Raw genomic sequence first — 72089 nt, 5'->3', positions numbered from 1 at the left:
AGAGCCCTTAGTCTCCCAGAGGTGCTGGCAAACCCAAATTGGCACTCCCCTGCTTCCGCCGCACCCGTATTGCCCCCTTTCACCGCCCAGTCTGGAGTTTGCGTGGAAACAGCTCATTTAGGATCAGCCCTCAAGTTTTTTGAGCTGTTCTTCACCGCGGATCTCTATGACTTAGTTGTGGCAGAAACCAACCGCTATGCCACACAGTATATAACCGCCAATCCGGAAAGCTTCTATGCCCAGCCTTTCCGGTGGAAACCAGTCACAGTTTCCGAATTTAAAATATTTTTGGGCCTTATCCTCAGCATGGGTCTAAGTAAAAAAAAATTATTGCGGTCCTATTTGTCTAAAGACCCAATACATTACATGCCCATGTTCTCTGCTGCTATGTCCAGGGCACGTTTTGAGGGCATCATGCGCTTTATGCATTTTACTGACAATAAAACCTGTCATCCAAGAGGCCACCCTGCTTATGACCGGCTCCACAAAATTCGGCCCCTCATAGACCGTTTGTCATCCAGGTTTGCAATGTGTATACCCCCAATCAGAACATCTGCATAGACGAGTCCCTAGTACATTTTACTGGGCGCCTTGGCATCAAACAGTACATCCCCAGCAAACGCGCCCGGTATGGGGTCAAACTGTATAAGCTCTGTGAAAGAGCCACAGGCTATACATATCGTTTTAGGGTCTATGACTGAAAAGACTCAAAACTGGAGCCGGTCGGATGTCCTGACTACCTGGGGAGCAGTGGCAAGATTGTCTGTGACTTGGTGTCACCCTTACTCCACAAGGGGTACCACTTATACGTGGACAGTCTTTACACAAGCGTGGCCCTCTTTCGGCACTTACATATAGTCGGAATTCAATGCTGTGGCACCTCGCGACCTAGTCGCCGGGGCTTCCCCCAACGACTCGTTAATACCCGACTTGCACGGGGGGAGAGGGCTGCCTTGTGTGACTAAGAACTGCTCGCGGTGAAGTGGAGGGACAAGAGGGACGTTTACCTTCTGTCCACCATTCACGCAGACACGACAGTACAAATTGAAAGGGCAACTGGAGTCATTGAGAAACCCCTCTCTGTCCACGACTATAACCTTCACATGGGAGGGGTGGACTTCAATGACCAGATATTGGCTCCCTATTTAGTGTCCCGCTGCACCAGACGCTGGTATAAGAAGGTGTCTGTTTATTTAATTCAATTGGCTGTATATAATAGTTTTGTTCTCTACAGTAAGGCTGGGAGAACGGGATCCTTCCTAAAATTCCAGAAAGAGATCATTTCGGAACTCCTATATCCAGGAGGTCCGTGCCCCAAGTCCCTGATGTAGTTAGCCGGCTACATGGCAGACACTTCCCGAGTGTCTATCCTGGTACCCCAACTCAGCGTTCCCCAAGAAAAAGATGTCGTGTCTGCAGCAGGGCTGGAATAAGGTGTGACACCACAGTTTTTTGTCCTGACTGTCCTGACCAGCCTGCCCTATGCATAGGGGAGTGTTTCCACAAGTACCACACACAGGTACACTATTAGTGTAGGGATCGTGTGACACAGGACAGGCACACAGGGGTCTTAGGGCCCTTTCACACAGAGCTGCTACATAACTCTCCTTTCACCTGGGACGAAGTGCATAATGTACTTCGCCACATCTCTGGGCGATTTACGCTTTGCACATTGTCCCATGGGGAAGGAGAGGTTTGTCCTCTAAAAGTAAAAAAACAATCACAGGTAAGCAAAAAAGTTAATGTTCTCTTTCAAATGTTATATAAAGTTTCTAAAACTTGATGTTAATAAATTTATTGCGTTGCGGCCTGTTTTTTTTTTTTACCTTCTAGATGGACCAAGCGATCAACCAGCTGCAGCACTGATGTGCATTCTGACAGAAGCATTGCGCTGCTGTCAGATTACACAAAGTCGGTGTATGCGGCGCTGCAAGACGAGATTTCTCCTCTGCAGTAAAAAAGATACGTTTGCCGAGGCTTATGAGCTGAGGGGGGGTGTTCATATGCTTTGGCAAACATTTTTTCTAAAAAAAAAAAAATTCTGGCAATGATTTATTCATCCACATCGATTGATGTGAATGAAGAAATCGGGTTTGCCAGGGCATACGAGCTGAAGTGGGTTTGGATGTTGGGCGGAGCTCCTATATCCTGGCAGACGCCTTTCCCTTCTTTTTTTATTTTTGGCACATTTATTGGCAGAGATTTTTTCATCCACATTGATCGATGCGAATGAAGAAATCTGTGCCGTTCATTTTTTCTTTCAGCCCAGAGGCTGAACGGGAAAAAAAAATCTCATTACCCGTATGCTCAATATAAGGAGAATAGCAGAAACTCCTAATGCTGGCCATACATGTAATGATTGCGGAGACCCTCAAATGCCAGGGCAGTACAAACACCCCACAAATGACCCCATTTTGGAAAGAAGACACCCCAAGGTATTCGCTGAGGGGCATATTGAGTCCATGAAAGATTGAACTTTTTGTCACAAGTTAGCGGAAAGGGAGACTTTGTGAGAAAAAAAAAAAAAAACAATTTCCGCTAACTTGTGCCAAAAAAAATAATCTTCTATGAACTCGCCATGCCCCTCACGGAATACCTTGGGGTGTCTTCTTTCCAAAATGGGGTCCCATGTGGGGGGGTATTTATACTGCCCTGGCATTTTAGGGGCCCTGAAGCGTGAGAAGAAGTCTGGAATCCAAATGTCTAAAAATGCCCTCCTAAAAGGTACTCATTTGAATTTGGGCCCCTTTGCGCACCTAGGCAGCAAAAAAGTGTCACACATGTGGTATCGCCGTACTCAGAAGAAATAGGGCAATGTGTTTTGGGGTGTATTTTTACATATACCCATACTGTGTGTGAGAAATATCTCTGTAAATTGACAACTTTGTATAAAAAAAAGTAAAAAGTTGTCATTTACAGAGATATTTCTCACACACAGTATTAGTATATGTAAAAATACACCCCAAAACACATTGCCCTACTTCTTCTGAGTACGGAGATACCACATGAGTGACACTTTTTTGCAGCCTAGGTGCGCAAAGGGGCCCAAATACCAATGAGTACCTTTAGGATTTCACAGGGCATTTTTTACGCATTTGAATTCCAAACTACTTCTCACGCTTTAGGGCCCCTAAAATGCCAGGGCAGTATAAATACCCCACAAGTTACCCCATCTTGGAAAGAAGACACCCCAAGGTATTCCGTGAGGGGCATGGCGAGTTCATAGAAGATTTTTTTTTTGTAGGAAAAAAGGGTCACACATGTGGTATTGCCGTATTTAGAAGAAGTAGGGCAATGTGTTTTGGGGTGTATTTTTACATATACCCATGCTGGGCGAAAAAAATATCTCTGTAAATTGACAACTTTGTATTAAAAAAATGTAAAAAGTTGTCATTTACAGAGATATTTCTCTCACCCAGCATGGGTATATGTAAAAATACACCCCAAAACATATTGCCCTACTTCTTTTGAGTATGGCGATACCACATGTGTGACACTTTTTTGCAGCCTAGGTGCATAAAGGGGCCGAAAGTCCAACAAGTACCTTTAGGCTTTACAGGGTTGCTCACAATTTAGCCCCGCCAAAATGCCAGAACAGTAAACACACCCCACAAATGACCCCATTTCGGAAAGTAGACACCCCAAGGTATTCACTGAGGGGCATAGTGAGTCCGTGGGAGATTTTGTTTTTTTTGCCAAAAGTTAGCAGAAATGGAAACTTTATTATATATTTTTTTTCCTCAGAAAGTGTCATTTTCCGCTAACTAAATTAAATCATACATGAACTCACCATGCCCCTCCGCGAATACTTTGGGGTGTCTTCTTTCTAAAATGGGGCCATTTGGGGGGTATTTATACTATCCTGGCATTCTAGCACCTCAAGAAGCATGACGTGCTCAGAAAGTCAGAGCTGCTTCAAAATGCGGAAATTTACATTTTTGTACCAAAGTTTGTAAACGCTATAACTTTTGCGCAAACCAATAAATATACACTTATTGGATTTTTTTTTATCAAAGACATGTAGCACAATAAATTCTGACACAAACTTGTATAGAAATGTAAATATATTTGAACAATTTAAAAAGAGAATGTTAAAAATACACTTTTTTTGAGAAAATTGCGGTCTATTTTGATTAATATCAGAAAAACAAAACATCGCAGCAGCAATCAAATACCACTAAAAGAAAGCTGTATTTGTGAGAAGAAATGGAGGTAAAATTCATTTGGGTGCCAAGTTGCATGACCGAGCAATAAACCGTTAAATTTGTGAAGTGCCGATTTGTAAAAAAGGGCCTGGTCACTAGGGGGGAAATAAACCTGTGGTCCTTAAGTGGTTAAAGGGGTTGTCCGGGTTCAGAGCTGAACCCGGACATATCTTTATTTTCACCCAGGCAGCCCCCCTGAGGCTAGCATTGGAGCATCTGATGCGATCCCTTGCCCTGCGCTAAACCGCGCAGGGCACGGGCTCTTTTGTTTATCATCACACACTGCCGGGCGGAAGCTTCCATCCGGCAGTGTGTTCGGTGACGTCACCGGCTCTGATGGGCAGGCTTTAGCGCTGCCCTAGCCGTTTTACTGGCTAGGGCAGCTCTAAATCCCGCCCATCAGTGCCGTGACATCACCGGGCTTCCTGGCAGCCCCATGGAGAGCCCGGTACGTTACCGGATCTGCAAAAAATTCCTTTGCCCTGCATGATTTAGCGCAGGGCAAAGGAGAGCATCGGAGCATGAACTACTCCGCTGCTCAAGTCAGGGGGGCTGACTGGGTGAAAATGGAGATATGTCCGGGTTCAGCTCTGAACCCAGACAACCCCTTTAAGCTTTTTCTGCATTAGACTTATCAGTTCCACAATACATTTACATTATCCTGATAAGATATGCCGTGAATGACTGATCGGTGCAGGGTTGACCATTAGGACCATAAGGCGTGTTTAGACGGGCCGACGGAGTGGCCGATTGTTGGGAATGAAGCGTTCCTTCCCAACAATTGACTGCTCACTCAGTGAAGGAGACCACAACCTTTACATGGAGGACATAGGACACATAATGACCCAACCATAACTATATCTAGTAAATAAGACACCAACCACTTTATTGGAGAAATTAGGCCGTGTTGCTTTATTATGGGGTTACCGAAATTTAATGAACCAGTGAATCTTTAATAAACCATGAACCGTGATCAAGTATTAGACCAATAAAACCAATGACCACCAATGACTTTTTCCCCCTAATAAGCAACACGACTGAAAAAAGGGAAGGGTGGGCGGGGCTCAGGTCCGGATCTTCTTAACACTGCAGCAGCTGATAGCGATGTCCCGTTTTATTTCCACAGGGATTCAAGCCACAGGACTGCTTCTCCAATCAGCTGATGAGGATTTTCCCGCCGCTGTACATCTGGCCAATCATCTTCTTGACATCGGACAGCTGTCAACATCTAACATCTGGCAGGACCAGCTGGATCCGGATAAAACTAGGTAAGACCTGTCAACATAGAATGTGGGGGGGGGGGGGGGAAAGCAACTACACAGAAATACTGAAACCGCCAGAATATTAAAACCACCTGACAGGAAAGTGCCCATGTCCCCATGTGTCCCCCAAGCGATCAGCTCTGGGGGGCCCCTGCATGGAGGACATAGGACACATAATGACCCAACCATAACTATAACTAGTAAATAAGACACCAACCACTTTATTGGAGAAATTACGCCGTGTTGCTTTATTATGGGGTTACCGAAATTTAATGAACCAGTGAATCTTTAATAAACCATGAACCAAGATCAAGTATTAGACCAATAAAACCAATGACCACCAAGTCCACCCAGCATTAAGTGACTTTTACCCACAATGCCGAGGCTTAACAGGCCGAGGCCCCCCCACCCCTCCTTGAAAAGCAACACAGACCTTTCTCCAATGCATTATGTAAACCCAAATTAAAAATGTCAAGGCCTACATCAGACCTAAACAAACCAGGCACAAAACCTTCAAGGTCGGCGTGCCTATAACTAAGCCCACCTAGGGTAGGCAAAAATGTGAACATTGCCCTATTTATTCTTTTTCTTATTTTTTCAAAAGGTCGACCCTCAACAGACGACCAAAGGAATCTTTGTACAATTTCTGAGAAAATTAAAACCGAATCTGGTAGCAAGCTTTTTATAAAAGCTAGATCATGTTTAATCCTCCACAGCAACTCTAATGTTCCAATTTTGCCTACATCGTTACCACCTAAATGAATGATTACTAAATGAGGCAGAGGCCATTTAACCAACAATTTGTAAAGTAATGGCAATACATCATTCCAATGTAGACCTCTGGCTCCCCACCAAAATATTTTAAACTGATTAGAGTCAAAGGATAAGTTTTCAATGTAATTCCTCTTACTGGCTCTCTTCTGGGCCCAATACACATAGTAATGCCCCACCACCCAAATTACATACTGGGCACCTGAAAAATATAAGGAAAAGTAATCTACAGTAAGTCCGGCCTTATGTAAATTTTAAAACGATTAGAGTTCCAGCGACCTAATCTTTTTATAACGGACTCCTCTAACCCCAAACCCGCTGCCTCTGTAGCAGCCCCAATGCGAAACGAGTGAGCAGATATTTTCAAATGCCCTAGTCCTAGTAAAGCAAGACTCCTCTTGAGCAACGCATTAAATTGAAACCTTGTCAAAGGACTCAGATCCTTATGTAACAAAAAGGAACCTTAAACTGCTGGTCTAATGTGCAGCCAAGCTTTAACAGCTCTGACCGAACAAAGACCAGACTGAGCCCAACTATTTAAAGATATCATTTGACCTCTCCCCAGATGATCCGTTTGGGAACGTCTGATTTTAATTAAAACCTTATCCTCATGAACCACTACATCCGACAGCAATAATCCCGCATCTTCTGATTTCTTAAGAGCAACCAATTCCCCAATTCTAAAGGCACCAAAAAATGATAAAATAAATGCCGTTCTAAATAACACAAACTCAAATTGATCCTTAGCTACAGATGATAACACCTCTATTAACCGATGCAATAGCTCACAAGAAATAGGACGACGGACATCACTACTGAATTTACACTTACGATAACCCTTTAAAACCTGTTTGATGGAAAATAAAGAAGACAAGGGGGGTTGACCATATAGCTTCTGAAGAAAGGAAATTCCCGCTAACAACTTAGAAATATGGGATGGAGATACATTTTTAATTAAGAGAGAGGACACAAATCCCAACCCAACACTTTCAAAATCCACTCTATCCTGCTGATCCACTGAATTGACAAAATTTAACCAGCTATCCCAATCCTGACGCATAGGCAGCCCACGTCCTTGGTGCTAAGGAATTACGGATACTGTTTACAATTAATCCAGCACCAGGTCCCATAAATGCGGAGGGCAAGGAACACCCACTTCTTCTGCAGTTGGAGACAATTCCCAAAATCTGGACCACTGAAACCGAGATAGAGAGTCCGCAATGACATTAGACTTACCCTCTATATATTTAGCTTTCAACCAAATATTAAATGATAGACAACATAACACTAAATGCCTTAATAAGCAGACAACCCTCTCACATTTTGACGACAAAGTGTTAATAGCGAACACAACTCCCTTATTATCTGAGAAAAGGAGAATTCGCTTGTTCCTAAAAAAGCTCCCCCATATAACCATTGCCACTAATACTGGAAACAACTCCAATAACACTATGTTTTTTGTAAAACCGCTCTCTATCCAAAAGGAGGGCCATTCTTCTGCACTCCAACGATTATCCCAGAATGCGCCAAATCCACAGCTACCTGCCGCATCTGTATATAAATTCAAAGCATCAGAATCCTGGAATTCCTCTTGCCAGCAGCTCCTACCATTAAACTTTGACAAAAACTCCAACCACATAGCTAAGTCATCTTTTAAAGGCCTGGTCAACCTAATGTGTGCCCGTGGAGATTTCAAACCTCTAGTTGCAAAATATAATCTCTTGGAAAAAATCCGTCCCATTGGAATTATACTACATGCAAAGTTTAAAGACCCTAACACAGATTGCAATTCCTTTAATGCACATTTTACTTTAGCCAACAAAGATACTAAGCTAAATCTTAGTGATTCTAGCTTCTTCTCAGATAACCTAAATTCCATTTTAACACTATCAACAATACCAAGAAATTCTAACACATAACAAGGGGAAACCGTTTTCTCAACCGCTATTGGAATACCGAAAAATGAAGACATATCAATAAAACAGTTTAACAAATCCAAACAAAGACTAGAACCATCATAACCAACAAACAAGAAATCGTCTAAATAATGTAACACCCCTCCCTCAGGGACTGAAACTTGAACAACCCAATGAAGAAAAGAAGCAAATGATTCAAAATAAAAACATGACTTAGAAAAACCCATGGGCAAACATTTATCAAAATAAAACTCATTATCAAAACAAAACCCCAAAGAATTAAAACCCACTGGACTAACTGGTAATAACCTAAAAGCCGCTTTAATATCAGCCTTTGCTAACATAGCACCCTGACCGGATTTCTTCAATAAGTCCACTGCCTGGTCAAAAGAGGCATATTCAACAGAAGCTTCTTCCTTAGAAATCTCATCATTAAGCGACTTATCCCTAGGAAAAGACAAGTGGTGGATCAACCTAAATTCACCAACTTCCTTCTTTGGAACTACGCCCAAAGGTGATATCCTGAAATTTACAAAAGGCGCACATTTAAATGGACCCGCAATTCTCCCACTAGCTAATTATTTTTCAATTTTACCACGCACCACATCAGGGAACATCTCAACCGACTTTAAATTCTTAACCATTAAACAATCTTCCCCTTTAAATTCAGGAACCGGAAAACCTTCAGAAAAACCAACAAAAATTAATCTAGCTATCTCCTTGTCTGGGTATTCCTTTAACCACGGGAGCATTCTTTCCAGCCTCAGTGGCGTCGAGGCTTTTTGAAAGTTGTTCCCTAGTTGAAGAAAAGTTACAGCTCCTTTTAAAACACTTGGACATTGGGTGCGTGCCACCGCAAAAGGAACACTCGTGCTTGTACCTACAGTTTGTCAACCACTTGCAAGTGCTCTCATTAAAGGCAAAACAGACTCCTTTCTTCAACGTCTGAGAAGGAGCCTGTTTGACCACACTTGTGCGCTGAGGCAGCATTCAATTGATCCATAGCCCAATGTCCTTTATACCCCACTTCAATGCAGGATGGATGGCCAATTGTTGCCTAAAATTCTCATCATAGCTAAACCAGGCCATCCCTCCAAAGTTTCTATAAGCTTCCAAGATTATGTCCAAGTGCTGGAAAAGTCCACAACACTTGCTTGGAAACTTCTCACCCAGGACAGACGCATAGATACAGAAGCCTGCAGCCAATTATTAAATGATTGCGGCACACTACGCTTCCTAGCCTCATCTGATTTATCTTCTTTCCTATCAGTAACAACCTGCTCCTTACTTGATGGCAATAGAGACCTAAGATCAATCAATTCCATGCGCCATATCCTTTCTTTCACATTTAGAGGTAAGTGATAGCCTAACGGAGACACCTCGCAAGGTAATGCCTCCTTAATGCAGGCTTCAGATACCCCTAAACCTTTATCTAAATTTGGAACATTGGCATTTGACTGAAGAACGCTTGCACAGGACGACACTGACTGGTTACCCCAAACACCAGATGGCGTGCTAACATTCTCTTTCTGCAGAAAATCTGCAAAAAGAGAAAACAGACCTGAAACAAACTTTTGGTTATTAAACAGATCAGGCATTGACTGTAATTTCTGTATCTCACCCCTAGGTGGAGCCTCCTGTCCAGGAACTGCGGACTGACAGATCTTCAGCTTCATCTTGCCTGGGAAGCCTCCTGAGACCTGTGGATAGACGACATGCTGTGTGGATGGGCGTTCTTCCAAACTGCCAGGTAAGCTGCTGACCCATAGGACATCTTGATCTTGATGCGATCCGGTCGGCGCCGGTCCGCTGTCAGGATCCAAAGAAATGTCCCCTTGAGCTGCTGCATTGGGATCGTTGCAAAAAGCCTTGTACCGAGCTGGCCGCTTCTGATTACGATGCTGGGCAGCAGAAGATGACGCGCGGCTCCTGACCCGACTGTCACTACTATGGGCCCGCCTACAAACAGACCTAGGAGGCGGAGAACCCCTGCGCTTTGAACGCTTAGCTCTTTTGTGAGGTAGTGCTGGGAACTCCGCCACCACCAGTCCATCACTGTCGGGAGCCGCCTCCAGAACAGCGTCGGTCTCTCTGCGCCGCTCCTCCTCTACAGCCGACGGCGCCGTAAGTTCAGGCTGGACTAAGCAGTGCCACAGCCACTCTTCTCCGCCGGACACTTCAGCTCTTCTAATCAGCTGTTGTAGAAGGTCTTCCATCCTGTGCTCAGGTCCGGATCTTCTTAACACTGCAGCAGCTGATAGCGATGTCCCGTCTTTTTTTTCCACAGGGATTCAAGCCACAGGACTGCTTCTCCAATCAGCTGATGAGGAGACTCCTGAAGAAGCAAACGTAAAAAGCGCGTAGAGGGGCACGCCAGCCAGCGACCGCGCATCCTGTTTTCACATACACCTAGAACATCGGGTAAGAAAAGCTTAGACTGCTATTCCTCATCCCCTGGACATAGCACAGATTGGTGTCGGCACCTACCTTGGTGTATCCACTGCGTTCGATCTCATTACTGGGAATGTACGGTTTTTAGCTAGCAAGTTTTGTAACATGCTTATCCCGCATGCCTGCTAGGTCTGCATTATGATTGTTAGGATGTATTGAGAGGAGATATACACTCACCTAAAGAATTATTAGGAACACCACACTAATACGGTGTTGGACCCCCTTTTGCCTTCAGAACTGCCTTAATTCTACGTGGCATTGATTCAACAAGGTGCTGATGGCATTCTTTAGAAATGCTGGCCCATATTGATAGGATAGCATCTAGCAGTTGATGGAGATTTGAGGGATGCACATCCAGGGCATGAAGCTCCCGTTCCACCACATCCCAAAGATGCTCTATTGGGTTGAGATCTGGTGACTGTGGGGGCCATTTTAGTACAGTGAACTCATTGTCATGTTCAAGAAACCAATTTTAAATGATTCGAGCTTTGTGACATGGTGCATTATCCAGCTGGAAGTAGCCATCAAAGGATGGATACATGTTCTCATTCTGTTTACGCCAAATTTGGACTCTACCATTTGAATGTCTCAACAGAAATCGAGACTCATCAGACCAGGCAACATTTTTCCAGTCTTCAACAGTCCAATTTTGGTGAGCTCGTGCAAATTGTAGCCTCTTTTTCCTATTTGTAGTGGAGATGAGTGGTACCCGGGGGGTCTTCTGCTGTTGTAGCCCATCCGCCTCAAGGTTGTGCGTGTTGTGGCTTCACAAATGCTTTGCTGCATACCTCGGTTGTAACGAGTGGTTATTTCAGTCAACGTTGCTCTTCTGTCAGCTTGAATCAGTCGGCCCATTCTCCTCTGACCTCTAGCATCCACAAGGCATTTTCGCCCACAGGACTGCCGCATACTGGATGTTTTTCCCTTTTCACACCATTCTTTGTAAACCCTAGAAATGGTTGTGTGTGAAAATCCCAGTAACTGAGCAGATTGTGAAATACTCAGACCGGCCCGTCTGGCACCAACAACCATGCCACGCTCAAAATTGCTTAAATCACCTTTCTTTCCCATTCTGACATTCAGTTTGGAGTTCAGGAGATTGTCTTGACAAGGACCACCCCCCTAAATGCATTGAAGCAACTGCCATGTGATTGGTTGACTAGATAATTGCATTAATTAGAAATAGAACAGGTGTTCCTAATAATTCTTTAGGTGAGTGTATATCTATGTGTAGATTGTCACGCCCTCATATGGTAGTCCACATCATATTTTGTATGTGACCTTACAGGATATGTATGAGCTGGTGCGGCTGGCACTTTATGTTGTTTCCACATGTCTGTTTATGTGTATGTATGTTCTTTTATGTCTATTTAATAAACTTTGATATATTGGGTAGTTTGGTACTTGATCTGATTTATTGTAAATTAGCAGACAATCTTATACCATGATTATTGGTAGACGCCCAACAGCCGTGCGTCACATAAAACCACAAAGACAGATGAAACTGAACATCTTTATCAGAGGATGTGAACTTAGAGCAGCAGAAGCTATCATTTATGAAAAAAAGAGCAGGGGGGGAGGTTGTCAGCTGATTCCCCAGCCCCCCCCCCCCTCACCCACGCGTGCCTGCAAAGAGCTGACACTTGTCTAACATTTTATTAATCTCTAACTGAACTCTGGTTCAGATAGATATAGGATATACAAGATGGAGTTCTATCTCTCACAATTCCCCCATTTTGAGAAATCTGTGAAATGTTACCGCCCAAAGGTACTGTCACGGTAGGTAAAATAAGGGAAGGAAACAGAACACGGCAAAGCAAACAAAACAACTGACTAGGCCCCAAGAGCTAGGGAACAAAGGGGTCACCTCCTAGCAATCCCTAAAACACTTTCCCTAAGATGCTATGCCCATGTGCATATCTCGGTGGTAGACATGCACATGCCCACGTACCTAAGACTAAAACACACTGAACCAAACCCTAAGCTGTAGGGAAGAGGGAAAGAGACATCCAGCTCCTTCAAACAACCGAAGGAGCTAGCGTCTCCCTAAAAACCTAGTCAAAACAGACACAGAAAGAAAAATGGAAAAGGACTTATCTAGAGATGAGCTGGAGCAGACGATCCACCAAACTTCAGAGCTCACACAAGGCAGAACTATAACCCGCAAAGGCTATAGGGAGAGAGAGGAATAAATAGCCTCACCAATTACCTAAATAATAACACCTGGGAGGAGGTGGGATTCTGCTCAAACCCACAACAAAACAAACAGTCAGATCGAGTCACGTTCAGCAATTCTGACAGATCTCCTCAGAACACACACAGGGCAGGGCATGACAGGTACTTCAGAACAAGCTAACCTTATTCTGCCTTAAGGATTACCTTCAGGGGGAACAGTACCACAGATACTCTCAATAATCTCATAATCTCGATATTGTTTCCCCTTCTTACAAACTTTATTAATAAACATATCTATGTCGGAATGGGGTATTATAAAGGTTGCAGGAGTAAGCCAGGCGATTGTACATAAACCAGTGACATTTCTGAGCAACCACTTGTATGCCTTATGCCCACAGACCAGGAATATATCTTCTGGGACTGCAACCACCGTACTATTAAACAACTGAGTTATCAATTTGGCCAGTAGGACCCCTTCTGCCAGTCCCTTTTTCTGACCCTCTAAGGAGTTAGAGGTTATTCCAGCAATTAAATCAACTAAGGTACGGTTGTTGCAGGCCAGATTCTTACCCTTTACAGGATCTATACCAACACACTGCCCCAGGCTGTTCGGGTTAGAGTCATTGCAGCCAAATTTGTCATGAGGACTAAAAGACATACCTTTCGACTATATTTGCAAACAATAACAGTGTGTCCAACTTGGAATGCACGACACATTGCACCATATGTTCTCATTCCAGGGGGTAAAGCTATAATCAATTGGTGACCCTGATCTGTTTACCATGAGCCAGGGGTGCTCAGCCCATCCTGCAACGGGTAAGGGTACCTCCTTGTTTTTAGTTTGGACTTAACCTGCTTCATGCCTGTGAAAAAGATAGTAGAGTTGGCCAGATCAGTCAATTCAGAAAAACTGAGGGGCACAGCGAAATAGGGCATACTGGCTGAACTCACAGGACTGTGAGTACAGATCCAAAATTTTTCAATTTCATAAATTCCTTCAAACAGCACCTGATGGTGCTGTATCAAAACATTGTCCCATTCATCATTCAGTGGACGAAACACTGCTGACACACTCAGGGTCAGAGCCACTGTCAGCAGAAGGACCTTCATCCTGTGGTTCCAAGACTTTCTTGCAGTGAGAAGCGTGTATCCAGTTGGGTTTTCCTTCAACCTTAACAGCGGTGTGGGTGGTCAACAGTACTTGAAAGGGACCGTCGAATCTTGGAACTAGTCCTTTTCTCACATGCCTTTTTCTCACCACCCAGTCTCTAGGCCGCAAGCTGTGAGTTCCTTCTACTGAGTCAGGATCTGCAAGTGAAGCAAACACCTGTTTATGCGTGTGTTCTAGCCTTTTTGTGAGGGCCCGTATGTAACTGGTCAGACTGTCATTATTCATCTGCAGCTGCTGGGGAAAGTACAACCCTAACCTGGGTGCACTTCCAAACAGGATCTCAAATGGGGACAACCCTGTCCTTATGTTTGGGGTAGTCCTTACTGAATATAGAGCCAGAGGTATGCACTCTGTCCAGAGCCTCTGGATCTCCCGCATGGCCTTTTATCCGTTCAAGCGCTTAACTCGGAAAGCTTGGATCACCCCTAATGCTTGCATAACTTCCCTCATTACTTCAACTGCGAAATGAGAACCTGTATCTGACTCAATAACTTCAGGAACACCATACCTGCATATCAGTTCACTGACCAGTTTCTTTGCCGTATTTTTGGCATTTGCTTTAGCTATTGGGAAGGCTTCCGGTCAACCTGAAAAGAGATCAACACACACGAGAACAAATTCATACACTCCTACCTTTGGTAGTTGTATATAGTCTATCTGCAGTCTCTGAAACGGGTAAAGTGGCCTGAGGGTGTGCTTGCTTGTAGTTTTCACCACTTGACCGGGGTTATTCAGTGCACAGAGAAAACCCTGGAGCAATCCACGCTGTATTAACACCACTTACCATGGCACCTTTCGATAGGTGAGTAGGCCCGTGGGCCTCCTGAGCCATAGCTGGGTACAGAGAGATTGGTAGACAAATGTTGTCCTTGTTTTTCCATACTCCTTGGTCATCTTGCTTAGCCCCTTGTTTAGTCCACAGTTCTTTCTCTTCAAGTGGGACCTGTTCAAACAACTTAATTAAAATGTCTTTAGATATATCCATGGGCTTTAAGGCTCTTACCGGGGTAGCATCAGCATTTATTGGCTGGAGCGCAGCTTGTTTGGCCGCCTTGTCAGCTCTGCCATTGCCTTTCGCCTCTACCGTGGTACACCTTGTGTGAGCCTTTACCTTTACAATAGCAACTTCTTCTGGCAACAGTAAAGAGTTCATCAGTTCATCAGTTGTTTTTAATGGGCTGACCTGCAAAGGTTAGAAAGTTTTTAGCCTGCCATATGGGTCCATAGTCATGTGCAATACCAAAACCATATCTTGAATCTGTATAGATGTTCACCTTCTTCCCCTCAGCAAATTTACACGCCTCAGTGAGTGCCTTCAGCTCTGCCTCCTGCGCAGACATGTGCGGAGGGAGTGGGGTCAGCAATGGCTACCTCATGTTGTGTGACCACTGCATATCCAGTGTGGAACCGGCCATCCTCTCCCATATTCCTGCTTCCATCTACAAAACACTCAAAATCAAGAGATTCAAGAGAAAATCCTGAAGTTTCTTGTTGCATCAACTGTATACAATCATGAGGAGCATTTTCAGCTAAATCAGACAAAAGGCTACCTGTGCTACCCTCCCCCATTTCTGAATCTGTAATTGGTAACAAAGTAGCAGGATTCAGAGTAGTACATCTTTTGAAAGAAATGAGGAGTGCACATTGGAGTCTGAGTTGTCTAGCCATAGAAATATGCTTTGGTTCCACCTGTGTGAGAATGCCCTGTATATTATGAGGTGTTTGCACAACTGTATGTTTCCTTTCCTCCCCCCCCCCCCCCCCCCCCACCGCACTTCCTGAAACTCAAACTGATTGCTAAAGAGGAAATTGCAGGTAAGGTGGTGCGTGTGGGTGCTATCTATGCACAGAAACTGCCATGTCTTCACAGTTGCTCATTAATTTAATTGCCTGCACTGCCACGACTGCCCTGACACAGGAGTGGGCGCCGCGGGCAGCAGGGTCTAACCTGGCTGACTGTGACCCTGAATTTCAGAACAGAACAAGTTAAATTACTCATGATATTTTGGAATACTCAGGGCTGGGGCTGAGGTTATGCACAGCTTCATTGTATGAAAATTATTCACTGCCTCTTTTGTCAGGTGAAATGGGTCAAACAGAGGCTGCATTAACATGGAGGCATGTCTAATCCAGTAGGACACCAGTCCCAAAAACACCCTTTGTCTTTGTGCTCCTTTGGGCACTTGAATCCTTTCAACAGCCACCCTTCTATCTGGGGTTTTCAAAATTGTCAGCTTCTCTATGAACATGAATCATCCTGTAACTGACAGGCAGCCCCTTAACTGGGTTTATTTTTTAGTAACAATTGGGTAACAACCGTACTGTCTTTTATCTTTAATTTAACTGGCTCAGATTCACGGACAAAAAATGTTTCTCCCATAAATCCCACAGCCGGTACAAGGGGTTAACTGATAAGGCTGCAAGAAACTCTTTCTTACTCTGTCTCTCTCACTATTTGTCTGCCAGTTTCCCTCTGCTTCCCGGACTTATTTGGTATGGTCCCCATGGTCTGTATCAGTCCAATCCCAGGATTTGGGTCTGGCTCACAAGGCACTTTAACACCCCAAATCCTGAATTACATAATTTGCCGGCCGGGCTTTCCCTAGGTCCTCCTCCCTCGGATCATAATCCTTCTGGTACACCTAGTTAAAAAACGTACCCTAGGTCCTCCTCCCTCAGACAGTCCTTCTGGTTCACCTAGTCAGGACTTACGCACAGACCACCTTGGGGACCCACCAGGTCTATAATAACCTCAACACAGGGTGTCCCTTACAAGTACCCAGCTCTCTGTCTCCATATGTTCTCTATCTCAGCAAACAGAGTTCCTACGGGTTCTGCAGCAGTAATTCTTGCATGTATATTTAACCCAAACACCCCTCACTCCCTGAGAGGGATGGCAGTCACAACCGGACTTCATGAGTCGCAACGTCAAAGAATCAGTACAGGAATTTCCTCTGTTACATTGCACTGTTTTTTTGTTTTGTTTTTTTCTGAGGGGAGACACAATCAACAAGTATACACGATAAAGATAAACTTTTCAACTTCTTGTTTACCCACTTGAACATTAACAAGATTAAAACAAGCGGCACCTCCCCGGCTTCCACGGTTGGCCTGCCAGTCGGACCACCCCCTCTGCCCCCTCGTCTGGCAATTCCTTCAGACTTTCACAGGAAGAAATCTCTTGTAGTCTCCGTCAGTCCCGTCCATGCGCTCAAAGCGCATGCTCCTGCCAGGGGAATTCTCTTGCTGGTTAATTCTATCACACTGTACAGTTTTGCCAGTGCAGTGTATTATTAGGCTGACCAGTGATCAACAGGAATGTGATGTGAATAAATCCTTAAGCCTTATTCACACGTCCATGTCAGTGCTTAAATCTGTGAAAAGGATACCACGTTAGGTTAGGAGGGTGTTGAGACCTTAACCATGGGACTGGAACACTAAGTGGGGGGTGGGGGTGTAGGGATGGGAAAAAGGAGGTTATTGAGGTGGGTCTTTTTTTATTATTATTATTATTATTATTATTATTATTATATTTATTGTGGTGTATTTAAAATCAAAAGTTAACAATAATAAAGTAGGTGTCATGGAATGTAAGAGGGTTGGGAGATAAGTTAAAGAATTTTGCAGTGTTTAGAGTTGTCGGTAGATATCTCCCAGCGATAGTTTGCTTATTGGAGACCCATATGTTAAGAGATAAATTAGGTATTTTTAAAAGGAAATGGAAGGCTCATCAGTTCCACTCTGTTCACAGTGGGTACAGCAGAGGGTTAGCATACTTGTACATAAAGCTATACCGTGTTCTATAATCTCCTATAAGGTGGATGTAGAGAGGCGATATGTCTTTTTGTATGGACAATTTGAGAAGATAAAATGTGTGATAGCAGGGGTTTATATCCCCCCACAGTACTCGCATGAGGTGCTATTGAGTTTTTACAGGATAAATTGAATTACCCACTGTTCTTATTAGGGGATTTTAATTGTACCATGGATGAGGATTTAGATAGGATTAACAAGGAGAGATAAATAAATAAAAAAGTGGGTAATACGTCATTGAAGAGGTTGATGCAGGAATTTGGTTGGTGGATATATGGAGGACTCATAATCCATTAATGAAGCAATTTTCATGTTATAGTAAAGCTCATGATTCTCTTTCTAGGATTGATTTGGCAATTGGCAACCAGGAGACTCTTCAGAGGAAAGTGAGGGTCTCATATGGGCCGAGGAGCATCTCAGACCACTCCCCAATCTCACTAGAGGTATGTTTAGGTGTAGAGGGTGAGAAAGTTACTCCCAAACCCTATTCGTTCAACTCTGCATGGTTTGGCCTAATGGGAAGAGAGGAGCAGTTTGATAGAGAATTAATTCTCTTTTTTTAAATAAATCAGAATTCAGCTGCGGTGAATGGGGTCTGGGATGCAGCCAAGGCTTATGTGACAGGATTGTTAAATAAAAAGATTATACAGCTTATAAAAGGTTTTAAGAGAAAAGAGAATGAGTTAATGTTAGCATTGACAAAGATGGAGCAAAGAATGATTAATCAGAGAATGGAAGAATCTAGGGAAGCCTGGATGCAGGAGGCCAATAAGTATAACAACTATCTTAGGGAAAAAGCACAGAATACAGACCTGTTTGTTAGATCTAAAAGATACTGGGAAGGAGGTAGATTAGGTAAATATTTGTCTAGGATAGTTCAAAATATGGAGGCAGTTGTTAATATCCCCATGATCCGCAATAATGATGGTATAATTTATAATGATCCAGATAAAATACTGGGAGTGTTTAGGGAATATTACAAACATCTTTATTCTTCGCAGATTCAACTAGATTATGCTAGGCTCTCTAGTTTTCTGGGGGATGTTAAATTTCCTAAACTCAGCCCTTCCTAGCAGGGAGAGTTAGATCGACCCATCTCATTACAGGAGGTGTTAGAGGCTTTAGCTGAATCCCCATCTGGTAAAGCAGCAGGTCCAGATGGACTTCCTGTAGAGTTACACTGCCTGTCCAAAAAAAATAAAAAATCACCACCTGGATTTAACTAAGAAAATAGTTATGAGCCTCCTATTGGATAATTACTGCATGGGCGATTATCTTTCAGCTGGCAACAAGTTATTTAACCCCAACTGGTGCAATGAGTTGCTTCTCATTTCTTAAACAACCATGTCGAAAGACACATCTCGTGGTCGTGGAAAAGATGTTAGTCTGTTTGAGAAGGGTCAAATCATTGGCATGCATCAAGCAGAGAAAACATCTAAGGAGATTGCAGAAACTACTAAAATTGGGTTAAGAACTGTCCAACGCATTATTAACAACTGGAAGGATAGTGGGGACACATCGTATTCGAGGAAGAAATGTGGCGGGAGAAAAATCCTGAATGATCGTGATCGGCGATCACAAACGTTTAGTGAAATCAAATTAAAGAAAAACAACAGTAGAACTCAGGGCTATGTTTAATAGTGAAAGTAAGAGCATTTCCACATTCACAATGTGAAGGGAACTCAAGGGATTGGGACTGAACAGCTGTGTAGCTGTAAGAAAACCACTAATCAGTTAGGCAAACAAGAAAAAAAGGCTTCAATTTGCTAGGGAGCATAAAGATTGGACTCTGGAGCAATGGAAGAAGGTCATGTGGTCTGATGAGTCCAGATTTACCCTGTTCCAGAGTGATGGGCGCATCAGGGTAAGAAGAGAGGCAGATTAAGTGATGCACCCATCATGCCTAGTGCCTACTGTACAAGCCCGTGTGGGCAGTGCTATGATCTGGGGTTGCTGCAGTTGGTCAGGTCTAGGTTCAGCAACAGTATGTGCTCCAAGAATGAGGTCAGCTGACTACCTGAACATACTGAATGACCAGGTTATTCCATCAATGGATTTGTTCTTCCCTGATGGCATGGTCATATTCCAAGATGACAATGCCAGGATTCATCGGGCTCAAATTGTAAAAGAGTGGTTCATGGAGCATGAGACATCATTTTCACACATGGATTGGCCACCACAGTCCAGACCTTAACCCCATTGAGAATCTTTGGGAAGTGCTGAAGAAGGCTTTGCGCAGCAGTCAGACTCTACCATCATCAATGCAAGATCTTGGTGAAAAATGTATGCAACACTGGATGGAAATAAATCTTGTGACATTGCAGAAGCTTATCGAAACAATGCTACAGCGAATGAGTGCCGTAATCAAAGCTAAAGGCGGTCCAACTAAATATTAGAGTGTGTGACCCTATTTTTTTTTTTTGTGGCAACTTGTTTTTTGGACAAGCAGTGTATATAAGAGAGATAAAGAGTTCTGGGTGAAAAGATTAATGGAAGTCTTCTCATTTTTAAAACAGGTGGGTTGTTTACCTACTTCGATGGGGGAGGCAACGATTACATTAATTCCTAAGGCGGGTAAGGATAGTAGGGATCCGGGCTCATACCGCCCAATATCTTTAATAAATAATGACTATAAAGTATTGGCTTGAGTCTTGGTGAGAAGACTGAAGGGGTAATTATGAATTTAAATCATAAAGATCAAAACTGTTTCATCCCAGGTAGATCAACTACTCTTAGGCGCCATTCACACGTCCGCAAATGGGTCCGCATTCGTTCCGCAATTTTGCGGAACGGGTGCGGACCCATTCATTTTCTTCTATGGGGACGGAATGGATGTGGACAGCACACAGTGTGCTGTCCGCATCCGCAAAAGATAGAACATGTCTGTCACGGCTGAGGATGGGGGAAACCCTCAGCCGTGCAATGTCTCTCTGGAGTATAGCTGTTAGGCCAGGAATCAGGGAGCCAGTCACCTCCTATCACATCCCTAATTCTGACCCTGTCTCCTAGCCGTATGAGCCGACCCTGATGGTGGGAGGGCTCATACACTGGAACCTGTAATTCCTACTAGCCCTCAGGGTGGCCCTGGACTAGGAGCAGGGCAAGACGACCTGTTCCTCCTAGACACGGAGCAACAGGAGTCTCACTGGCCAAGCTATAAAGGAGAAGGAAAACATATACAGACATATGGCAATGGCAGGTAGTTGAAACTAGTATCACACCTACCTGCCACAAACACACAGCCTGGAACCCGTGCACAAGTGCTGCAGTCCACAACAACATAGACGGACACAGCACACACCAGACAGGAACCCAGGACCAGATCTCTGTTAACAGACGGATGTCTGAGCGTTTTATTATTGAGAGGGGTATGAGACAGGGGTATGGAATTAAACCTGGTGCCGTTGTTTCGAAAAATGAAAGAATTAAAGTATGGAATAAGCTCCCTATAAGTAAAGCGGACAGGATAGCCTTGATAAAAATGGTGTTGCTACCTCAATTATTGTATATTATTCGGAACTGCCCTATTTTTTGGGCAATACGTTTTTGTTTTTTTTAATTGAAATTGTTCAATGAGCTCATTTGGGCTGGTAAGAGAGTGAGGAAAAAGTTACCTTGGTTCACTAGGGCATATGAATATGGGGGCCTGGAAGTACCGGATATGAAATTATATTATCTCTCAGCTAACATTGCACTGATAATGAATTGGGAACAACTGGATTTTTTACAACATTTGGAGAGTAGTATTGTGGGTTCATTGCCTAACATATTTGCATTAATTAAGCAATTGTATAGTAAGGGTGTATATAGACTCCCAATGGTGAAGATGTTGGTGGAGACGTGGGGAGCACTTAAGAAATATTTGGGTGTGAAGGGTATTACACGGATGTCTCCTTTATGGTATAACAGGGCATTGGGAGATATTACATTCTTTGGTGAAGTTAGGTATTGGATTAGAAAGGGAATGTGGTTTATAGCACAGTATATTAATGACAGGGAATTAAAATCTAGGGAGGATTTATTTATTTAGGTGATGATAGGGAAAGTTTTTTTTTAGATTTAATCAATTATTGGCAATTTTAAGAGTGTTAAAAATAGGAAGGAATTGGTATTAAGTTCACATGAAGTGTTGAATTTTGTAACAGGGTGGAAGGGTAGTTATAGGTTAGTCTCAACTTTATACAAAAAGTTAAGGTTAATTAGAGAAATGAAGTGCAATAGTAAGCTAGCATGGGAAAAAGACGTAGGTCCCAAATTGGAGGAATATTGGAAGAGTTTTTGGTTGGCGAGTAATTACCTGAGAAATCCTTCTCAATTTTTGATTCTACATTGGTTATATGTGACCCCTAGATGGCTTCATAAATTTTCAACTAATACCCCAAATATTTGCCCTAGATGCGAAAATAGTGACGCGAATATTACTCATATGTGGTGGCGCTGTCCTAAAATACAACTTTTGGCACGATTAGTGATATTTTTGGTTTTAAACCAAGTTATTTGTGTTTTGGGTGAAATCCCGAGCAATTTATCAAAAGATATGGATTTTATGATGTATAAATCTCTCTTTCTGGCTCAATTATTAATTGCTAGAAATGGATGGGCTCTGCTGTGCCCACCGTGAGGGAGTGGATTAACATGATGTCACCTCACCTGACATGAGGCAGAAGGAACAAGGTTGCAATAGTGGCTTGGGCCCACCCATGGTGCACTTAACTGCTCACTAAATTACATATGGATTAAAGGGGTTATCCATGAATTATTGGCCTATCCTGCTTAGTATTGCAGCTCAGCACCATTCACTTAAATGAGACCGAGCTGCACCTAGGCCACGTGACTGATGTACGATGACGTCAATGGACTAGGAAAAGGTCTAAGCGCTTTAAACAGCAGATCAGTCGGGGTCCCGGAAGTCAGACCCCTACCAGTGTGATGATGGTTTTTTTTTATTACTTTTTTTTCAAAATGAAGCAAGGGATCACCAAGGGAAAAGTTTCATTACATTCAGCCGATCTAGCCCTACACTGTGCCTGGTTTATCAGTGAGTTTCCTGGTGACAGATTCCCTTTATAGCTTAGCAACCCTCCAGTTCACAATTCCGCAATAAATGCATAATGTATAGTTAAAATACCTGGTACCCTCCTTTTTAATCTACTGGAACTTTTCCTTCGATTTTTTATTCTCTAGCCACTTTTGGAAAGTTGCAGACCAGTGATGAACAGCGCTGGAGCCTGAGGTGAGTAACCACTTGACACCAGGTAACTTGACTACCTATTTCTCCCTGCTATGTACTCTGCCCTGTCCCCTATTACCAACTGCTTCCCAATTTTTTTTCCAATAGGGAGCCCCTTTGGGCCAGATTTATCATGACTCTGACAGCTCACTCCACTTTAACATATGGCTAAAGTCAGTTTTAGCCAAGTCAGATTTATGATCGGCCCTTTAAGACTGTAATAAATGTGGTTTGACGGTAGCAGTTTATCTGTCAGTAAGCAGCTTTACAAAAGTCGCACATCTTTACGAAAAAGTCGCACGTTTTTATGAAAAAGTCGCATGTTCTATTAAAAAGTCTCATAAGATAAGCATGGTCCTCACTGGAGTGAAATTGCGACTTTTTAAATAGTCCCAATAGTAAATCTGTCTAGAGATTCATTTACATAAGAAAACACGCCCACTTTCAGAAAACTGGCGAGCATAGTGCAGAGCAGAAAAAAGTCGCAAATTTGTGCGCAGTTTTAGCGTTTGGGACTTTTTCACTCCATTATTCTGACCTGAACTAATGATAAATCTGGCCCTTTGTCTTTACACTTTGTGGCGTAGCTGTCACCCTAAAGGGATTTTCCACAGGTGGATTTTAAGGCAAGTCAAGTGTTGGCATGATGGTGTGGGAGTCCTCATTCTTGGTGAAGAAATTGCCAGACATGCATGATCACTGGGATCAATGGCGGTTCAACAACCGATATTCCCACCAGTCACACTTCTATGGTATGTCTGACAAGCCATAAAAGCCTGTAGGCGGAAAACACGACCATCAGCTGGCATTTCAAACATTTATAATACATTTATTTTTCTTTGAATATAAAAAAAATTAAATTTAAGTGTCAGTCAGAATAATAACAGCTTGTAGAACCAAATATTAAATGTTTTTTAATCAACCAACAGAGCTGGATGGAGTCATTTGTGAACAGCAGGACAGTCCTTTCCTGGTCTGGACTGAAAAACACCATTCACGGCAGAAACGCCCACACAATCACTTGCCATCGTCTTGGAGAGGTCATGTCTTTGCCATCCTGATGAGGCAACCTCCAGGGCATGGGCTTGCAATTTACCATTAAGGTCCATGAATCTAGAGCTGGATCCTGCCCCAGTGTTACTCTTCATTCTTCCACTTGTCAGCCTCTTTACCACCTCTAGCAGGTTTCGTTATTTTCGTCACCCTTTTCTTAGGCAGCTGCTTTATAGATTTTGCCTTGTGCATCACTGCTGGATCTTTAATTAGTCGCTTTCTTGCCTTAAGCCGTATAAGATCTTCTCTCCCAATTTCAAGCATCTGCTCCTCCCAAGCCTTCATTTCATTTTCATATCTGATCTTATCATCTTGAGCTAATTGTATATACATCTGTAAGAACACATGGAAAATTGTTGGAGCACAAGTTTATTAAACGCTGTGTAACGTGAAATACAGAAGGTTGAAGGGGTAAAAAATACCTCTGCGGTCTGGTCACCGACGGAGGATCATTCTTAAAGGGAATCTGTCAACAGCAACCTCCCTATCCAACTAACTGTGGTTCACCTCATTAAAATGCCGTTTTTTTTTTTGTTAATCCGAGGCTGTTCCCAAGCTATCACACTTTTTTCTTAATAAGCAAATTAGGCCTTAAGTGCAATGACGGCATCACCACTGCTCTTGTTGCACCCAAGCTCCACTACTTTCTGTGGCCAACCAATCCCTGGTTGCTTTACCAATGCGTGGCCCTGTCAGTCCAAGCAGTCAGGGAGGGGTTGCAACAGAAAGGAGTGGAGCTTGGGTGCAACAAGCACAACGGTGACACCATCAGGAACAAAGCCTCAGATCAACAAAAGAAAAACAGCATGTCCATCAGGTGAACCACAGCTATGTGTCTATGCAAATGTTTGGATAGGGAGGTCACTGGTGACACATTCCCTTTAAAGGGAAACTGTGATCAACTTTATGCGGACCGTACTGAGGGCAGTATAAAATAGTGACAGACTGATTTCAGCGGTGTGTCACTCATCAGATAAAAGTGAGTGGTTGCCGATAACCAGCATCATAATCATTGCAGCCCAGGCCTTGAAAAGAGTCAAATCTACCTGCAAAGAGTCATGGTTATTCATAATCTCCTGTTTTCCCACCTATCTGCTGATGACTGACAGTCTTCTACCTAGTTTTCTCCCTTTCTCACTGGGAGAGAACTGCCAATCATCAGCAGATGGGTGAGAGTGCAGGAGATTATGAATAACCATGACTCTTCGCAGGTAGATTTGACTCTTTTCAAGGCCTGGGCTGCAATGATTATGATGCTGGTTATCGGCAACCACTTACTTTTAGCTCATGAGTGACACACCGCTGACATCAGCATGTCTGTCACTACTTTATGCTGCCCTCAGTGAGGTCAGCATAAAGTTGATGACAGGTTCCCTTTAAAGTGAATTTCCCATCTCATAAAGTGATGGCATATGGCCATCACACAGTAATTGGTGGGCCTGCTCCAGCATTGATCCTGAGAATGAATGGGGTATGGCACTGGTGTAGCTCCCTGCATAACTGGGGGCTTGAAGTCCCACAGTGCAGGAGCTGCAGCTAGTACATTCACTTAAATGGAGCCAAGCTACAGCATCCTGCGCAGCCTGCTGCCACTGTGAATGGTGAAAAACAGTGAAGGAGACACAGCCCTGCTCCCACTTTCTTCTCAAACCTGGTGGGGATAACGGAGGTCAGACCCCACTGATTATAAAGTGCTGACATCTGCTAATGATATGCCATCCACTGGATGGCACGGCAGCGGCTTGGAGCCCTCAGGGCTGGGCTACCAAAATGCAGTTTTGTTGTATAACTACAATGACAATGATAAAAGTTCTTTAAACCTTTGCTGTAAACTTACTATGCTGCGGTATACAGCCTAGTACTTGTTAATGAAGCATGGTCCTTAACCAGTTAAAAGGTGACTATACGAGAACCTGGTTTACCTGCTTTTGTGAGTGGGGTAGTATTCTCCAGTCCTCATGGAGACTCTTCATCTTTCCCTGTAAAAAAAAATAAAAAATAAACAAACATGCAGCTTAACTCTGGAACCTGTAGTCCAAGTATAGTGCCCCATCCCATATTTGCTTCTACCTGTACCTTGCACTGGTTAATGTGATGCCACCATCCTCCACTCAGAACTGGGACATCCATTTACATTATTCTATGTATTTTGGTTACATGCAGAGGCTGAAATCCGACCATGTCATACTCAGACCGCTGCTGGATGTGTAACGATGTGTCTATAGATGGGAGCAGGCATGTTCAGAGCTCAGCAAGAGGTCCAGGAGAGAGAAGGCTATGGGCTGGAGCTGTTTAGACCATGCGGCTGTCTACAAAGGTTTAATGGCTATGGAAACCTTTGGAGCCATTTAAAAAAAATATATAATAATTGAAGCTCAAGTTTTGGAGAACTGCTGATGTGCGATTCCCTAACATCTGCTCATAGGTGAGCTGATCGGAACGTTAGGAAGAAGAGCAGCATCAATAATCAGCTGCAGTACTGTTTGGAAGTACATACCGATAGGGAAGCTCCTCTAGCGTCCTGAAAATGTTCAGACATAAAAATGTTGTAAGCATTTCGGGGCCCTTTGGGTTTTCCAAGTATTGTCAATTCCTAGGATAAAAACAATCAACTGGTTACACATTGTATATAAAAATGAAGGCAAAACTAACAAAACACGACAAGTTCAATGATTTCACCAGTGTCGGACTGGGATGCCTAGGGCCCACCAGTAACATTTATTTTAGGGGCCCACTGTATGGATACATTCAAATATTACCAGCTCAAACAGCAGCGAAATGCTACTAGATGACTGAATATGGGGGCCCCTGCAGCAACTTTGAGAAGGTAGGTCCTGGGGAAAAGCGGATACTGGCCAGCTTTCCTCTATACCTAGAAGACATCTCAACTCTGATCAGTCCGAGCCCGACTATGATCAATGACTGCAGCTTAGCTGCACTGTGTATAAAAGTTCCTGTCTCCATATAAGCCTGGTCTGCTGTTCTGTATCTCCCTCATGCTTTACAGTGCATCGCTGCTTGTTAAATTGCTGCTGTGTGTAAGTGGAAGGTCAGTACGTGGAAAGATGACTAGGTTACAGTAAGGACAGAAGATTATAAACTACAGGGACCCGAACCCTCAGGGAGAAGAGGACTATCAGGAAGCTGCTGCTGCATGTAGATGGAGGGGAGGGGCATTAATAGGGAAGAAGGTCCTCGGGAGCTGCTTTCATCAGCCATTGATTAGTAAACTCCTGACTCCTCCTACAGTGTGCTAAAGAAGGCCTTACAAATCCACTACAACGAGCACAGGGTGTACTGGCTGATCACCTGCTTCAAAAATGGTGACATTCTAGTGGCTGACAGCATCAAGACCAGCAAATTGCCTCTGTTTGCGAGCAGATTAATAACATCTACAGTGTAGTGGTCCATGAGCCCCTGAAACATCTAAAATTTCTCAACATGGATCAGCAGACAAACGCCTATGACTGTGGGGTGTTCGCCATAGCATTTGCCTTTGAGGTTCTGGCAGATGACTGTGAACCCACGGCAATCTTCCAGCACAATGTGATAAGAGACCATTCTGCAGGATTTCCCAAAAAGGTCAATTAGCCACTCCATGTCTTTCATGACATGTCGAGTCCATGAGGAGCCAAGAGATCGCCTTGATCAGAAGCCTGATATTACCGAAAACAGACCTGGATCCTCTACATCACCAAAGCTGCAGTGTCTACCCAACGCCAGAGTACAACCGCTGACCCATGGTACAGGTCTAGAACCCACAGACTTGTTGGCATCGGTAAATAACCAGTGACTTTTCTAAGTTTTATCATCTCCATGTACTGATTGTAATAATGTCTTCTCATGTGATAATATATGTATGTATAGTACCGGTAAGTACTTAGCCACCAAAGGTTCGGGATAATCACACCCCACAAACATAGGCCTTTTAGCTTATGGGCCCCATAACTTTGCTGTGTCTATAGTTATACCTATTATTGGGTGGGGGGGTATATTGGGTATATTGATGATTTGTGATTTTTCTGCTTCTTGATATTTATGGTGTTTTCTGTATAATTTGGACACAGCGGTATACAATGGTCACCACTGGAAATAAAAACAGCCTGGGGTAAAGAAGGCAATTGCAGCAGATCGGATCACCAGAGGTCTGAGACAAAATAAGGCGACCATCTCCTGATCTTCACCAGTGACCGCTGCTAGAAGGTATTGGCCTTAAAGAGGACCTTTCACCATAATAAAACCTCTAAACTAACTATACAGATATGTAGAGCGGCGCCCAGGGATCCCCCTGCACTTACTGTTATCCCCGGGCGCCGCTCCGTTCTCCGGTTATAGCCTCCGGTATCTTCATAGTTAGGCTCCACGCAGGGGAACCTGATGCCGTCTCTTTCTCCTATGCTGTAGCGCTGGCCAATCGCAGCGCTCAGCTCAAAGCCTGAGAGGTTTTTTTTTCTCTCAGGCTATGAGCTGAGCGTTGCGATTGGCCAGCGCTACAGCATGGAAGAATGAGACGCCGGCAGGTTCCCCTGGGTGGAGCCTAACTATGAAGATACCGAAGGCTATAACCGGAGAACGGAGCGGCGCCCGGGGATAACAGTAAGTGCAGGGGGATCCCTGGGCGCTGCTCTACATGTCTGTATAGTTAGTTTAGAGGTTTTATCATGGTGAAAGGTCCTCTTTAAGAACCAAAAAGAGCCCTAAATAAGGTAAGATCCTTTTTACATGAGTCATAAAATATAATGTGATTTATGAGAGTTAATATTAACAACAGACATGATGCTAAATTTTGGCGACACCAGAGCGATGATCACAGAATATTTTAGGATTTAGATTGTCCCCGAAGATGAGCAGAGCAGTGGCCATTAGTGGAAAATCATCCAAATCGCCTGATACATGGCATGTAAGTATGATAAAATTCTAACTGCCTACAGTCACCACTAGGGGGAACTCCCATTGACCTTGATATGTAGATCACCTTGAGCAATGGCTCCCAGAATTTTAAGTATGGAAGGGGGCGTTTTGTATCAGGAAAACCAGGGGTCGAGTAGAGGGGGAACGCGTGGGAACGGCGTTCCTGCACTTTTTTCATGGCAGGAACGCCGTTCCCTTTCAGGGCAAAGGGACCAGGAGGAAGCGGTGAAGGCTTTGTACTCACCGCCGCCTTCCTGGTCCTCGGCTGTCGGCTGTGAGGGCTGCGCACAGGAGCCGAGTGAGTCGCTCTGTGACGTCATTCCGTGCGCAACCTACAGCTGACGAGAGGCACTGGGGGGGCTGACGAGAGGCACTGGGGGCTGCTATGAGGCATGGGGCTCTTATCTGAGGTCTGATTGGGGGTCATTCACATTGGGTTCTGATCTGAGGTCTTATTGGGGTCTTATTAACATTGGTGGTCTGACCTGAGGTGTAATGAAAAATATTTTTTTCTAATTGTGCGGTGGCCACTTCCAGCCCTGAGCCCAGCTGCCTAGAGCACTGATCCGGAGCAGCTTGGAGAAAAAAAGCCTCACAGTCCCACACTCCTGCTCGGCCAAGCCTGTCAGCACCCCTGAGGCCAAGCCTGTCAGCACCCCTGAGGCCAAGCCTGTCAGCGACCCTGAGGCCAAGCCTGTCAGCGACCCTGAGTCTTCAGAACTGTAAGTAAATTATATATAAGGGGAGTTTTTGTTTTGTTTTGATCACAATGTGTACATTTGGCTGAGTCCGCAGCGACACAAATTACAGCATGCTAGATTTTCTGTGCTTTTTTTTTCTTTCCGCTACACGTAGCTTTCAAAAGCCCATTCACATGTATTGTATTTTAAAGGGGTTTTCCCATCTCAGACAATGGGAGCATATCGCTAGGATATGCCCCCATTGTCTGATAGGTGCGGGTCCCTATATATATTTGTTTATTTCATGTTAATTTTGCAGTTGCTTGTGTAAACTGGCACTTTACAATAAATGTTGCACTGAATTTTCAGCGAAATATATATATTTTTTGGGGGGGGTTTTGCAGTGGATATTGGGTGAGTTCCCACACTTTTTTTCCCAGGACTTGACCCCTGAGGAAAACTAAGCTCCAAACCCTATAAAGATATATGAAAAAGATTCTGTTTATATTGGATACAGCAGTGGGTCTCAGAACAAGAATAACAGCTCTAACAGTCAATGACGATGATAAGCGTTGGTATCGCTGTTAGAAACATGGGGCCAAGTTTAATACAGTTATAGGAATTACAATGACCCACAGCTGTATGAGAACGGAACGGAATGCATTTCGGAGCATTACGTTCTGTTAGGTTTTGTCCCCATTGACAATGAATAGGGACAAAACGGAAGCGTTTTTTCCGATATTGAGACCCTATGACTGATCTCAATACCGGAAAATATTAACGCAAGTGTGAAAGTAGCCATAGACAGACACTGTGCTGGTAACAAACAAGTACCTTGGAAACAGTCACCCCACTTACCATATCAAGCTGTGCTACTAATAAGACTTTCTATAAACCTGATGTTTTCTCATAAGAGCACAGATCCCTCGCTTACCCGTCTATATCGTATGTGCTTTCTCTTCACCAGCCTTCTTTTCCGTTTTTCCTTCAGCAGCTCCAGCTCAAGAGGAGTCAACTTCTCCTTGTATTTTCTTACTTCAACTTTATATTTTAACAGCTCTTCATTTGCAGCCTCTATATACGGCTAAGATAAAACAGAAGAAACTAGTGATAATCTGTATCTATAGAGAATGTACCGTATTTTTCGCCCCATAAGACGCACTTTTTCCCCCCAAAAGTGGGGGCAAAGTGCCCCTGCGTCTTATGGGGCGAATGCTGGCAAATTACATCGCAGTCTGCGATGTATTAGTGAGGAGGGGCTGGATAAGGCGGGAAGAGCGGCGGGGCCGTGCAGGCACTGTACTCTGTCCCCGCCGCTCAGTATGTACTGTATTATACGTAGTGTTAATCATAATATCTAAACTGAATAATGATGTGCTCCCCCTGTGCTTACCGGTACACATGTCACGCTCCTGTAGTAAGCACTAGCAACTAGCAGGCAGGCCGGGCGGCCATAACTCACTGAGGTCACGTGCTTCATTCATAACGTAGGCAGAGCAGGCACATGACCTCCGTGAGTTACGGCCGCCCGGCCTGCCTGCTAGCGCTTACTACAGGAGCGTGACATGTGTACCGGTAAGCACAGGGGGAGCGCATCATTATTCAGTTTAGATATTATGATTAACACTACGTATAATACAGTACATACTGAGCGGCAGGGACAGAGTACAGTGGCTCTCCCCGCCTTATCCAGCCCCTCCCTAGGAATCTTTGGATGGGATAATGATGGGGGGGGGGGGGGTCCTGTGGATGGCATTATGATGGTGGGGGGGGGGGGGGGAATCTGTGGATGGCATTATGATGGGGCATCTGTGGATGGGACTGTTATGGGGGGGGATCTATGGATGACACATAGCAGTGTTATCCACAGATCCACCACCCTATAACAGTGCCATCCACAGATCCCCCCCCCCCCCCATCATAATGCCATCCACAGATCCCCCCCACCATCATAATGCCATCCACAGATCCCCCCCCACCATCATAATGCCATCCACAGATCCCCCCCACCGTCATAATGCTATCCAGACCCCCCCCCCATCATAATGCCATCCACAGCTCCCCCTATAACAGTGCCATCCACAAATCCCCCACCCCATAACAGTGCATCATCCACAGATCCCCCATAATAGTGTTATGCACAGACCGCTATTAGTTCAAACCCACCAAAAGCACACCTTTTGGTCAGAGGGAGACCACCAAGAACCACAGTTCGGGAATGGACGGCATTTTGAAAGTGGAGTGAGTCCTGCCAGCCATCATTTTTCAATTAGGTCAGACAATCCCTTTAAAGGGATTCTGTCACCTCCTTTTAGCTTATAGAACTGCGGACATGCACGGCTCGATACCGGTCCTATAGGGCTGTGAGCTTTTATTGTGTTTAAAAAATGATTTTATAGATATGTAAATGACCCTGGTAAGGAGCCCAAGGGGCTGTACGAACCTTCTTGGAGCTCAGCCACGGCCCCCTGTGAAGGAGCCCAGCACCACCTGCGTCCTCCGAATCTCCTCCTTGCACACAGTTAGATTTCCGTGAGCTTGCGCATGCGCAGTGCCGGTATAGTGTTCCTTCCCTGTGCTGGCATCAGCCTCAGGGAAGGAACTGCGCATCGCGAGATTACGGCAATCTAACTGTGAGCAAAGAGGAGATTCGGAGGACGCAGGTGGTGTAGGGCTCCTTCACAGGGGGGAGCGTGGCTGGGCTCCAGAAAGGTTCGTACAGCCCCTTGGGCTCCTTACAAGGGTCTTTTACATTTCTATAAAATCATTTTTTAAACACTATAAAAGCACACAGCCCTATAGGACAGGTATATTGCGGACATGATAGCGGCGATCTAGCCGTGCATGTCCGCAGCTCTATCAAGACTTTTGACAGCTATACAGTTTCTATGATTGAAAAAAAGACCAAAGTCTACCAAGCTCCAGGATGAAGAGAATTAGAACTTCCCTACTGATCGAGAGAAAGGTAAAACAAAACAAAAAACCCCACAAGGCACGTGGACACCAATCTGCACCATAACCGTTCCGAGAGTCCCAGGGATCAGCCTGGCTTCATCTTACTTGTCTTGCAGATTCTGACAGTCCTCTCCATTCCAGGGCCAGCAATTTAGAGATTTCTGGAAGCTTTGCCTCTGTTGTGAGAGAAAAGAAATAAGCAAATATAATGAAAAAAAATCTGGGGGGAAAAAATATGTCAAATTCTGCCAAGGGCCACGCACAAGACGGATTTAGAAAAAACCTCTAACAAAACGAGGGCAGAATCTGTGTGTGTTTTTTATGTTTTTTTAACCAAAGGTTGTTTACTTCAATAAAAAAAAAAGCATTTTCAGTTCATGGTTTTTTGGCGTGGATCTGTGCAAACAAAACACACATGGACACAGCTCTTTTTTTATTCTTCCCAATGCAGATTCGGCCCCTAGATACTCCACATGGGAATTAAATTAATTGGGGGCTGTTTTGAGGTGGGTTTTTTTTGGAGTAATGTGGATGCGTAAACTCTCCAAAATCTGCGCCAAAAAACTCTTTGTGAACCGGCTCCGAGTCTGACGCTCAGGGCTCATTCAGACGACCGCACCGTGTTCAGATCCGCAAAACACGGATGCCGCAATTTGCGGAACTGAACAGGAGGGCCATTATAGAGATGCTTATTCTTGTCTGCAAAACAGGCAAGAATAGGACATGGTCTATCTTTTTTGCGGGGCCACGGAGCGGAGCTGTCCACATCTTTTGTGGCCCCATTGAAATGAATGGGTCCACACCCATTCCGCAAAACTGCGCAACGGATGCAGGCCAATTCACGCGAGATTGCGCACATATTTAGAGGTGCTGGCCACACCTGTAAAGGAAAGCTTACTTAGCTTCCCAGCGTCGGCTCCCAGCTCCTTCTCCGCCAGGCCTGCGAGGCTCTGCTTGGCTAACGCCGCCATGGCGAGTGATTGGCTGCGGTGATGTCAGTGCGGATGTGAGGAAGCCCAGCAGAGCATTGAACGCCTGGAGGAGAAGAGCCGGGAGCCAGTGCCCAGAAGCGGCTAAGTAAGCTTCCCTTTACAGGTCCGGCCAAGTGGACACGTAATGCTGATAACAGCTGACTGTGAGGCTGCCCGCAGGGATACTCGTCCTACCATCAGGGGACCTGTCCACGCCACAAGGTGTCCACGCCAGGCAATCCCTGTAAAGAGATGTTCTCATAGAAACCATTTACGACATCCTGAGAGGCTACACAACGAATGTCTGATCGCAGGATGTTCAATGCAGAATTGTCCAGCGGCTGTATCATACTGACCGGGATACTGTTTCACAAGCAATGGCCGCTGCTGAACCACAAAACGGAGATAGGACGTCAGGGGACGCTTCGGCAAGTCATCGTGAGCTTGCTGCTTTGAGAACCACCTTGCTGCGGAGCACTGTATGGCTGACAGTGCACCCGGGAGGCTGCTGCATCTGGAAATGAGAGAACGGTCACTACATTACTGCATCAGACACAGAAACCGGGGGGATTTCTTTTTAACCTTTAGTTGAAAATTGCATCAGGGCAGGTTCACACTTGCATTAAACGGAACTGGCAGAAAACAGCCTGCCGGAGTTCACTGGATCCTGCTGATTATAATGGGATCTAGCAGCTTTCCGGATCCGTTTATCGCAAGTGTGATCGCACCCTCAAACGAACTTTCCACACTAACAGGTCCATCTGACAAGGAGTAGAAAGACATGATCACTCCCACCTTGCTTTCCTGGTCTAATTCGCTTTTACAGTCCAGAGCTGCATTCACAATTCTGCAGGCTTCAGAGCAGCTCTAAGGCATTAATACAGGCGGCTCTCATTTCTATATATAAACTGTACAAGGATCACAAGCTGATATTGTCTGCTTGATCTATCAGAGCAGGACCGAGTCCGCCTGATGACTATGAGCCCTCGATATCAAAAGAAACCGGAAATATCTGTAGAGTTAACCTCTGTGTCCCTTGTCCTAAAGACAAATAATCCAATAAAATCTCCTATCTTGAGGCGATTACTGGATGAGGGTCAGTCAGAGTCTGCAGGAAGATCAGCGGAAAGGTTCTTCTACTCCTGACGTCTCCGCGTGCCCCGTCTGATAACAAGCATCTGTTCATACAACTCTCTCTCTCTTGTGTTGTTCTTCTATTATTCCTTCTAGAAGTTTATGAATAAAATGCGAGCAATCTACAATAAATGGGTGTTACCAGTTGGGTGGGGATGTTGATGCTCAGTCTGACACTGGCAGCACTGATAAGATAGTGGCAGACTGTGCAGGGAGGCACCCTCAACTGGTAACACCCAGCTGGACCTTAAGTGCAGACTGCTGACAATTCATTCCGAGAATAGAGGAATGGCACATCAGGGAGTCATAAGCAAAGATTCTGCAGATCGGATGCAAGAAGTGACAGGTCCTCTTTAAGGGGCATCTGTCAGCAGATTTGTACCCATGACACTGGCTGACCAGGTGGCAGCTGAAGGCATCTGTGTCGGTCCCATGTTCTTATGTGTCCGCATTGCTGAGAAAAAAGGTTTTTTATATATGCTTTTATATATATATTTTAATATATGCAAATGAGCCTCGAAGAGGCGGGGGCGTTACTGTTACACCTAGAGGCTCAGCTCTCTCTGCAACTGTGGCACCCACTGCACTTTGATTGACAGGCCCAGGTGTTTTCACTGCCTGGCCCTGTCAATCACAGTGCAGAGGGCACAGCAGTTGCAGAGAGAGCAGAGCCTTTAGGTGTAAGGGCACCTAAAATCATTTTACATATAATAGAGAATCATTTTTCACATATGAACATGGGACCAACACCGATGTCTTATGCTGCTAATCGCACATGTAACAGATTAACCAGTGTCCTAGGTACAGATCTGCTGACACCCCACGGCCTTTCCTGGGGGCAGCATAAGGCCTCATTCACACAGTGCGCTTTCCGTCCGGATGCGATGCATGTAGTGAACACACATCACCCAGACGGAGCCCTGGCTCGGAGCACATGAGCGCCCTTCTCACGCCTCATCCTCTACACTGTGAATGGGGCTCGTGTGAAAAACGGAAGGCATCCGGATAGAATGCGTTTTTCCCTGACGTTTGCTAGAAGATCATTAACTATAGAGTCTCAGCCTAGATAAGAACACACTGGCATCTACACGACCATCCACATCACTGGACACCCGAGTCCCCCCGCCGGTCCCCAGGGTTGACACCTTGTAGCCTGTGTGCAGCTGAGCCCGGCCAAGGACTTAACAAGGAGACCGACGCCTCTTGACAGCAGGGACACCATGTCTGAGGGACAAACACGATCGCGGGGTCCCGCTCAGCCGCGCTGCATGCCGGGCCGCTCCTGGCACCTACGTCACTTCCGCTTGCCTTATTTGGGCAATACGTAGAAAGTAAACGCAGGCGCTAAGTATTTCTGTGTCATTTCTAGGTAGTTGATAAGTTAGCGGAGCGAGAGTCTGAGCGAGTGTTTTATGTCATTTATTGCCGAGTTTCTATTAGTGACTTTTACAGGAACGTTGATGGAAATAGAGCGTTTCCGGTCGGGGTGTTTTCGGGGATGCACTGAGTTGTCCCAAGAAGTGTTCCGCGCATGCGTGGGCTGACAGCTAGTTAGCAAGATGGTGGCGACCAGGAGGGGCACGCGTGGGGCGCCCCAGGACGGGGACGAGGGGGAGAGGAGCGCGGCGGAGCAGGTAATGACGCCGTGCACATTGTACATAGACTGCGGTACTCCATGGGGCGGCATGCCGGATTAAAGGGGGTGTCCATATGGCGGAAGAAAAGCTAGCAGGTCTCTTTGGGCCGTCCTCGCATTAGGAGGCCTGTTACTGGAGAGGAAATGTAACTGCACAGGTTACACTGCGGAGGCCAATGTAATGCAGGATCCATAGGATAGATCATCAGTTTAATCAAAGTGCAGAACCCCTTTAAATGGGTTATCTGGTACATTATATTCATGACTTGGGATGAGCGAATCGACTTTGGGTGAAACATCCGAAGTCGATTCGCATAAAACTTTGTTCCAATACTGTACAAGCGCTCCGTACAGTATTAGAATGTATTGGCTCCGATGAGCCCAAGTTATTACTTCGCAAAGTCTCGTGCGATTCGCATAATAACTTCAGAAATTAATTTGTACTGTAAAAAACAATTTCCCGAACTCTGGTTCGGTTCCAAGGTTTTTTTACAGTAATAAGCTTTCATCGACATCAGGTATGTGGGGGTCCGACACCCAGTTAGAAGAGGGGGCGTGCTCTCCGTAAGCACAGCGGTCACATGGCCTTGACGCAGATCAGCCCCATTGAAGTAAATGGGACTGAGCTGCAATACCAAGAACTGCCACTATGCTATGTACGGCGCTGTGCTTATCAGAGCTCTAGTGAGCGCCAGGACTCCCTGTAACAGCTGATTGGTGGGGGTGCCGGGACTTAGAACCCCGCCGATGTGATAATGACCTACCCTCAGGGTTTTCCAATCCTTTAAAATAATTTTGTAATGTATACTTTTTACAGCTCCCATCTTCTGTTTATGGCTGTGGTCACATGACCATGTCCATGCAGCTCTTTCTTATTTCCTGTGATATTATGTCCATGGGCGGAGCAGTGATGGGGGAGTGTCTATGTAACAAGCTCATGGGAGGAGCTATAAACTAGGTAGGTATTAGGGGCGGTGCTAGAGCTGTGGCTGAGGAAGAAGTGCATCATGGGTTTGGTTGGATACAGCAACAGAAAGTGCTACATACAGGATGTGACAGACCAGAGTCATTTGTTTACATGGTGAAAACGGGTCCAAACTGAAAAAAAAAAGCCTGGGAAAGATGTACATGAGCATATCTGTTAAAAAACCATGGTAATATCGAAAAAGCTCAGCCAATCAATAGCATCCGTGGTCTTGTGGCGTTTATGCAGGTGACCCCAGAGGTCAGTGATTGGCTGGGCAGTGGGATAAAAAACGATCAATGGGGAAAAGCATAGATGCAGCCAGGCTGTCTATTGTGTCCGTCTTTACGTCTATGCTCTGTGACCTAATTCAGCCATATATGGCAATCCGTTTTGATAGATGTAGGGCAGGGATGGCCAACCTGCAGCTCTCCAGCTGTTGCAAAACTACAACTCCCAGCATGCCCATACAGCCTACAGCAGGGCATGGTGGGAATTGTAGTTATACAACAGCTGGAGGGCCGCATGTGGGGGGGGGGGGGGGGGGAGATGTGGCGCTGTTGGGCACTGCAGCATAGTACACATGGATGAGGTCCCATCCACACATAGGTGGGAGAAGTCGGTGATTATGAGCACGCTGCGAATGTCATGAATTTTTAGCACGTATTTTTCTAATGCAATAACTGTACAAGGTAACACATCTGTTGGAAATTTGCGGTGTTCGGTGTTTTCCTCGTGTTATTGAGCAGCTTACACCTTTGGTGACGGTGTTTTTTCTTCTTTCAATTTGCAGACACCAGAAAAGGTTATTTCACCAACTTCCCCAGTGCAGACCCGGAGATCTCTTAGGAAAGATGTACAGGCTTCTGATAATAGTACAGATGAGGGCAAATCTGTGGTAACGAGTAAAAGCCCTGTGAAATCAAGTACACAGATCACCACCAGAAGTAGGCACAGAAGTGGACAGTCAGGTGCAGATATTTCTGAAGCAGAATCTACTGCCTCCAATTCTTCCACTAGAAGAACTCGCAGCAGGCCAAACCTTGGAGGGGTAACGGACTCCGCCAGAAAGCTGAGAAGTCTCCGGTCTGCTGTGATCACTGAACCCATTATTGAATCCAAGGAAAATGCAGAGCTATCAGAAGCAGAATCAAATTGCTCATCAGTTTCTACCCGAGCCAGGAAAAAGCAACCTGGAACTGCCTCACGTTTGGCTTCTACTAGGAGTCAAAGGTCAGGTTTCGTTCCACAACCCACATCTGATTTTTCAGAGGCAGAATCAACTTCTTGTCCTGTGTCAGGCACAAGAACCAGGGCCATTAGGTCTACAAGGAGCTCCAGTGGAAGACATCTGTCTCAAAAGGAAGACGCCTCTCAGACGGAGCAAACATCCGATGCTGAATCCTGTAGTTCTGGAGTTTCTCTACAGCCTCTTGCTAGACGTTCGAGTAGGAGAAAGAAATTACAATTACATTCAGATGAGGTTGAGCTCATTGGTAAAATGAGTAAAGATGACACTCGAGGTCAAGAGATTCTGAAGATGCAGAGTCCTAAGATAGATGGTGAAAAATCAGAAGCCCTGTCTTCCGCGGGAGAAGAAAACGTTTTACCTTCCCCTCGTAGGAGTTTCCGAAATAAACCAGCAATTCCGAAAGACGAGGTTATTGTTATTGATGATGATGATGATGATGATGATGATGATGATGAACCTGAAAGTAGTGTTATAAACAAAGCTTTGGATGTAGAACCTCTAGAAGTTGACGAAACATCTTCCGCTAAAGAAGTTGACTTGCCTCTGGAAACCAGTGCCATGTCATCATTACAATCCGGTGAAACTCGGCCAGAAGAAAATCTCCCTGATCATCTTCAACTTTCAGACAATTTAATGGAAGAAGAGCCAGCCTTAGAAAAAAGCCAGGTCCCAAACGACAAAGATGCTACAGAAGAAAGTAATGGAGATCTTCAGGGTGTGCAGGAAGGTGCAAATGTGTCTGAAAGTATGAAATTACACTTGTTCCTTGATAGTGATCACAGCGAGAAGTCAGAACACGATGATGATGATGATGATGATGATCATAAGGAAGAGGAGAATAATATAGATGAAGAGGAGGAGGACCATGAACCAGTGGTGGAGAGACGGATATCTATAAAAGCATTAAAACAACCTCTGCAAAGTAAAGGAGGAGATGCTCCTCGGGTGGACTCCAATAAAAAGTTTTTACTGGAATCTGAAGATGAGAGTGAAAATGAGAACATACCCGGGCCAAGTGATGATGATGATGATTTTATTGATGATGAATTTGAAAACAATATGGAGGAGGAAAACTATGAACAAGTTGTAGAGAAACGAAAATCCAAAAAAGCGTCAACTCAGCAGCTTCATAATGCACTGGGAGATGGGCTGTTTGTAATAGATACAGCTCCTGGGGTGGACCCCGGTAAAAAGTATTTCCTGGAACCCAAGGGAGGTGAAAAAGAAGATAAGGAGGTAGGGGAAATGTCAAGCCCAGAGGATGATTATGAAGAAGATGATGATGATGATTTTATTGATAAAGATGAGGATGAAGAGGAAACTTTATTGAACAGACCTAAAAGTGGCTTGTAAGTTATGTGAACTCTCTCCTTGTATGGCTCTACTGGTCTACACAATAGCTGTATATCGTAGAATATTGGGGATTTGCTCATTTGGTTGAACAATTTTAACATTCTTGATATGACTGAGAAAAAGAGGCCAGTTCCCTGTCATTGCATCCAATACGGTGCATAGTGCTGTGTAGGAGGGTGAGCCCACAGGTACAACATACTGATTGTTGGCCATTCACAAACCTTTGAAACTGGCTGGCCTTTTGAATGTGCTCTTGGCTACTGAAGGCACCTGTGGTGGTCCCATGTTCGTATGTGCTCGTATTGCTGAGAAAAAATGTTTTAATATATGCAAATTAGACTCTAGGAGCAACAGGGGCATTGTCATTGCACCTAAAGGCTCCGCTCTCTCTGCAACTGTCATGCACTTTGACAGAGATGGGGAGCCGTGATCACATTTACACTAACGGGCCCTGTCAATTAGAGAGGAGAGGGCGCGGCAGTTGCAGAGAAAGCAGAGGTTCTAGATGTAATGGTAACTCCCCCGTTGCACCTAGATGCTTATTGGCATATATTAAGGGCATTAAAGGGTTTCTGTCACCAGATTTAACCCTATTAAGCTAGCTGACATTAGTGATGTGCTAATGTCATCTAAACCTAACTAGCCTATTCCTACTTTTATTTATGCCCCCGTTCCGCCAGAAATCTAAGGCCCCTTTCACACGGGCGAGGATTCCGCGCGGATGCGATGCGTGAGGTGAACGCATTGCACCCGCACTAAATACCGACCCATTCATTTCTATGGGGCTGTGCACACGAGCGGTGATTTTCACGCATCACTTATGCGTTGCGTGAAAATCGCAGCATGCTCTATATTCTTCTCTGTTCTTCACGCAACGCAGGCCCCATAGAAGTGAATGGGGTTGCGTGAAAATCGCAAGCAAGTGCAGATGCGGTGCGATTTTCACGCACGGTTGCTGGAGACGATCGGGATGGAGATCCGATCATTATTATTTTCCCTTATAACATGGTTATAAGGGAAAATAATAGCATTCTGTATAATGGCATTCTGAATACAGAATGCAAAGTAAAATAGCGCTGGAGGGGTTAAAAAAATAATAATAATAATAATTTAACTCTCCTTAATCCACTTGCTCGCGTAGCCCGGCATCTCCTTGTGTCTCCTTTGTTGAAGGACCTATGGTGAGCATTAAATACAGTTACAGGACCTTTGATGACGTCACTCCGGTCATCACATGGTACGTCACATGATCTTTTACCATGGTGATTCACCATGGTAAAATATCATGTGACGTACCATGTGATGACCGGAGTGACGTCATCAAAGGTCCTTTACCCAGGTCCTAAAGAAAGAATACAGAACCAGATGCCGGCTGCGCTATCAAGTGGACTAAGGTGAGTTAAACATTTTTTTATATATTTTTTTTAACCCCTCCAGCCCTATTGTACTATGCATTCTGTATTCAGAATGCTATTATTTTCCCTTTATAACCATGTTATAAGGGAAAATAATACTATTTACAGAACACCGATCCCAAGCCCGAACTTCTGTGAAGAAGTTCGGGTTTGGGTACCAAACATGCGCGATTTTTCTCACGCGAGTGCAAAACGCATTACAATGTTTTGCACTCGTGCTGAAAAATCGCGGGTGTTCCCGCAACGCACCCGCACATTTTACCGCAACGCCCGTGTGAAAGAGGCCTAACTTTTATAATATGCTAATTATCCTCTAGGAGCAGGGGGGTGGGCGTTGTTCCTGCTCCTAGAGGCTCAGTTCTCCCATCTATGTCGCAGGCGCAGTGAGGAAAAGACGCTCGCAGGCTGCCAGCTTCCTCGCTGCGCCTGCCCTGAATGCTGAACCGCGCAAGATTTCACCAGAGCACAGGGCTGGCAGACAGATGCGAGTGCTGCCTGGCCCTGTCAATCAGGACTTGGAGGGAGGCGACATAGGTGGGAGGACGGAGCCTCTAGGAGCAGGAATAATTAGCTAATTAGCATATTATAAAAGTTAGATTTCTGGCGTAACGGGGCATAGATAAAAGTCGGAATAGGCTAGTTAGGTTTAGCTGACATTAGCACATCGCTAATGTCAAATAGCATAATAGGGTTAAATCTGGTGACAGAAACCCTTTAAGTTCCCCCTATATTTATTTTATTTATAAGATGCCATAGATAGATTTACAAAAAAATAAAATTAGTCACCTGTGTCAGCGATGCAGGCTACAGGGCTTGAGTTGCCACTTCCCAGCACAGGTGGTTGAGATGACACAACCTCCTTTGCCGGGTCATGATGTGATCACATACCTATGCCATCGCCCACCCGGCACAGGAGGTCACGATGATGTCATCGCGACCGCCTGCACCGTTCTACTGAATCATTGGCTCAGGCCTAGTGACCTTAGGCCTATCAGGCTGAGCGGCAAGGACTGGAGCCAGAAGTTTAGGTGCCCTGCGGCAAACTGCCACCCCCAGGGAGGGAGCAAAAGCGGGCGTGGCCTCCCCAAAATACAGCAGTATACTGGTATATTGTCCAGGACTATTTTTTCACCATGGATTCACTTTGGATTTTACTTTATACATTGTGGGCGTGAAATAGCGGAAATGTGCCGTTTCTGCATCAGAAACTTGCTGCCATTTTGAAAGTCTGCACCATGCTTTTCATCCTTGAGGAAAATTTCTACTACATAATCTGCATGGGAAATCCACAGCACATACACATATATGAATACAGAGCTTAATTTGCCCCTAATTCCAGCCAAACGCATTGCTGTCTGTGGCCCTGCCTGGCCGGTGGGCTGCGCAGGGAGCTCCATTATTGTACAGAACTGGCTGGTTTTTCTTCAAACATCATCTGGATACTCTAATCTTAAAGGGGTAGTCCCTTTTTAGAAGCTGTGGTATATCTGAATTTGTATTCGTGGCAGAGTCCCTTTTTCAGTATCCCTTTAGCGGTTCTTAATGGTATTTTACCTGGTCTCTTTATGCCTGCTGACATGTTAAGGGTTAGACGTTATGCAGAACGCTCCCATGTATTCAGTTCCTTTTTGTGTTTGTGATTTTGGTTTGGTTTATTTTTTTGCAGAACGCTGTCAACCAGTATAGACACAGGAATCAGCCTAAAGGAGATGGGAGGTCTGTACATCAACTTTGATGCGGAGAGGCCAAACCCGGGTCCGAGTCTTCTTAACAAAATGAAGAAGGAAAGTAAAAAGAAAGATGAGGTATTCTTGATCTTCTTACGACTATATGGAGCAGCAGCTCTGAAGTACTATCCTAAGGGCTCATGCAGATTTTATGTTTGGTCTGCATCCGATCTGCATTTTTGCGGATCTGATACGGACCCATTCGTTTCAAAGGGGCCGCAAAAGATGCGGACAGCACACCGTCCGTTTCGTGTCCCCGCAAAAAATATAGAACATGTCCTATTTCTTGTCCGTTCTGTAGAAATGTCTTATCCTCTTCTGCAAAAGTAAAAAGAAAAAAAATAGTGACATCTGTGTTTTGCAGAATCGCTATTTTCTGACCGCAAAACGCTTACAGCAGTGTGCATGAGCCCTAAATCTTGCACGCAGGGTGGATTTGATTTAAATCACTAGTCAGTAAGGCTTGATTTAAATCAGTTTTCTACATAAAGACTAATTCTTGCTGGTATAACTTATAATATGCAAATAGATGAAGATTTTTGATTAGGTTGGTAGAAGTTAGGATTAAGGTCTTTTTCTCAACTCTGTTCATGTTATAACATTTTTGCTGTGAAGAAGAGGCATGTGATCTCTGCTGAGTCAAATTCAGTTTTGAGAACTGCAAAAGTAAAGCAAGCATCTGTGATAATATCTTGTAGGCAGAGAAACTGCCCAATAATGTTACAAAAACCTCTTGGGGAGCATCACATTGTGAATGGATTAATGGAATTTATTTACCAAAAAAATGAAACCTATACAGCCTTATTCTACATAATTAAAAAAAACAAATCTTTATTTCATGATGGCATAACCTTTGGATGGTAATATATTTTCCTTCAAAAAGCATTTTATATTCAATATTTTTTTTTTTAAATCATTGATTTTTATCCACCCTGCTTGCACGGCATAGAGCCACCAATGAGACACATGGCGGGTTATAAAACGTCATTAAGATATCATAACCTACTTTATCCATATTGTGAATGCATGCTGGTCTATTTTGTGCAGTATTCGTTTTCATACATTGTTTATTGCAACCGTGACCTCTGCTTTATCAGCAAAGTATAATAAGGGGGGCCAACTTCCGGGTCTCCCCTCTTACAAAAAACCAAGGGCCTGGAGCCCGGTCAGACGGTTGTATTACGGCAACCATTTAGCGTATTATACATTATAAGCAGTCTACAGTAATTCACAGGTCATTTATGGTGCAGGAAGCAGTGGAGCATCTCCTCCGATACTTTACAATGGGAATGGATTTCTACCTGGCAGTTATATTGTATATCCACAGATATAATCGTTATGATCATGTCTAACTGGATTTAGTTTGGTTTCATATTGGGAAGCCTTGTAATTCCATTTCAGTAGAGTTCACATTCCATGCTTTGTGGAAGTTTGCACTCGGCTGCAAATTTAGCCTTTTTCCCTTTTTTTCTTTGTCTAGCTGCTTCAGAAAAGTGTCATAACACCTGACTACGAGAAGAAAGAAAGTGTCCCGCCATATATGGAATCTCAGCGTAAACTTAAAAAATTACGGAAGGTAAGCAACGCCCAAAGGCTTGTGAGCAGCGATTCTGATATTATGTGCGCAGGGCGCATCTAAAGTGATCAGCACTTTTGAAAACTAGTTCTTTTTCAAGGGCAAATGTGTTGCACTCGGGCTGATGCACCCGTCCACTTTTCCCGACACATTCTTATGTGTCTGAACAACTGCCCCATGGTTTTCTAAATATGGTGTCCAGTGCCATATTTTGCTTTGTGTTTAGGGCAGAAAACTGCTATGAACTACATTGAGAAGTCTACTCCAATCTGCCTGTGTATAGAGCGTCCTCTTCTAGAGGTAGCCACGGTCCCCTAATATCTTTTTCTTGAAGATCAAATTGCTACACGTTAAACGTTACCCGTTTAGGTAGATGCAGTGCCTTTTTAATACAAAATTTATAAAAATATTGAGGAACCATTTGTCGTGGTGCCAAGCCAGTTCTTTCCGAGAGTACAGCCACATAGGACATAAAATCAGTGGCAGACTTCACTGAAAATTCAGTGTCAGATCCAGTGCAAAATCTGCATATTTTTAATGCAGGTTTTTGTAGTGTTTTGTTTTACACAAATTTGACACTATACATTGCGAATGTTGAAAATCCCTAGGAAGAATTGACATAAGTTGCAGATATTGTCCTGCAGTGTGTGAGATTTGTTAAAATCGTATCCATATTACTGCTACTGCAATACAATTGATGCAGTGTCACAGTTTTTGAAAGACTACTGTTTTTTCACATATGTATATGTATATATATATATGTGTGTATATATATATATATATATATATATATATATATATATATATATATATAGTGTGTGTGTGTGTGTATATATATATAGTGTGTGTGTGTATATATATATAGTGTGTGTGTGTATATATATATAGTGTGTGTGTGTGTGTATATATATAGTGTGTGTGTGTGTGTATATATATATAGTGTGTGTGTGTGTGTATATATATAGTGTGTGTGTGTGTATATATATAGTGTGTGTGTGTGTGTATATATATATATAGTGTGTGTGTGTATGTATATATTTCAAGCTTGAAAAAGGCTCAAGTGTAGAGCCGAAACGTTGCACCACCTGGGTGAATAAAGGTTCACTCACTTTTATCTTCTGGAGTGCTGCCCGTTTTTTCTGGATCTATACATTGGGGTAAGAAGCCTATTCCCCCTGGGTACGTGCACCCTAACTTTAACTGATTCTGGACCAGTGCAGGGAAAAGCAGTGTGAAGAAGCGACAGTTTCAGGTGATGAATATTTGTCCTTTTTGTATTTTTAGGAGGAAAGGGATAAAACAACAGGAAGGGGATGGTTTGACATGAAGGCTCCAGAACTGACTGAAGAATTGAAGAATGATCTGAAGGCTTTGAAAATGAGATCTGCTATGGACCCAAAACATTTTTATAAAAAGAATGATCGTGATGGCTTTCCAAAGTATTTTGAGGTATGGAACAACGGAACCCAATTTCTGCTCCGTTTCAGACCATATGCTAACATTACCACCTCCTAGTTTTTGTAGGGTGGTTACCTCGATTGTAGTTATTTTGATGGTAAACTCTTTGCTTTAGAGCCAACATATGTGATTACCATCGCTGCTGCTCCGATCCTCCTTGCTGTTTCAGCCATAGCGTCATGTTCTTCGCCACAGTGATGATGTGCTGTATACAGAGACGGTTGTCACCAGTCACTGGACTCGGCAATATACGGCCCGTGACTGCTGAGGCCAGTGATTGCAGCTGTAATGTGGAGTATACAGGCTTGTCGTCGCAGCAGTGGGGACGATCGGAGTGGCAAGTGATGAAATGGGCGAAGTGTTTTATTATTTTGATCACAATTGCTGGCTGGGGAGAGTGTGTAAAATAGATTGGACAATCCCTTTAAGGCCTCATGCACACAAACGTATTTTCTTTCCGTGTCCGTTCCGTTTTTTTTTTCTTGTTGTGGACGGTCTACAGAACCATTCATTTCAATGGATTTGCAAAAAAAAAACGGAAGTTACTTTGTGTGCATTCTGTTTCCGCATGTCCGTATTTCCGTTGCGCAAAAAATAGAACCTGTCCTATTATTGTCCGCATTACGGACAAGGAATAGTACTGTTCTATTAGGGGCCAGCTGTTCCGTTCTGCAACATACGGAGAACACGGACGTCATCCGTATTTATTTATTTTTTATAAGCGGGTCAACAGTGAAGAGAGTGCTGCAGCTGATCGACAGGGGTGCTGGGAGTTGTACCCCATCCGATTTGATATTGATGACCTGTCCTGAGGATAGGTCATCGATATTGGAAACTGGCCAACCCATTTGACCCCCCCCCCCCAGTCCTACTAATGCAGCTGAGCAGCAAAATACTTGTTCAGTTTTGTTTGGCAGAGAGATGCTGATGTTAAAATGAGGGGTTCTCCCACAATGGACATTTATCATGTATCCACGGGAGAGATGATTGCCATGGTCACTGGAAACCCCTACCAATCGCTGTACTGAGTCCTGTGCCCACCCCTCCCTCGTTTCTCCTCTCTGACTAAAGTGAGGATAACTTTGAGTACACGCTTGGCTGCTGGTCAGGTCAAACAAGGGAGGAGGAACAAGGGATCCTCAGCAATGAGACATGAATTACTTATCCTGTGGGTATGTTGTAAATGTCTATTGTGGTGTCATACATTGACATTTAGGTGTGTCCCGTTTTTTCTTTTTACTTTTTAACTGGCATTTTTTTACTGCAAAAACACTATGAAAATACTTGAAAAATGTGTAAAAAAAAAAAATGCATGTTAAGTCAGTCGTTTTTGGATACCTTAAGGGCAAGGCAAAAAGCATGGTGTAACAGTACCTTTTAATGTAACTTGAAAGATTTCATTTAAATTAAATGTAAAGTAAGTTCTGCTGTGAAGACGGAAGTTTCATGACGGCTACGGCATTGTTCACTAGTTGTTTGTGATGCATTGTGTTTTACTTTGTCCCATTTCTTCATAGGTTGCTACAGTTGTGGACAACCCCATCGATTTCTACCATTCCCGAGTTCCCAAGAATCAGAGAAAGAGGACAATTGTGGAAGAACTTCTTTCAGATTCTGAATTCAGGAGGTAATCTTTCTTCATTATACCTAAACCCGATATATGTTGGGGTATCTACTGGAGCAGACAATTGTTTTATTCCTAATGGTGTTGTGCGTGCGTGAGAGAGAGAGAGAATCTGTGGATGATGCTGTTATGTGTCCTAAACTGCGCACATAACTCTCCTATTGATAAAATGGCCAGCCTCTGTACTCACTTTCACTATGAATGCACGGTAGCGAGCGGGCTGGCCGGCGCGTGACTGACGTCACTGTCACGCTCCTCCCACTTAATTCAGGAAGCAGGAGCGTGACTAAGTGACGTCAATCACGTGCCGGCCGGCCAGCTCGCTGCCGCTCGCTGCAGTGCATTCATCGTGAAAGTAAGTACAGAGGCTGGCCATTTTATCAATAGGAGAGAGGACATTTTATCAATAGGGGCCCCTTCATATATAATCGCGGCATTTTTGGGTCGGCCGAATTGCCATATCGCATTTGGCAATTATCGCGATTCGATTATTTTTGCGATATATTGTGCAGCCCTAATATATATATATATATATATATATATATATATATATATATCTCACTCTACACTCTTTGCACATAATGTAATCTAACAAAGAAGTAAAATGTTTGAAAGGAAAATGCCTACATAGATGGGGGTCAGACCTATATACCGGACCTGCACTGGCTGAATATCCCTTCCGCTCGTTAACCAGAAAGGTGCTGTTGTGCATAGAGGTGTGTGTTTTAGCCATAAAAATCAGGGCTAAACCACATTGATTAAACTCCTTCATGGCTGAAGAAAACCACAGCTGTGACGTACACCCCGAGACTGCAGAAACAGCTCTACAGTGGATTGATATTTTATCAGGAAGAGCGTTCCCCATACAGCACCCCCTCTTTACCTCTGGGGAAGTTTAATAGATGACAGGTGATGTGTGAGGTCCTCTCCTTCTGTTGCCATGACCATAAGTGATCAGACATCTTTACATCCACCAATATAAAGCTCATAATACCAATCCACCGAACCACAATTTATAAAATTCTACTGTATTTATAAGTCTCACAGAAAATAAGGTCCACGGCATAAACCTCGGCACTAATAGAACGTTGTAGTAAATGCAGTTCTCCTTATGACTTGGGCTAAGTACAGACCGTACAGTTGCTAAAATTACCTTCGGACAGGTCTGTATTTTGCTGTAGTAAAGATCATGGGGCTGTTTCTTTATCTTTTTTACCGCAGTCCCATTTCAGTTTCACTCGCCATGATTAGCACACTTTGGGAAAGACTGCTTTGCAATACTGTGCTGTTTTGCCACTGTTAACCTATTAGGGGGCACAAGAATCCTAAAATGTATGCAGACTGGATCTCTTTCCAAAAACAAAAAGATTCTGTACCTCTAGAGCAGGGATCTGCAACCTCCAGCACACCAGCTGTTCAGAAACTATAACTCTCAGAATGCTTCATTCACTTCTGTGGGAGTTAGAACAGCCGAGCATGTTTGCATGCTGGGATTTGTAGTTTCACAGCAGCTGGAGTGCAGAAGGTTGCTAATGACTGCTCTAGAGCCACCATGGTAGCTATGTCGCAATGTTCAGCCATTTACACAGGCCTCGCAACGTAATTTAGGGCTGATTGAAATGACCGTGATCGGCCCAGAAAACCCGGTCTGTGTGTCGGCAGCATCTCCTGGGCTGACCGCGGCTCCCCTGACTGCATGATAGTAATTTACGATGGTCAGTTCATATGTAATCCCGAATCTTTTGTACTGTGCTCATATCATTTTAGTGCAGTACAATAGATCCGCCATCGGATATGAACTGACTGTATCACAACTATGGTATAGCCCAGGGATGGCCAACCTGTGGCTCTCCAGCTGTTGTAAAACTGCAACTCCCACCATGCCCTGCTGTAGGCCTCAGATTGGCCATCCCTGGTATAGTCCGTTCAGCTCAGGGGAGCCGTGGACTGCCCGATAGATGCGGCCGACACATGGATAGTGTTTCCCAGGCTGATCACTGCGGTGTAAATCAGCACTTGGGATTATAGCCAAGCCAGTAACTCATTTGCAGATGGCATTTTTGGGGTGATTGCCCCTCATCAGCGCAGAGTTAACTGACTTGGCTAGGTGAGAGGTCTCTGTTGCACCCCAAAGTAGCTGTCTGTAGATGAGTCGTTTGGCTATAATCCTAAATTATGTTTCAAGGCTTGTTTAAAAGGTCACACATTGACCTGGATTGTGCCTGATATTGCAGCCCAACATCCCCCGCACTTGCAGGGGAATCCTCTTGGGTGCCCTGGCTGTCTGGTACCTGCATACTCGGCCCATCACTGTCTTTCAACTTTTTTTTTTTCTTTTCCTTCTAGATATAATAAAAAGAAGTTCAAAGAGATCATTGTAGAAAAAGCTGCTCGTGCAGAAGGCAAAAAGAACCGAAAAAAGAAAAAATTTCGGACATAACTTGCACATGGAAAAGTGTTGTCTTATTTCCTTGTTACTGTCGCTCATGCCCGGCAGTAAGAAACTTGCATCATATACTGAACCTGAAGACTGTAAGGAGAAACTTGTACTTCACAATCTTTATTGTGAAACATATATCGAGCCTAATTTTAGTTAGGTCTGCTATATAGGTTTGTAAAAATACAAAATAAATCCTATTTTTTACATATCGAAGATCAAAAGCCTCAAAAGGTAAAGCCAAATTTACACCTTAAGGGTCTATTTACACGTCCGCAATTTCTTTCCGCATTTTGCGGACCCATCAATTTCTATGGGGCAGCACGATGTGCTGCCCAGATCCGCACTCCCGGGTCTGCAATTCCGATCCCGAAAAAAATAGAACATGTTCTATTTTTGTCCGGAATTGCGGACAAGAATAGGCATTTTCTATTAAGTGCCGGTGATGTGCAGTCTGCAAAATGCGGAACGCACATCACCGATGTCTGTGTTTTGCAGATCCACGGATCCGTGGATCCTCAAAACACACACGGATGTGTGTGAATGGACCCTAAGAATCTGCCTCCCATTTCTATCTAAAATAATAAATAATAAACTGCAGATTTGGGCTTTAAAGAGCTTTACATTTTTTATTAAGGCCTATTAAAAGATGTTAGTGCTGGTGGTCTGTGAGTCAAGACCTACTGATCTTCAGAAAGTAGGTGCTTTGGTGAGAAGTCAGCTGTTTAAAGGGAGGTTCTGACCTTTTGGAAAATCCAAGTAGTAAACAGTATATGGGAAAAAAATAATAATCTTGGTCTAACATTTTGGTGACTTCATCACAATGGTCATAGATTGGCTGTCATATCTAGGCACGGACTGGTTCACAGGGGTACAGATGAATCCACTGGTGGGCTCCTAGTACCCCACCCTCTGCACAAGTGGCACATAGCACAGTAGACTGACTGCATTTCATGTACCGTGTTTCTCCAAAAATAAGATGGGATCTTATTTTTTGCTCCGAAAAAAAGGGCTAGGGCTTATTTTTGGGGGATGCCTTTTTCCATGAACAACAATTACACATTTATTCTTGAAGAGAAAAAAAATCAACATTTATTCAAATATAATCTTGTCATTACATTCTGAAACATCATCATAACTCTCCAGACCCTGAATCCAGACCCATCATGAATTTCTTGAGATCCTATTTCCACGTAGCGTACTACAGTCTACATTAAAGGGAGTCTATCACCTCCATATACAGCGCTTACATTGCCCTATAGCACACCTATACATGAATGTTATGGTACCTTTTGTCTTTACACTTGCAGAAGCTGGAAAAACTAACTTTGATTGATATGCAAATGAGCACTCGCAAGTGCCCAGGGGCGGTGTTCACTGTGTTGGTGCCCAGGCTGCCCTGCCTTTTTTCATTGTTCCCCAGCCTCTGCATATACCCGCCCTCCTATTCCCTTGCGTCATCCTAAGGTCCGGCCGAGATCCCGCGACTGTGCACTGCCTCGCCGGAACATGCGCACTGCTATGCCCATTGTGGGCATTGCATCGTTTTAACTACTGCGCATACGCCGGCAAACACCACATTACCGCTGGTTTTGCGCCATTCACCGGAGAATACGCAGTAATTAAAGCGATGCCGTGCCAACAATGGGCATCGCAGTGCGCATGCTCCGGCGAGGCAGTGCACAGTCGCGGGATCTCGGCCGGACCTTAGGATGACGCAAGGGAATAGGAGGGCGGGCATAAGCAGAGGCTGGGGCAGGGGAACAATGAAAAAAGGCAGGGCAGCCTGGGCACCAACACAGTGAACGCCGCCCCTGGGCACTTGTGAGTGCTCATTTGCATATCAATCAAAGTTAGTTTTTCCAGCTTCTGCAAGTGTAGAGACAAAGACAAAGGTACCGTAACATTCATGTATAGGTGTGCTATAGGGCAATGTAAGCGCTGTATATGGCCATATGGAGGGGACAGACTCCCTTTAATTATTTATGAACAAAAAAATGAAGATTTATTCAGTCATGTCGTCATCATCTGGGGAAAGTCATAATTCTCCAAACCCTGAATTCTACTGTGAATTTCTTGTGATTCTATTTCCTTTAGAAGCACTGCCCCCAATGCCTCATGTCTGACAATGTCCCTTGTCCAAGTAGCCTGCTTGTAGCCCATTGGCAACGCAACTGTCAGTGATTTTTCTCCCATGAATTCTTCACCCAAGTCACAAGCTCTTGCAGTTTTGGCTTCACCAAGTTTCCATGCTGATTTTTCTCCATTCTATTTTCAATGTAGTTTATGATTTCTATGCGCAAATGGCCCTTAATGGCTTATTTATTGCAATATCAAGAGTCTGGAGATAAGCAGTCAGTCCTGTGGGAATCCTTATTTGATCTATTTTTCCTGTTCTGAAGGAAGTTCTTCATGACTTTAGCCCGGTGTGTCCTGGCTGAATCCCAGACTAGCAGGCCTCTGGCCACCTCACATGACAAGTGGCAGCATAAAATCGATCCACTTTCTTATAACTGCTTGTGTGCACCAGCCTTTTTCGGTTTCAAGAATATAAACGCCAGAAACACGTTTAATCTTATCCTTCTTTCCCTTAGCAATGATTAGAGGTGGGATTTTAGTTTAGGGCTGCAACGACGAATCCCGTTATCGAATAATCGTCCAATTCGTTGCTATGCAGGCGGGAGCGGGCGGTCAGGCGCTATGCAGGCGGGTCCTTAACCGGCAGTAACTTTTACTTGAACTTTAAATCAGCGCATCTTTATTACCTTACAATTAAGCTCTGGTAACAGTGACGCGCCTGCTCCGCCCACTTTATCAATGAAACAGGCGCGTCACGTTAGTAAGTGACGTTACGCTGCCGCCCGCTCTGCCTGTTACCGGAGCTTAATTGTAAGGTAATAAAGATGCGCTGATTTAAAGTTCAAATAAAAGTTACTGCCAGTTAAGGAATAGTCTAGTGCTGTGAGCGGCGGGGCTGTTATGGGGGAGGGGGATCTGTGGATGGCACTGTTATGGGAAGGGGAATCTGTGAATGGCACATATAGCATAGGATGCTATATAGTGCCGTACACAGATCCCCCTCCCCATAACAGCGCGCCCTCCACAGATCCCCCTCCCCATAACAGCGCGTCCTCCACAGATACCCGATAACAGTGCCATCCACAATTTGTTTTAATATGGCCTTTTGAACATAATTTTTCAAGTAAAATCATATAACCTTTTTTTTTGGGTGTTTTTTTTTCAATTAATCAATCAATGAAATTATCGACAACTAATCGATTATTCAAATAATCGTTAGCTGCAGCGCTACTTTAGTTCCATATAGTTTGCCAAAATACAGGTAACGTGCAATTTCATAACCAGTGGAACATAGACTGAGGAGACACCCCAGTGATCATTTGTAGTTTGATCCTTGGCCCATAAACACTGCAGTTTCATCCTTAGCAATCAAGTTGGTATTAAGAAAAGTCGATGCCATCAACAAAGGACTTGAATGCAAGTGCACGTTTAATAACTTCAGCATCTGCCAGCTTAAAGAGTGCTGTGGATCTTCTCCGGCAGGTCACATCGCTGGAGGAGGCCCTCCAGACAGCGATGTGATGCTTTGAAATGTCTATTTGTGGTGCCATTGCAAGGACAAATTCTTGAATATCCAACCAAAGCCTTTGCTCTCCTGTCAGTAACCCATTCACAGATCAAGTCTTCAAGCTCAATAGCTAATGGATTCCAACCTGATCTACGCTTGTGCTTCTTAGCATTTCCTTAGCACACCTGTTTACTGAGGTCATCATACTCTGCTCGCCAATTTCTGACCATTCGGATATCTAAAAAATTTTCCTTGCAAAAGTGGTAAGCTTTTTGCCCTGTGAGTCCTCCACAATTCGCTTCTCGTACTACGGAGTAACTTTTTTCTTTTTGAACTCATGTTGTCTGGGGGTAAAAATGTACAGTACAGTATACAGTATCACACACATCACTCCCGTCAAAGGCGCATCACATCACTTGCTGTTCCACTGCAGCAGCTCCCCCTGGTGACCGGAAGCAGCCACAACACTCGGGCGCGGGAGTGATGTAAATGTGACTACCGCTATCTGATCTGTGTGCGACAGCATTAGGCTACTTTCACACTAGCATTTTTGCTGAATCCGGCAGGGCTCAGCAAAAACGCTTCAGTCACGATAATGCCTTAGTTATGAGCGGATCAGGTTGTATCCTCTTTAACCCCTTAGGCTGGGCTGCCGCTTTTTTACGGCTGCCCAGTCTAAGCACTGCACGGGTCCCCGGCTCTCACACGCCGGGGACCCGGCATGTCTCACATGAGAGCTGTGGCCCTGCTCTAACAGCCCAGATTGGCAGTAGTGCAGATCCGGGCTGTTTAACACTTCACATGCCTCCCACATGTAAAGTGCTGACAAAGGAAGTGGACTCCAATTCACAATGGATCACAGCACTCGGCAGATAACTGGCAAACGAATGGGTGCTTGTGAATTATTAACCCTGACTCCACCTCAGGAATTCTTCAAACGGTTAATCAGAGTTTCAGACTGCACACCACAAGAAATTTTCAATGCAATTAGTGTTTTATTCAGCCGGACTTTACATCATTTTGATAAGCAACGTTTCGGGCTTTACATGTTGTGCCCTTCATCAGGCTATATCTCATAAGCATGAGTATGGAGCCGGCTCCATGCTCACGCTTATGAGATATAGCCTGATGAAGGGCACAATATGTAAAGCCCGAAACGTTGCTTTTCAAAATGATGTAAAGTCCAGCTGAATAAAACACTAATTGCATAAAAAATTTCTTGTGGTGTGCTGTCTGAAACTCTGATTAACCAAAGGGAGCGGACTCCCTCTGTCTCCAATCGGCACCCTTCAAATGTGATTGTGTGTGTGTGTGTGTGAATGCTGCCCAGGGTCTGATGTAGGCCCCAGACCAGCCTTTAGTAATTTCCAGCAAGTTGTGCCTCTCTGGTGCAGCCTACTGGTCAATGTTAGAATAGCATTGCCATTAAAATGCAATGCACTATAGGGATTAGTGCATTGCATTTAAAAGCAATCAAAAAGCTGCCTGTTATCGTCCCCTTGTGGGACTATTAAGTGGTAAAAAAAAACTCATTTATTCAATTAAAAAACCCATTGAAAATACGCTTTTCAATAAAAAAAAAATGCAAAAAAAAAAAATCCTCCCCATATGTTTTGTATTGCCACGTCCATAACGACCCGGACTACATAAATATCATTAACACCTACACAGCTCAAAGAGCAACCACACAGAGAGTAATTCTAATTAATTATTCTTTATTAGATATCCAACATGATGGATGGTATATCAATTAAAAAAACATATACAAAAGACAGTACATACTGGGAACAGATCGGTGTTACAATAAATGTATAAAAACAGAGTACGCTCCAAACCAATAAGGGACTAGTATCCCCCCGTATACAGTAGCGCAGTATCAGCTAGATGGGGCGCATGTCGCAATAGAGGCGTCCAGAGCATGCATACACCAACACTCCAAACAATAAAGGGAGTGTAAGCCTGGATGCCGCCCACAACCAGCAGAGACTGCAAGAGATAAGGGAGGAACAAAACACTAGTAAAGTGCAAGTGCAATAAATACCTACTGACCCTGGTCTGAAACAGCCGCCCGACGATCGTTTCGCAAAGTGCTTCCTCTTGGGGCCTACTGAACTACTCCATACTGATCTCCTATATACTCCAAACATCTACATTCATCCAATCAACACATACCTACTCAGCTTTCCATAATTAGTCAAATCAATTACTCCTGGCCGTGAAAAACATGCCCAACCAATAGTCAGTCGTGTTCAGACTCGTCATCAGTCACCTGATCTAATGATATCGGCACCGCCCACCTCTCTCTCCAGATCATGTAGCGGCACCGTTCAATCCTGCACTCACATACTGTTATACCTATCCTCACACTCTACCTCTGCATCGTTCCCCAAGACTGCATACGTTGGATCCCCGGTGGTACTCGGATGATCCATTGTGGTCACGCGATCCGCGTCATGACTCGGCTACATCCGGGAGTGACGTCACCCTCTGCACTCCGCCTCCACAGCCAGCATGTTTCCTAGCAACCGAGTCACGAGGCGGGTCACATGATCGGGCAAGCGGCGTCTCACAGCTACAATGTTATTGTCTGCAGATAGAGACCAGGGTCCACACCATATAATATGTTGTCAACACTTTCTATCATATCTGCAGACAATTAACTACAGCAGTGATGATATAAGCAAGAATGACTATAGTTGAATACATATAATTATCGGATATTGGACATTCTACATAAACATAGAATTGGAGTAATTATCTCCAAGTGATAAAAGTGACCCGTGCACATATAAATTAACCTACCTACATTATACAATAATAACATGCATTCATTATGATATGATTACTGCAATGTCCCTCATGATAGATACACACAATAAGGGACAGAGTAAAAACTAAAGTGCTACAGTGTGATTTGCATTATCTTGATTCCACACAGTGTAAATTGCATCATATTGATGGTGCATAAAAACCAGTGTATATACATTTTTATTATACATTTTTCAGGATCAGGTGTTTGTCTACCATCGTCAAATATTCCACATATAGGTATCCAAGCACCCGGGCCATTATGTTGATATATAGGATCCAGTTGATACTCTACAGATCCCTCCCTCCAACCACAAACCATAGGCCAGATATGTTCCAATACCATCAATAATAAAAGTGCATGTGCATGTTCTCAAAATAAAAAAGTGAAGGACAGAAAAAGTGTTAGAAAAGTGCCAGTGCCAGTGCTATAAGAGAATTATATTGATGGTATCCAAACCCAACTCGCCTATTCATATTTCATCTCTATAGTCATATAAGAAACCCAAAACAACCTATACCCCATTCCAGGCACCCCCCGGTCACTTCTCCGACTGTGTATAAGCACAGAGGCACAGTGTGTATCCTCGGTTACTTCTCTGATTCTGTGTATTACAGACACACAGAGTATATCCCCGGGGGCCTCCATCAAAATAGGAAAGTCCAGACCACCTTAGTCTTCTCCGCATCTTTTTTTCTTTCTTTCTTTTTTTCTTTTTTTGTGTCTTTTTCTTCCCTTTTATTGTTTTTTCTCTCTCTCTTTTTCATTTCTCTCTCACACTTATCATACATATTTAGTGCTGTAAGTATATCTCAGGACACCCCATCGACCAGGGAACTCAGTACATGTTATCCAGACCTTCAAACTTCAGACAGTTTAAAAAACGGATCCGTGAGCATGTGCTAGCGATTGAAGCTGCACAAGAGGTAACTGATGTACAACTATTAACAACTATACCAAGACATTTTAAAGCCGAACACGCCTGTGATGGATCAGTCCTACGTTTCCGAGGGATTGATCATATAATGATCTCCCAAAGAGGTGGGAATTGGAAGAAACTATTGGCCCAGCGAGAGACACGCTGGATATATATTCTGAAAACGATGGCCCCTGTGGGATTGAATGACTATAATAGCTATGCTCCATTTCTCTAGACTATCTTCTCCCTGCTTGTACTTCGAAGCCTGGATCATCACAGAACCACCAGGTAGGATTGGTTCATTTTAATCATTGTTAGTTAGTCGTTGATATAATGATGTATAATTCTTTTTTAACAGTGATTTGGTTATGTCCTTGTCCTTTGATACCAGTGTCTGGTTGCCTGTAATTCATGCAGCCACACGGTGGTTCTTTTTCTCTTTGTTATTTGTTTTAAATGGATATTGATCTCCTGTGTATTCCTTTCTTCTTTCTTGATTCCGTTTTTCCTAGTATAGTTTGAAGGTCTGGATAACATGTACTGAGTTCCCTGGTCGATGGGGTGTCCTGAGATATACTTACAGCACTAAATATGTATGATAAGTGTGAGAGAGAAATGAAAAAGAGAGAGAGAAAAAACAATAAAAGGGAAGAAAAAGACACAAAAAAAGAAAGAAAGAAAAAAAGATGCGGAGAAGACTAAGGTGGTCTGGACTTTCCTATTTTGATGGAGGCCCCCGGGGATATACTCTGTGTGTCTGTAATACACAGAATCAGAGAAGTAACCGAGGATACACACTGTGCCTCTGTGCTTATACACAGTCGGAGAAGTGACCGGGGGGTGCCTGGAATGGGGTATAGGTTGTTTTGGGTTTCTTATATGACTATAGAGATGAAATATGAATAGGCGAGTTGGGTTTGGATACCATCAATATAATTCTCTTATAGCACTGGCACTGGCACTTTTCTAACACTTTTTCTGTCCTTCACTTTTTTATTTTGAGAACATGCACATGCACTTTTATTATTGATGGTATTGGAACATATCTGGCCTATGGTTTGTGGTTGGAGGGAGGGATCTGTAGAGTATCAACTGGATCCTATATATCAACATAATGGCCCGGGTGCTTGGATACCTATATGTGGAATATTTGACGATGGTAGACAAACACCTGATCCTGAAAAATGTATAATAAAAATGTATATACACTGGTTTTTATGCACCATCAATATGATGCAATTTACACTGTGTGGAATCAAGATAATGCAAATCACACTGTAGCACTTTAGTTTTTACTCTGTCCCTTATTGTGTGTATCTATCATGAGGGACATTGCAGTAATCATATCATAATGAATGCATGTTATTATTGTATAATGTAGGTAGGTTAATTTATATGTGCACGGGTCACTTTTATCACTTGGAGATAATTACTCCAATTCTATGTTTATGTAGAATGTCCAATATCCGATAATTATATGTATTCAACTATAGTCATTCTTGCTTATATCATCACTGCTGTAGTTAATTGTCTGCAGATATGATAGACTCGGTTGCTAGGAAACATGCTGGCTGTGGAGGCGGAGTGCAGAGGGTGACGTCACTCCCGGATGTAGCCGAGTCATGACGCGGATCGCGTGACCACAATGGATCATCCGAGTACCACCGGGGATCCAACGTATGCAGTCTTGGGGAACGATGCAGAGGTAGAGTGTGAGGATAGGTATAACAGTATGTGAGTGCAGGATTGAACGGTGCCGCTACATGATCTGGAGAGAGAGGTGGGCGGTGCCGATATCATTAGATCAGGTGACTGATGACGAGTCTGAACACGACTGACTATTGGTTGGGCATGTTTTTCACGGCCAGGAGTAATTGATTTGACTAATTATGGAAAGCTGAGTAGGTATGTGTTGATTGGATGAATGTAGATGTTTGGAGTATATAGGAGATCAGTATGGAGTAGTTCAGTAGGCCCCAAGAGGAAGCACTTTGCGAAACGATCGTCGGGCGGCTGTTTCAGACCAGGGTCAGTAGGTATTTATTGCACTTGCACTTTACTAGTGTTTTGTTCCTCCCTTATCTCTTGCAGTCTCCGCTGGTTGTGGGCGGCATCCAGGCTTACACTCCATTAAATGTTTGGAGTGTTGGTGTATGCATGCTCTGGATGCCTTTATTGCTACATGCGCCCCACCTAGCTGATACTGCGCTACTGTATACGGGGGGATACTAGTCCCTTATTGGTTTGGAGCGTACTCTGTTTTTATACATTTATTGTAACACCGATCTGTTCCCAGTATGTACTGTCTTTTGTATATGTTTTTTTAATTGATATACCATCCATCATGTTGGATATCTAATAAAGAATAATTAATTAGAATTACTCTCTGTGTGGTTGCTCTTTGAGCTGTGTAGGTGTTAATACGAATAACTCCATGCGAGATATTTATGATATTTTGTTTTTTGGCGCTTACATAAATATCATGTAAATTATCCCCTACGGTCATCGCCGTAAAAAAATATAATTTAAGACAGAATTGCTCATTTATTCTTAGTTGCCACCGAGAAAATGACAACAACAACAAGCGATCAAAAAGCACCATTTACTCCAAAATATAGCCAATGGAAAATAAAAGTCATACTGCAAAAAATCAAGCCCTCATACAACTCCATAGAAAGAAAAAAAAAAGTTCTGGGTCTTGGGAAGCAGAACTGCAAAGACATTTTTTTTTCTTTAAAAAAAAAAAAGGGGTTTTATTGCAAAAAAAATAAAATATATCACTGTAATCGTACAGGCCCAAAGAATAAAGATATTATGTTACGGTATTTATACCGAAAAATTTACGCCCTAAAATTTATAACGTACAAACGCAGTGGCAGTATTGCTGTTTTCCCATCTCCCTCCCAGAAAGAGTTAATAAAAGTTAATCAGAAAGTTATGTGTACCCCAAAATGGCGCCATTAAAAACTACAACTTGTGAAAACTGGTTTGCTTTATTTGATATGTTTCGGATATACACTGCTCAAAAAAATAAAGGGAACACAAAAATAACACATCCTAGATCTGAATTAATTAAATATTCTTCTGAAATACTTTGTTCTTTACATAGTTGAATGTGCTGACAACAAAATCACACAAAAATTAAAAAATGGAAATCTAATTTTTCAACCCATGGAGGTCAGGATTTGGAGTCACACTCAAAATTAAAGTGGAAAAACACACTACAGGCTGATCCAACTTTGATGTAATGTCCTTAAAACAAGTAAAAATGAGGCTCAGTAGTGTGTGTGGCCTCCACGTGCCTGTATGACCTCCCTACAACGCCTGTGCATGCTCCTGATGAGGTGGCGGACGGTCTCCTGAGGGATCTCCTCCCAGACCTGGACTAAAGCATCTGCCAACTCCTGGACAGTCTGTGGTGCAACGTGATGTTGGTGGACAGAGCGAGACATGATGTCCCAGATGTGCTCAATTGGATTCAGGTCTGGGAAATGGACGGGCCAGTCCATAGCATCAATGCCTTCGTCTTGCAGGAACTGCTGACACACTCCAGCCACATGAGGTCTAGCATTGTCTTGCATTAGGAGGAACCCAGGGCCAACCGCACCAGCATATGGTCTCACAAGGGGTCTGAGGATCTCATCTCGGTACCTAATGGCAGTCAGGCTACCTCTGGCGAGCACATGGAGGGCTGTGCGGCCCTCCAAAGAAATGCCACCCCACACCATTACTGACCCAATGCCAAACCGGTCATGTTGGAGGATGTTGCAGGCAGCAGAACGTTCTCCACGGCGTCTCCAGACTCTGTCACATGTGCTTAGTGTGAACCTGCTTTCATCTGTGAAGAGCACAGGGCACCAGTGGCGAATTTGCCAATCTTGGTGTTCTCTGGCAAATGCCAAACGTCCTGCACAGTGTTGGGCTGCAAGCACAACCCCCACCTGTGGACGTCGGGCCCTCATATCACCCTCATGGAGTCTGTTTCTGACCGTTTGAGCAGACACATGCACATTTGTGGCCTGCAGGGGGTCATTTTGCAGGGCTCTGGCAGTGCTCCTCCTGTTCCTTCCTGCACAAAGGCGGAGGTAGCGGTCCTGCTGCTGGGTTGTTGCCCTCCTACGGCCTCCTCCACGTCTCCTGATGTACTGGCCTGTCTCCTGGTAGCGCCTCCACGCTCTGGACACTTCGCTGACAGACACAGCAAACCTTCTTGCCACAGCTCGCATTGATGTGCCATCCTGGATAAGCTGCACTACCTGAGCCACTTGTGTGGGTTGTAGACTCCGTCTCATGCTACCACTAGAGTGAAAGCACCGCCAGCATTCAAAAGTGACCAAAACATCAGCCAGGAAGCATAGGAACTGAGAAGTGGTCTGTGGTCACCACCTGCAGAACCACTCCTTTATTGGGGGTGTCTTGCTAATTGCCTATAATTTCCACCTGTTGTCTATCCCATTTGCACAACAGCATGTGAAATTGATTGTCACTCAGTGTTGCTTCCTAAGTGGACAGTTTGATTTCACAGAAGTGTGATTGACTTGGAGTTACATTGTGTTGTTTAAGTGTTCCCTTTATTTTTTGAGCAGTGTATTTCACTGCATCTTCTTGATCACATCTAGTCTTAATCTAGCTAATGATATATACCTACATACAATTACTTAAAGGGATGCACCTTTACTGTAGCTGCAGCCTGCATGCTTCTACCAATCATCATCCCGGTTTTACTGGCCTACAGTCTGGAGTAAGAAGATACTCCAGACCTAACACTATATTTGCAGAAAGCATAACGTTAGGGAATCTAGGTTGTTTTTCTGGTTTTGCGATCATTATGTTTCATCGGTTAGTTAGTTATTTATGTGACACTGCTGCATACTAATACACCCACTGCACTATGTTCCACTCCTGATAACACATGTTTGACCTGGAATCCATGGCTAAGCTAAAAATCTTATCGTGGACTGTCAGGGGACTGGGTACATGAGATCTATGGTACTTGCCTTTATTAGAAACTCTACTCCACAGATCACCAACACCTCTCGGGTCCTGCAGAAGCCCTAGGTTCACTCCTACCATACAGCTTGTTCGAGGGGGGTTTCCCTACAACTATGCTGGGAGGTAAAAGACCTAGCCATTGATCCAGAAGGCAGATATGTCTTTGTTCACTCTCTTATTGACTATATACATTATTAGGCATTTATAACCCTCCCCCCGGCTCTATGCAGGTTTTACATTTAGCAGCTACCTTTGCTTCTACTTATCCACATGCTAGAGTAATCTGCATGGGAGACCTAAACATGATGTTAGACCCCTCTCTAGAACACTTTCTGGATATGGCGGATCCGAAATGTGCAGGGGAGTCTATCGCGACTCAACAGGTTCCTAACCGAATTTAGATGGTTTGACCTCTGGAGAGCTAAATATCCCAGAGATAGGGTATACTCCTGCCAAGTGGCGGTCATAATTCTCTAACCCGAATAGACTATATGTTAGGTAATGGGATAGCGATGTTAAATCTTCGCTCTATATTATACTTACCTAGGGGCATATCAAATCACTCGCCGACACTAGGTACTCTAATACGTGGCACTCCTTTCAGTAATGTATAGAATGAATATACATCCGTTTTGGCTGGATCTTCTGGGTTCAGCGGATGGGACTTCTTATCAGTTAAACGAGTTCTTGGAAATACATGCAGATGAGCCTAATCTAGCCCTGGTGTGGGACACCTTAAAGGCGTTTCTTCGCGGGTCCCTACACTCCAGCATATCCTATATAAAAAATAAGCTACTAAACGCTCGGAGGTGGAGCTGGAATCTCAGTGTACTACACTGGAGCAGCAATATATCCATCATCCGACGGATACTAACAGGAGCGGGCAGACAATACCTAGCGATACTTAAGCACAAGGCAGATAGGAAACTATTTTTTATGAAACAGACAGTGTTTGAGCTGGGTAATCAGTCAGCTAAACTACTGGCTCAGCTAATCCGCCATAATTCACCCTCTTCAACAATTTTAGCAGTCAGGAACTCTGCAGGACAAGAACTCTGCACGCAAGAAACAATTCTTCACACTTTTACCAAGATTTATATTGATCTAGCATAACAGCATCTGAACCAGAGATTGCCACGTATTTAGAGGGCATATCCCTCCCCAAACGTACTATAACACAAAGTGCCCAATTGGATCTACCAATTAGCTTGGAAGAAATAACGCAAGCCATATCAGACCTTAGTAACGGGAAATCTCCTGGCCCAGACGGGCTCCCCAAAGAAGTATATGCCGAATATGCGGAGGTACTAGCCCCTCAATTGTTATCGACCCTCCACACTGCCTTGGAAATGGGACGCCTGCCGAAATCATTTATGGAAGCCGCTATTATACTTTTACTGAAACGTGATAAAGCTCCTCTAGAATGTAGTTGCTATAGACCCGTAGCACTGCTAAATGTGGACTACAAAATCCTGACCAGAATTCTGGCCACTCGCCTAAATCAGGTAATTCTGTCACAGATTTACCAGGACCAGACAGGATCTATGCCAGGGAAGTCCACAACTGAGAGTATTAGACGGGTTCAGGTAGTTACACAGATGGGATATTCCCTAAATGCGGATTGGGCCCTAGCCTCATTGGACACATCCAAGGCATTTGATTCTAGAGAATGGGCTTATTTGATTAACTGCCTGAGAGGATTTGGGTTTAGTCCACAGTTCCTCAGATGGATTGCTATCTAGTACAGTAGCCCGGTTAGCAGGCTATTGCTAAAAGGGGAATTATCAGAAAGCTTCCCTCTTCACAGAGGAACGAGAAGGGGCTGCCCCCTGTCGTCGCTCTTGTTTGCCCTGGCGGTTGAGACACTGGCAATTAGGGTGAGAAGCAGCAACAACAACATAACTGGAGTGACCATGGGAGAGAGAGAAGTCCGTATAGGATTATATTCTGGTGATATGATGTTATATTTATCATCACCTGATGCATGCCTTAGTGGTGCAGTGGCTTTGAGAGACGAATTTGGGGAGTTCTTGGGCCTACGAATTAACTGGGAGAAATCAGTTCAGCTGCCTCAGGGCAGACAGGACAGGTCCCTCCCATGTGGAACGACTGAAGGTGGTAGATACATTTAAGTATCTGGGAGTAAATATCACTAAAAGATACTCCCAGGCCCTGTCACTTAACATTTATCCCTTACCTGATCATAAACGGAGCAAGCTCCAAAGCTGGAAGACATTGCCTATTTCAGTAGCAGGACGCATTAACTTAAAGGGCGTCTGTCACACCACTAAAGTGATTTTATTTTTTTGGGCTACTTATAATCCCTATACTGCGATATATCAATATATAATGTTATTAATCATTTTGGTTCAGTAGTTAATTAAAAAAACTGACTTTTATAATATGTAAATTACTTCTCTACCAGCAAGTAGGGCGGTTACTTGCTGGTAGCAGCCGCATCCTCCTTTCATAATGACGCCTCCTCCTCATGTTGATTGACAGGGCCAACGAATGCGCTCGTTCTCTGGCTGGCCCTGTCTGCATTTAAAATCTGGCGGCCGTACCTGTCTTCAGTCGGCGCAGGCGCACTGAGGGGAGGACGCTCGCTCGGCCGCTCCATCCTCAATGCGCCTGCGCCGGGTGTAGATGTGACGTCATCGGCGCAGGCGCATTGAGGAAGGAGCGGCCGAGCGAGCATCCTCCTCTCAGTGCGCCTGCGCCGACTGAAGACCGGTACGGCGAAGGCGCGAGATTTAAAACGCAGACAGGGCCAGTCAGAGGACGAGTGCATTCGCTGGCCCTGTCAATCAACATGAGGAGGGGGCGTCATTATGAAAGGAGGATGCGGCTGCTACCAGCAAGTAACCGCCCTACTTGCTGGTAGACAGGTAATTTGCATATGATAAAAGTCTGTTTTTTGAATTAACTACTGAATAGGGATGAGCGAACCCGAACTGTATAGTTCGGGTTCGTACCGAATTTTGGGGTGTCCGTGTCACGGACCCAAACCCGAACATTTTCGTAAAAGTTAGGATTCGGTGTTCGGCGCTTTCTTGGCGCTTTTTGAAAGGCTGCAAAGCAGCCAATCAACAAGCATCATACTACTTGCCCCAAGAGGCCATCACAGCCATGCCTACTATTGGCATGGCTGTGATTGGCCAGTGCAGCATGTGACCCAGCCTCTATATAAGCTTGGGTCACGTAGCGCTGCACGTCACTCTGCTGATACAAGCGTAGGGAGAGGTTGCAGCTGCGACGTTAGGGCGAGATTAGGCAGATTAACTCCTCCAAAAGACTTCATTCAGTGATCGATCTACAGCTGTGGATCATTGAACTGCTGATATTCAATTGCTCACTTTTTTTAGGCTGCCCATAGCGTTTTTATATCACTTTTTTCTGGGGTGATCGGCGGCCATTTTGTGGCTTGTGGTGCGCCAGCACAAGCTGCCACCAAGTACATTAAACCATCAATAGTGTGGTTATTTTTTGCTATATCCTACATCAGGGTCAAGCTTTCATCAAGTGCATTTAACCATCAATAGTGTGGTTATTTTTTGGACATATACTACATCAGGGGCAAGTTGAGCTTGTGTCACCCAAGTGCATTTAACCATCAATAGTGTGGTTATTTTTTGCTATATCCTACATCAGGGTCTAGCTTTCATCAAGTGCATTTAACCATCAATAGTGTGGTTATTTTTTGGACATATACTACATCAGGGGCAAGTTGAGCCTGTCACCCAGCGCCTAAAAAATAGGCCTCACATTTATATTCAACCAAATCTGTACTGTTTTAGCTGGTCAAGTTATTGTTTGTGACCGTGAAAGCACAGTTTTTGTTCTGGGTTGAAAAACAATTACCAAATTTGCAATTCTCAAAATTAGTGGTTTCTGCTGTATCAGGCCTACTTTAAATCTATCCCTAAAAGGGTATATTAGATTCAAGGTGCTGATAGGGTCATTCTGAAAAACTTAACACACACGCTACAGTGCAGATCCAAGTCTAATTCTGTGATTAAACGTATACCTGTTACCCAGCGCCTAAAAAATAGGCCTCACATTTATATTCAGCTAAATCTGTCATTACTGGTGTGCCTGTATTAGTGTAATACGGTACCTAAATAGATAGCCAGATAGTGTTAGGTGTCTGTAAAAAAAAGGCCTGAATTGGAATTCAATACATTGGCCCGAATAATATTTTTCTTATTGTGGTGAACGGTAACAATGAGGAAAACATCTAGTAAGGGTCGCGGACGTGGACATGGTCGTGGTGGTGTTAGTGGACCCTCTGGTGCTGGGAGAGGACGTGGCCGTTCTGCCACAGCCACACGTCCTAGTGTACCAACTACCTCAGGTCCCAGTAGCCGCCAGAATTTACAGCCATATTTAGTGGGGCCCAATGCCGTTCTAAGGATGGTAAGGCCTGAGCAGGTACAGGCATTAGTCAATTGGGTGGCCGACAGTGCATCCAGCAAGTTCACATTATCTCCCACCCAGTCTTCTGCAGAAAGCGCACAGATGGCGCATGAAAACCAAGCCCATCAGTCTGTCACATCACCCCCATGCATATCAGGGAAACTGTCTGAGCCTCAAGTTATGCAGCAGTCTCTTATGCTGTTTGAAGACTCTGCTGGCAGGGTTTCCCAAGGGCATCCACCTAGCCCTTCCCCAGGGGTGGAAGAGATAGAATGCACTAACGCGCAACCACTTATGTTTCCTGATGATGAGGACATGGGAATACCACCTCAGCACGTCTCTGATGATGACGAAACACAGGTGCCAACTGCTGCGTCTTTCTGCAGTGTGCAGACTGAACAGGAGGTCAGGGATCAAGACTGGGTGGAAGACGATGCAGGGGACGATGAGGTCCTAGACCCCACATGGAATGAAGGTCGTGCCACTGACTTTCACAGTTCGGAGGAAGAGGCAGTGGTGAGACCGAGCCAACAGCGTAGCAAAAGAGGGAGCAGTGGGCAAAATCAGAACACCCGCCGCCAAGAGACTCCGCCTGCTACTGACCGCCGCCATCTGGGACCGAGCACCCCAAAGGCAGCTTCAAGGAGTTCCCTGGCATGGCACTTCTTCAAACAATGTGCTGACGACAAGACCCGAGTGGTTTGCACGCTGTGCCATCAGAGCCTGAAGCGAGGCATTAACGTTCTGAACCTTAGCACAACCTGCATGACCAGGCACCTGCATGCAAAGCATGAACTGCAGTTGAGTAAACACCTTAAAAACAAGGAACTCACTCAGGCTCCCCCTGCTACCTCTTCTGCTGCTGCCGCCTCGGCCTCTTCTGCTGCTGCCGCCGCCTAGGCCTCTTCCTCCGCCTCTGGAGGGACGTTGGCACTTGCCGCCCAGCAAACATGGGATGTACCACCAACACCACCACCTGCGTCACCAAGCATCTCAACCATGTCACACGGCAGCGTTCAGCTCTCCATCTCACAAACATTTGAGAGAAAGCGTAAATTCCCACCTAGCCACCCTCGATCCTTGGCCCTGAATGCCAGCATTTCTAAACTACTGGCCTATGAAATGCTGTCATTTAGGCTGGTGGACACAGACAGCTTCAAACAGCTCATGTCGCTTGCTGTCCCACAGTATGTTGTTCCCAGCCGACACTACTTCTCCAAGAGAGCCGTGCCTTCCCTGCACAACCAAGTATCCGATAAAATCAAGTGTGCACTGCGCAACGCCATCTGTGGCAAGGTCCACCTAACCACAGATACGTGGACCAGTAAGCACGGCCAGGGACGCTATATCTCCCTAACTGCACACTGGGTAAATGTAGTGGCGGCTGGGCCCCAGGCGGAGAAATGTTTGGCGCACGTCCTTCCGCCGCCAAAGATCGCAGGGCAACATTCTTTGCCTCCTGTCTCCTCCTCCTCCTACTCAGCTTCCTCCTCCTCTTCTCCCACCTGCTCATCCAGTCAGCCACACACCTTCACCACCAACTTCAGCACAGCCCGGGGTAAACGTCAGCAGGCCGTTCTGAAACTCATATGTTTGGGGGACAGGCCCCACACCGCACAGGAGTTGTGGCGGGGTATAGAACAACAGACCGACGAGTGGTTGCTGCCGGTGAGCCTCAAGCCCGGCCTGGTGGTGTGCGATAATGGGCGAAATCTCGTTGCAGCTCTGGGACTAGCCGGTTTGATGCACATCCCTTGCCTGGCGCATGTGCTGAATTTGGTGGTGCAGAAGTTCATTCACAACTACCCCGACATGTCAGAGCTGCTGCATAAAGTGCGGGCCGTCTGTTCGCGCTTCCGGCGTTCACACCAAGCCGCTGCTCGCCTGTCTGCGCTACAGCGTAACTTCGGCCTGCCCGCTCACCGCCTCATATGCGACGTGCCCACCAGGTGGAACTCCACCTTGCATATGCTGGACAGACTGTGAGAGCAGCAGCAGGCCATAGTGGAGTTTCAGCTGCAGCACGCACGGGTCAGTCGCACTGCGGAACAGCACCACTTCACCACCAATGACTGGGCCTCCATGCGAGACCTGTGTGCCCTGTTGCGCTGTTTCGACTACTCCACCAACATGGCCAGTGGCGATGACGCCGTTAACAGCGCTACAATACCACTTCTATGTCTCCTTGAGAAAACACTTAGGGCGATGATGGAAGAGGAGGTGGCCGAGGAAGAAGAGGGGTCATTTTTAGCACTTTCAGGCCAGTCTCTTCGAAGTGACTCAGAGGGAGGTTTTTTGCAACAGCATAGGCCAGGTACAAATGTGGCCAGACAGGGCCCACTACTGGAGGACGAGGATGAGGAGGAGGTGGAGGAGGATGAGGATGAAGCATGTTCACAGCGGGGTGGCACCCAAAGCAGCTCGGGCCCATCACTGGTGCGTGGCTGGGGGGAAACACAGGACGATGACGATACGCCTCCCACAGAGGACAGCTTGTCCTTACCTCTGGGCAGCCTGGCACACATGAGCGACTACATGCTGCAGTGCCTGCGCAACGACGGCAGAGTTGCCCACATTTTAACGTGTGCGGACTACTGGGTTGCCACCCTGCTGGATCCCCGGTACAAAGACAATGTGCCCACCTTACTTCCTACACTGGAGCGTGATAGGAAGATGCGTGAGTACAAGCGCACGTTGGTAGACGCGCTACTGAGAGCATTCCCAAATGTCACAGGGGAACCAGTGGAAGCCCAAGGCGAAGGCAGAGGAGGAGCAAGAGGTCGCCAACGCAGCTGTGTCACGCCCAGCTCCTCTGAGGGCAGGGTTAGCATGGCAGAGATGTGGAAAAGTTTTGTCACCACGCCACAGCTAAGTGCACCACCACCTGATACGGAGCGTGTTAGCAGGAGGCAACATTTCACTAACATGGTGGAACAGTACCTGTGCACACCCCTCCACGTACTGACTGATGGTTCGGCCCCATTCAACTTCTGGGTCTCCAAATTGTCCACGTGGCCAGAGCTAGCCTTTTATGCCTTGGAGGTGCTGGCCTGCCCGGCAGCCAGCGTTTTGTCTGAACGTGTATTCAGCACGGCAGGGGGCGTCATTACAGACAAACGCAGCCGCCTGTCTACAGCCAATGTGGACAAGCTGACGTTCATAAAAATGAACCAAGCATGGATCCCACAGGACCTGTCCATCCCTTGTGCAGATTAGATATTAACTACCTCCCATTAACAATATATTATTGTACTCCAGGGCACTTCCTTATTCAATCCTATTTTTATTTTCATTTTACCATTATATTGCGGGGCAACCCAAAGTTGAATGAACCTCTCCTCTGTCTGGGTGCCGGGGCCTAAATGTGTGACAGTGGCCTGTTCCAGTGGTGGGTGACGTGAAGCCTGATTCTCTGCTATGACATGTGTAGTGTCCCACTAGGTAAAGGTGGGCACTGCACAAAAGGGGTTAATGTGTCTTAATTGCATTTAATGTCATGTGTATGCATTTTCCCTGTGTTAACTGGGTGTCAGGCCTGTCAGGGTGCAGTTTAGCCTCCCAGACGTTAGAGGGAGCCAGAGAGCCCTGGTTATATATAGGTAGCCCAGACAGGGGAAGTTAGTTCATTCCAGGGGACTAGAGGAGTTACTTCGTCTTCCTGAAGCTCCTGAGGCTAGGATTAGCTCAGTTGTGACACCCCAGTAGAAGGACAGGACCTCCTGGGAGAAACCTGCAGTCATTCACAAGCTAAGTAAGGATATTTCCAGCCAAGATAAGTAACACTAATAGGCAGAGGAACTATAAAGCAAAGCAAGGATTAATACGGGAGGAAGATATATTTTACCAAGGATTTAAGCCACCATTTAGGCATCCGGGCCTTGGGATTGAAACCAGACAGGAGTTCTAAAAGAACAGTGTACGCTATTTCTGAGGAAAGGTACAACCTGATTCTGAGTGTGTTGTGGATTTACCCTCTGAGTATCTTGCATGATCAATACCTGCCATCTTGTGAAATAAGCCTGCTTGTGAAGCTTGTGATCTAAAGGACTGTATAACTAGCTGTACAAAGTTGGACTGTTTAAGTAAAGCAACGTTTGGTGCACTATACCACCTGTGTACCTCACTTATTCCAACTATAAATCGGTGTGCCACCGTTACAGGCACTGGCGTCACGAATCCAAAAGGGACCTTGCTTCAGGCACTCAAAATACCTGTAACATCCAGGGCACCTCACACACCATCAGGCCTGGTCCCTACATATAGAGTGTGCCCCAGAGGAACTGTGTCTACCTCTCCTTCACTGCCGCATGCCTGCCCAGGTTTCTCCAATACAGTGAGCAACCCTCGATTGCCCATAACCGTGACCTCACTTCGCTATACCCTGCAGGTCTGGCGTGCTGCACATGAAGACTGATTCTGTGCTGACATGAAGCCAGATTCTCTGTTACGGGACCTCTCTCCTCTGTCTGGGTGCCGGGGCCTAAATATGTGACAGTGGCCTGTTCCAGTGGTGGGTGACGTGAAGCCTGATTCTCTGCTATGACATGAAGACTGATTCTGTGCTGACATGAAGCCAGATTCTCTGTTACGGGACCTCTCTCCTCTGTCTGGGTGCCGGGGCCTAAATATGTGACAGTGGCCTGTTCCAGTGGTGGGTGACGTGAAGCCTGATTCTCTGCTATGACATGAAGACTGATTCTGTGCTGACATGAAGCCAGATTGTCTGTTACGGGACCTCTCTCCTCTGTCTGGGTGCCGGGGCCTAAATATGTGACAGTGGCCTGTTCCAGTGGTGGGTGACGTGAAGCCTGATTCTCTGCTATGACATGAAGACTGATTCTCTGCTGACATGAAGCCAGATTCTCTGTTACGGGACCTCTCTCGTCTGTCTGGGTGCCGGGGCCTAAATATGTGACAGTGGCCTGTTCCAGTGGTGGGTGATGTGAAGCCTGATTCTCTGCTATGACATGAAGACTGATTCTCTGCTGACATGAAGCCAGATTCTCTGTTACGGGACCTCTCTCCTCTGCCTGGGTGCCTGGGCCTAAATATGTGACAGTGGCCTGTTCCAGTGGTGGGTGACGTGAAGCCTGATTCTCTGCTATGACATGAAGACTGATTCTGTGCTGACATGAAGCCAGATTCTCTGTTACGGGACCTCTCTCCTCTGTCTGGGTGCCGGGGCCTAAATATGTGACAGTGGTCTGTTCCAGTGGTGGGTGACGTG

General features: G+C 44.7%; 2 protein-coding genes across 3 annotated transcripts; one reads left to right on the top strand and one right to left on the bottom strand.

Moving 5' to 3' along the window:
* Positions 1 to 23803: 23803 nt before the first annotated feature.
* On the bottom strand, positions 23804 to 36000 carry TFAM (transcription factor A, mitochondrial). 2 transcript variants are annotated; one of them, XM_040435035.1, is made up of 7 exons: positions 35844 to 36000; positions 33921 to 34078; positions 32699 to 32769; positions 30573 to 30722; positions 26545 to 26640; positions 25970 to 26026; positions 23804 to 24380 (listed from the first exon to the last, which is right to left on the bottom strand). In XM_040435035.1, exons 1-7 carry the CDS (start codon positions 35918 to 35920, stop codon positions 24132 to 24134), a joined length of 858 nt encoding a protein of 285 aa, XP_040290969.1. In that variant the 5' UTR covers positions 35921 to 36000; the 3' UTR covers positions 23804 to 24131. The 2 variants fall into 2 exon arrangements, with proteins under 2 accessions (XP_040290969.1, XP_040290967.1); XM_040435033.1 differs by having other exon boundaries at positions 35820 to 35986.
* Positions 36001 to 36106: 106 nt separating this feature from the next.
* DNTTIP2 (deoxynucleotidyltransferase terminal interacting protein 2) lies at positions 36107 to 50511 on the top strand. Its single transcript, XM_040435032.1, has 7 exons — positions 36107 to 36332; positions 38092 to 39899; positions 42985 to 43123; positions 44526 to 44621; positions 45906 to 46070; positions 47597 to 47706; positions 50050 to 50511. The coding sequence occupies exons 1-7, from the start codon at positions 36258 to 36260 to the stop codon at positions 50141 to 50143; spliced, it is 2487 nt and encodes an 828-aa protein (XP_040290966.1). The 5' UTR covers positions 36107 to 36257; the 3' UTR covers positions 50144 to 50511.
* The last annotated feature ends 21578 nt before the right edge of the window (positions 50512 to 72089 follow it).

Source organism: Bufo bufo, chromosome 6 (genome assembly GCF_905171765.1).
Source record: "Bufo bufo chromosome 6, aBufBuf1.1, whole genome shotgun sequence".
NCBI classification, from domain to species: Eukaryota; Metazoa; Chordata; class Amphibia; order Anura; family Bufonidae; genus Bufo; species Bufo bufo.
Note: the sequence above shows the minus strand (reverse complement) of the source record. Positions and strands in the feature narration are given on the sequence as shown.

Bases quoted from the DNA above. Each gene is read 5' to 3' on its own strand.
- DNTTIP2 (XM_040435032.1), top strand. From the start codon at position 36,258: ATGGTGGCGACCAGGAGGGGCACGCGTGGGGCGCCCCAGGACGGGGAC. The intron at 39,900-42,984 runs GTAAGTTATGTG...ATTTTTTTGCAG, and splicing joins AACAGACCTAAAAGTGGCTT to AACGCTGTCAACCAGTATAG. The intron at 43,124-44,525 runs GTATTCTTGATC...TTCTTTGTCTAG, and splicing joins AAAGTAAAAAGAAAGATGAG to CTGCTTCAGAAAAGTGTCAT.
- TFAM (XM_040435033.1), bottom strand. From the start codon at position 35,920: ATGGTGTCCCTGCTGTCAAGAGGCGTCGGTCTCCTTGTTAAGTCCTTG. The intron at 32,770-33,920 runs GTCAGTATGATA...CTCTCACAACAG, and splicing joins GCTTGTGAAACAGTATCCCG to AGGCAAAGCTTCCAGAAATC. The intron at 24,381-25,969 runs GTAAACCAGGTT...GTGTTCTTACAG, and splicing joins TACCCCACTCACAAAAGCAG to ATGTATATACAATTAGCTCA.